Raw genomic sequence first — 72,089 nt, 5'->3', positions numbered from 1 at the left:
CCGTGCCCCAACTGTCCTGTCCTATCTGTCAAATATCTTCAGAGGGTTGAGTACCGCCAGTATTAAAATCGACGGACTTCATATCACATTAATACTCTTTGAATTAACATTTCTAAATTGCCACTAGCTTCAAATTATTTTTTCCCTTCACTACGTCCATACTATTAAGTAGGAAACCGGAACATTCACTTATCAACGCAGCAAGCGTGAGCATAGATAATAACTAGTAATGTCCAAATTATGCAAATAAGATTTATATGCATTTTTGGCTTTTATTTGCATTTTTGGCTTTTTCGACCTTTATTTACATTTTAAAGTAGAAACTGTGTATTAGGACTGATGATAACATTTCATTTCGATGTATAAATATTAATTAGATATCTTTTTTAGCGAAAGTAGAAAATTAGCGTAATCAACATGGTTGTCAAATGTTTACTGAGATACTCTCAATTCTCATTCATTCAATATAATCCCCATTGGCATCAATAACGGCCTCAATACGGCCTCTGAACCGGCCGCAGGCTCTTCTGACCATCTCATTGTCCATGTTGCCAAATACCTCCTTGATGGAGTCCATTAGGCTGGTCTTGGTGCTAAGGGGATGTCTGTTGGTATGTTTCTCGACATAACCCCAGACAAAATAGTCCAAAGGATTAAGGTCGGGAGAGTTAGGAGGCCACAAATCCTTGGTTACGACGTCATAACAGTTCTCGGTTAACCACTGTGTGGAGATTTTGGACACATGGCAGGGTGCTGAGTCCTGTTGTTTTCTCATGGGAGCTCAGATCCCTCGCCATGACCTTCATGGACCTGGTAGGGTCATCCTCAACCATCTTCTTCACCTTGTCGACAAAGTCGGTGTCCTTGACCTTCCTGTCGGCGCCCTCCTCCTTGGGGGCCCTCTTTATGGTGGCATCAACATCCCAGGTGTCCTCTAGATTCTGACGGATACGCTGAACAGTCCGTAAATTCACTCCTAAGGTTGAAGCAATCGTTGAATTCGAGATTTCACCTCCATTATTAACCAATGCCATGACTACGGCGGACCTCAAAAGCTCCTCGTTCGACTTATGGCTCTTTATCTCCACATATGATGATGGCATGATGCTAACTGAACTACGTATCGTCAGCTGACAAGAATAGCTTTCCTATTTGGTAACCGGTTTTTTATTTGATAATGTCGTCTTCAAGTTATCAAGATTTAAAGTAGGCGACAATTTGATCCCTGATTCCTGTATACTCTCCAGTTTTGTTCATAACGTAGCAAAAAACTACTCTTAAGGGTAGAATTTTGAACTGATTGTCAGCCCTAGATTTTTACCAAAAATCTTTGTACTACTGTAGACTCGCTTATCTAAACATTTTTTTTCAAATCTACTTGTCAGTACTTTGTTTAAAACCAGAATATGAAACCTCTGAAAGTAAATTTTTCTGCCAGAGATTACACTGATATCATTAATAAAATACCCTTCAAAAATTCATATTTTTTATAATTTTAGACTCACTGTTTAAATCTGTGAAAATGATTTTCTTAGAATTTCAAGTGGGGTAGAAACCTCGAAGCGATGCTCAATTTTCGTTTTATTTTTACCATTTTCGTAATCTGCGTAAAATTATACAAATTTTGACTTTGTTTGTGTTTGTGTAGCTAAAAAAGCAAACATAGATGCGACATCCTAATGCCCAAATCTAATAGATAGACTATAAAAAAAAAACTATCAGAGCTGACACAGGAACATATACTAGAATTTCACAAAGTCAATGTGCATTCAAAATCCAGTTTAATCAACTTCTAAAGAATTTTAATGTTTCAATATCTGCTGTTAGTATTAACTTCAAAATCAGCAAATCATTTATACGCTCGACTAGCTTTTTATCCAGGAAAAGTTTGAAAAAACTTATGCTAGCTAGCATTCTGGATTTGTCATGTTGCCAACGGTTAATGAGTATTTACCGAATAGTTATTAATTATTATATACATTGATTTGATAATCTTATCAATGATTAAGTAAGAAATAACCTGAATTTTAAGAGAAGCCCTCATTATAAAAAACCAAATCTTATGTAATGTAATACATTTTTGGAGTTCATAATACCATAGAGTCAGGTTACTTTAAGTCGTAAAAGTGTCCACTCATAAAAATCAATAGAAACAGCTGATAGGAAGATCACATAGAAACAGCTGATAGGAAGATCACAAATATTCGACTGAAAGGTGTCTCAGAACAAAATTTATTTACTTGATAACAAATTATGAAAGCCATAAATGATAAATAATAAGCGTTGCTCAAGAGTTCTTTTTTCATTATTTAATTGTTTTACTTCTCCCTTTGAAGGACACATTCTCGCCTATCTTGGGTGTAAATTAAAAAAAAAAGTCATAATAAAAAAATAAATACAAAATTTTATTATTTTTCTTATGCTAAATGTTAGAGCTCTAACAATACGTGTATTGTATCATGTCATGACTCATGATACGATATTCAGTATTGAATGATTATAATATATTAATACTTCACACGCCCAAAATTCAGTACAAATATTTAAAATTAATTCAATACACTCGGCAAACAAAAATTTCTTAGCGTAAGAATTTTATTATTGTCTATTAATTTATGTAATACTAATATGGTATATAATAGAATGATATTGAATCAATATAATTGTCTGTGACGTCATAATTATTAGCTGGGGAAGTATTGATTCAAATTATGGGTATTAATTAAATGGGAAGGGGAGGAAAGGGAGGAGTTGGAACTGTGTGTCAAAATTTTTAATTTATGAGGATTTGCACGAATCTTTCCCGGGGAGCATTTGGATATATGGATCTGAATCCACTCATCCCTCGTCTTCCAAGGAGTTCATATTTGCCCTTTGGGATATCCGTGCCAATTGGAACAGGCCTTCTCATATAAGATCTTTTCTTCAACTACAAAGTTACACTCAGTCAAGGGATCTCGCCTCTTTGTGCCTCATTCGCTGGATCTCATCTCCTTGAATACAAGGATGGTTCATTATCCAGATGCCCCTGAGCATCAAAGTATCCCATAATTACTTCTCACCTCGCGAGTCATCGCCTTTATGCTCAAAAATACATTAATTACTCCATATCTTCTCTGGAATCATCACATACTTCTACGAGTTTCATAAAGCGAGCCTGATTCATCTTCTACTCTAAGACAAATACTTCATTGATAAGGGTTTTTCAGCGTCCTTGATACCTATAACGCATGCGGCATGAATTTTTAATCTATATCACACTCATTTCAATTTCATTTATATATGATCCAATTTGTGCTGTAGTGTGTTCGTGAACAATTATACATTCTGAATGCTCCAAGTCTCACTCCTGATTTCAAGTTTTTCTTCGATGGAAAACAAGGGGAATGTTATCTTACACTCTCTTTCTTGATGTATTTGTCTGCAAATTTGTGCATAAATAGTTCTTGGGAGCTGTTAAGTGATATAAAGTGACTTCTTAAATTCTGTACACTTATACAAGAATATCTGAACGTTATTGCAATTCTAAAACTGATAGTCCAAGGGATGTGCAACTTTTTCCTTTCCTGTTCATCTGCATTCCTGGAAATCCTGTTAAAATTTCTATAGATGAATAGTTTGTCTCACATTGGAGAACGCTCATTACATGAAAAGGATTTTTCCTTCTTAAGCCTTTCCGCCTTCATCACGGATATAACGTTATCTAATACGAATAAAAGGGATACTATCATACATGATATATGAAGGTATTTACATTTGTTTCTTTAGTACTTATAAATGAATATTTACAAGTAATTAATTAAGTTTCATGAATATGCATCAATACTTCAATAAAAATAAACCCTTTTGTTTTTAAATGAGCTGAGAAATTCGAACAATTTACAAAATTGGCCCATGAAACATTCAATAGTTAATATTCCAATAAATCCGTTGTTATACTGAATTCTTCTTTGGTCATTTCCCTTTAATAAATATTGGTTCATCGCTGTTTACATCCGGTCAAGTTTGAGTCTTTCTTTTTGTGTCTTTAATGCCAGTCAATGTAGGAGCGTCTTTAGAATTTACATCAAGAAGAATGTCCTCAAAAATATAAAAAAACAAGCAATAGATCATAAGTGTAATGAATAATTACCCTATTAGGGAGCTTTGTCTTCCTTAAACCCAAAATTTGTGAATACTAAACTAACCTACTATATTATTTACGTAAATAATTAGCATTTAGATTTTCCATGATAATAATAATTGGAGTCTATTTTCATTTATTGTTTATATTACTAATTAGTAATTAGGGTCATCAGTGTTAGCTGGCTCATAAATAATGACATCACACCAAAATATCTATGTCATCACTGATTTTCGATAATTCCTTGTAAAGAGTAAACCACATCCTGAGATTAGGTTGACAATAAAATCAATTTTTTTGGAAAAGTAAATGGCTTAGGTTAAAAAACTGTTCCTAGTTGTACCAAAAAAATTAAGAAAAGTTTGAAAAGTTGTATAGAAGTTGCTCAACGGCCCTAAAGTTTAGAAAATTTATATTTTTAAAGAAAAAACAGAGTATTTTCTTGAATACTGTCCATATACTTCAGATAAAAGCTTTTTTGTAGAAACAATAAATTGAGCTTACTCAATTTACAATAAAATATATTTTATAACTATTTCAGCAAAATGATATTTGTATGTTCAAAATAACGTCAATTGAAGTTAATTGAAATATAGCTCATGGCCTTTTTTATTTATTTAGCATACTGTAACCCAAATATTAGACTGATAAATATGAAAATATGTAATTACGTTTCAGTCTCACTAAATTCAAGGATTTTTTAAAATTTTAATTACCATGGTCTTAGTGACCTTTCAATGACCTTTTCACTGCAAGTGACCATTTTAATTCAATTTTAACGCATAACACCAGCAATAAAAATCTAAGTCATACTAGTAAAAGATGGTACCTACAAAAATCATTTGTATACATTTTTATTCTTTTTTCTTGATGATAAGCGTTGATTTCTAGCTTCTTCACAATCTTAAGATTTTACTATTCTCTTATGTTGTTTTTCTCTTTCATGGCGTTGATTTCTTCTTTCTTCAGACTTTAGACTCTTGAGCTCTGTATACTGAGATACGTTTTCTATTGTTTAAAGGTGTTGATATCTTGTTTTTTCAGACTCTTGAGCTCTTTTTCAACCCAGTTTATCATCCTCACTTTTTAGACGTGATAATCTTACTTCTGGTGTTTCGTTCCGAAACTTTTTTTTGGATAGATAATAGTCAAATTAAGAATCCCTACGCGATCATCTATACGGAGAGTCCTAAAGACAAAGACGGAAATACTGGGGCTGGATAGGTAACCACCAAAGGTGATGCATCAATTTTTAATTCAATAGCTTCATTGAATAAAGAGGCATCCGTCTTTCAAGAAGACATTTTCGCCATAACACAAGGTGTAGAAGCTCTTCTCAAGTACAAAAACACTGAACGATGTACTACTCAGATCAGACTCCCAATCAGCAATTGCTGCATCTTTAATCCACTTAGTAGCAGTAAAGAAGTTTTAAAATGTAAAGAAATCATCATCAAAGGACTAAGTGAAAAAAATATACATCTAGAATGGTGGACTGAACATTCTGACACTACAGGATATGAATTTTCAGAACATCTTGAGAAGAGGGGTACTAAGAGCTAGAACGAGTTTGCTATTGGAACGCCTCCAAGCTACAGAATCAAGTAAATTCAATACTTCTTCTTTTAATATTGGTCTTACCGATATAAAATAGATCAAAGTATGAAACATACACATACTATGCTGAATAAGCCGAAATCGAAGTATATCAAGCTCGAATGAGAAAAATTGAGACTCATTGTACAAGCCTACATTGGATATTGCCCTTTTCTAGCCGACCATCTCATCAATAGATGCCCCTCCCTATCTTATGGGAGACATCAAGCCATGAATGAGGAAAACGAAGACATTCGAATTTTAAAATTTATGTAATGAAAATATTAATGAATTTTTTTAAATGTTAACTAGGTTGTAGAATCTGCTGTAGTAGTACAAATACACGGTTCTGTGGTCGTGTTTGTTGCCTTATATTTGTACAATTTCATTTTATTTATGTATGGAAAACAGTAATAAAATTTTTAACGAACTATGTTGTAACAATGTTTATTTTTGATAAACATTTCAAAGAAATATTCATTACTTAATGCAAATAAGTACACATAAGTTTTTGATGAGATTGCGTAAATTCTATAAAAAAATAGCTAAAATATTATTATGTTGTAGCTACTCTTCTATGCCTTAGTCCTCCTAAAGGACGCTAGGCAAAGAGTGGACACTCAAGGTAGGATTTAGTAGTTTTCAATTCTGATGACCTTAAAATTAGAAGCTGCAATATGTTCCTGCAGACACGCACCCGTTTGAACAGGCCGTCTCCCCTCTAGTGAAAAGAGAAGAATAAGGGCAACTACGTCACAACAAAAACACGATATTATAGGTAGGTGTTAGGAACATAATCTTGTCTTTTGATTTAATTGTTTATTTTACCCTTAACCCCTCTTTCCCTAGAGTTCTTTAGGTCCTCCTATTGAAAAAAAAAAGAATAATCCAAGTAGTTGAAAGTAAAAATAAAGGAACGACTTTTTAGCAAAGTATTGTATTCAATTAACTAAACCTCGATTAATAATCGTTCGATATACGAATTTATCATAAACAAGGCGTTCTTGAGATAAATTAAGAATTGCAAATAATCGGATTCAATGTTTTGAGAAGAATATTATAAAGTATTATTAGTACAATTTATATTTTAAGGAATAAGATGCATTTTTTAAAATCTTGGGTTATTTAGTGGTGAAAATCATGTGTATATTTGTCATTTACAGCAAAAGACACGGAAAATCAACATGCTAACCCTGACAATTGGAAGAATACTTTGAAAGAGCACCTTTAATTAGATCAGCTACAATCAGCTGTGAGGAGGGAACGATGTCACTACTCAATTCTACTCTGAGTCCAACATGGACTTACAATTACAACTCCCCAACATATCTTCAGGGTTATTCTCCGACTTTTGGGAGGACACACGAATGTCCCGTTAGATTTTGAATATATTTGAATGTAGTAGGAAATAAGATAAATAATACTGGATAATGAAAAGAAAATGCACTCTTCTGATAACCAATTATAATAATATCAGAGTTGGTGATCTGACCGAGTGTGGTTTATCAAAAAATTTTATGAATTTAAAAATCAATCTTCTTTTTATATAATTGAATCTAATATGTGTTCTTATCTCATTTGTAGGGAAAAGGTGTGAAGCAAAGAAAATGATAAAATTAAAATGTCAAATACAATTTGGTAAATATTTACTATGAAATGATATGGTAAGGACATTTATAACATGAGTAAAACACGGAATGTTTAATAGTTATCTTATTTCATAAGCACTGCTTTATTTTGATAATTAAAAAGTAAAAATTAAAGAATAGGATTTTTAAACCCATCATAGCCCTTCACCTCAAATTACGATGTTGGTTCTTTTTTTCTATTTATGAAATTGGGTCTCACTATTTTGTTTTTGTAAAAAAATTTTCAAATACATTTTTGTAGTGACACACTTTAGTATATATTTTGGCGACCTTATTTTTATTAAAAAAAACAAAAAAAACAGATCATTTCAATATATTAATATTGATTCTTGTTTTTAAATACTTTAATTTTGGATTTTTTTATATTATAAATTTTAATTTCATTTACGTTGATTTTTAATATGTGGTATTTGCCTTTTATAGAAAGGGACATATTATGAATGTATAAACGTGGACGTATCGGAGAGGGTGTTAAAAGACGGCATGCCTTGGGAAGATATGACAATTGATCAAAATAGGATATATCAATCAAATTCTTTGGCTGTGATACTTGGTACTCCGACATAACGTCAATAGGAGGAAAACAACCAACGTACAAAACGTGGAATAATTATTCAAAATTAAATGTTATTTCGGTTGTGCTTCAAAATAACAAGTCCAAAACAGCTGTTTTAGGCAAGTATGTAGATATTCTTGACTTTGATGAAGTTGCTAGTCAAATTTGATGTGTAGATACATGCATTATTCATATACAAGGCCCACTTATTGCTCTGTTTAAGGGGTCATAGACCTTAGGGGCTTTTAAAAACTAGGCCAAGACCCCAATGTAATGATTGACATTAACTGTTATACTATTGGGTCCAAATTTTAAGTTAATAAGTCTGTGAGAGTTGAACTAGGGGATCAGTATAGTCTAATCCTGTTACAAAAGTCTTTAAGTTAATAAGGCCCTTGAGTTGAATTATAGGATCTATATAATCTAATCCTGTGACCAAAGTCTTTTTTGGGGGTCCTAGAGCCCTTTTTAATCCACTGGCGGTACTGTTTTTGGTCTTTGACGTCAGTAACATATGCTAACCATTCATAAATCTGTTTTTTTTTTTAAATAAAAAAAGATCACTTTAAAAAAAAAAAATAGACATGAATTTTCTAAAAAGATGTCATTAAACTTTTATGTTTCCTACAAAATTAAATTGAAAAAATAAAAAGACCCGCTATAATTCAACATAATTTGAACATTTGCAATATTTTATAAAGTATGTACATAAAAAATTATAAAATTTTTTAGATTTAAGAAAAAAATATATTATAGATTAAATGCATTAAGTGTAACTTTGAGAAGCGAATAAGGAAATTTTTCAAATCGTAAATTTACATTGGGGTAGTGATGATTCACACCATATTTTTGTTATTGATATAACTTCTATCTTAGCGAGGTGCTGTCTTAAACAAAGCTACTTTGTAAAATCATAAATATATTCATGTCGTATCTTCTGCATTTTAGAAATTTTTTATGCGTCATCATAGCTAAAAGATTATTCATGTAATTAAGAAGAGCATACAAGAAAAAACCGACATTTTCTGGAGATAAGTGGGAATTTCTATCAAGGCACCTTTTAATGGAGCGTACTCACTCATGACTAGTTCAAGAGTAGTATAAAAAGTATCCTTTACTGTGTTAAGAAGGGAGTACCAATATTTTAATATACATAAATTACTTATTATTGCACGTACCACATATGTAGTTGGAATAATGGAGATTAAAACAATCAGAAGATAGTGTAGAGTTCCAAAAGTCCTCTCTTCTTAAACTTTCAGGATGCATTCAGCTAAAAGCCTGCCTAGGCCTGGAGTAGTGGTTCTTTTTATAGAAATATTTGGTTTCTATTGAAGGTCTAGGAAGTTCATGGAATCAAACACATTCCATAATTTGATGGGGTATCTCGGTGCATCTCTTCGCATATTGTTTCTTCTTCCTCTTAATTTTCCAAAGTATGTCAATTCGAAATATGCAATAAATTCAATGGGATTTGTTTCGTCTTCATTTATTACTTCAAATATATCCATCACATTATTTAGTAGTAGAAATGCGAGTGACAAAAATGGGCTTATTATTAAACTTAAATTTTTTCGTAATTTTTTTGATAGAAATGAAAAAAACTATCATTTTTTTGCAATTCTGCAAACTGGGGTGGTATGGAATATCCTGTCCGAGAGAGAGGAGCAGATTGAAAATTGTAAGTCTCTTGTTTTAGTTTCTAACACACCTGGATATATTTCTTAATGCAGGTTGATCTGCATAGGTTACCACAGTAAGATTTGACATGCTATTGGATACAAGATAGCGTGTTGATTGATGAGGGTTAGCTTTAAAATTTTTCTTTCAGATCCCTCTTAAATTTAATAGTCTTCAATTTCTAAATTTATGAATTGGTACATTTTCTAAGTCTGAATTAGTATGAACTCTTGCCTTGCAATGCTTTAACTTTCTTCGAAAGCATCCCCCCCCAAAAAAAAACCTCCATTCGAATTTTTGCCATTCTTCTGATAAATGTACAGAAACTCATCTACATGCGACAAACTGTTTCTATTTCTTTTGATAAATTTTTACATTCCATGTAGAAATAAGTAATAGGAAACAAAAAGAAAACTGAATATTAAATTTGCATTGTGCGTGCCATATATAAAGAAAATTAATAACAGAGTACCCAATAAATTAATGCATCACACGTAACGCGAAGAAAAAATACAGTATTCAAATTGCATTTAAAAGTATTTTGATGCATTTACTTTGATAGTATAAAGGTAAATGCGCAGAGCGTAAAACAAAGAACAAATTATGCGCTCAGATCGCTCTCAAAAATACATTGAAGATATCATTTATGAATATGTGTATGTTACCAACAATTTATTTGTTTATAAATGTATTAACAAAAACTAAACACAAGTTCTCGGATTTTTGTGGAGATACCATGAGAGTCACGGAGGTTATAAAAGGGACAGGTAATGAGTTAATGTCAGAGCCATCTTATGGATTGTACGAAATATTGAATACTATCCTCACTCCCCAATAGGACTTTACGCTTTTAATCTTGAAAAAAATTGCATAATGATTATATTGTTTATGCCATGGAGGAGGGTTACAAATAATGTCAACAACATATGCGTGCTAAATATTACAGAAGTATAAAGAGAACCATAGTTGCCTATAATATTTTTAAAAATTTAGCAAATTAGTAGAGACAAATACACAAATCTGTTTCTTTTACAAATAGATTTGAAGAATCCATGACCATGACTTGGTTTTTGACACAACCAACACTTCCATGCCCAACCCGAGGGCTTATAACTATTTTTTGGTACTTTTTTAGGGGTTCCTTGGATGCATTGGCGGTCTTTTTTAAGAATCCTGGGGTACCTTAAGGTAACCCGCGCGACCCAAGGGCTTGGAGCTATTTCTTGATATTAGAGGGGTTCCTTGGATGGATATGATGCTTTGGAGGTTGTTTTTAAGGATCCAAATGTTCCCTTAAGTACCTTGCGCAACCTCAAAGCTTTGAATTATTTTAGGATATTAAAAGGGTTCCTTGGGTGTATTTGATGCTTTGGCGGTAATTTTTAACTATCCCACACTACCCACGGGACCCCGGCCAACCCTAGGGCTTTGAACTAGTTTGTAGTGTTAGAGTGGTTCTTTGGATCTATTGGTGGTTGCTTTTAAAAATCCCTCACTACTTCTGAAACACTTTTCAATCCGAGGGTGGAGGGTATTCAACCATATTTTAAGGACCCTAAGCTATGTATCCCCCCTACTCCTCCTCCAATATTGCAATAATATTACTCATACCTGAAGGTATTTCCTTGGGGGATGTGACAAACAAATATGTTAAGATATTTGTCATAAATATAATAAATACGGGCAATTTTCTCCCAGGCAATTTTCCTAACTGGCAATTGTCCTCTATGGCAATTTTCTCCAGGGCAATCTTCTACGGCAATAATCTCCCGGTTTCTTTTCCGCGTACGACAATACACATACCAAAATACCGTTACCTTTCCTGGTGATTCTTGTGCTCTTGGCGCTTTGGGCGAGGTTCATCAGTTGCTGCCCACTTGGATGATGATTGTTTTGATTTGGGAGTGATGTTATGGATCCATGTTTAATCATTATTACATACCGAATCAAGAATTCTAGTTTGCTACCTTTAAACACGGCCAAAAACTTCTCAGAATCATCATCATATTTTTATTTTAGGTCCACAGTGAGCAAACGCGGCACCCACTTTGAACAGAGCTTTCCCATTGAGAAATGTTCCTTTAATATAAAGACAAAACGTTCTTTTGATATCTTTACTATGTCAGCTAACACACGCAACTTCACTTTCCGATCTATTAAACAATTTCGTGGTTTTTTATTCGTTCTGCATCATTGGTGTCTCTAGGGCCATGTTTGAAGTCAGCAAACCATCGTTTAATTGTTGTTTCAGCTGGAGTCTTCTTAAGAGTTTTGAAGCCATTTCTTATTGCCAAAGTATTTTTTCCCATCAAGAAGCCTTGTAAAATTAAAACACAAAATTGTTTTTGATCCTTTGTTTTGTAAATACCTAAAGTAGCGCTACATACAGCTGAAGATTTCATAAACTAAAGATCAGGTTCCTATGAAATTGTGACAGCTTTCTGTTCAAGATTAGTATCAGCTGGAAATGAGATGAATGAAAAAATAGTGATATTCTTGTGCGATGCCCAGCCCTTCAGCCTATATTGTATGTTATCGGGAGAAAAGTTTCTTACGTGGAGATTTCCTTATTTGAACTAACAAGAAATAAAAAGATTTATATAAATATAAGATAGATGGTAGTAACAGCCATTTAACAATATATATATATACCAATTTAGTATATGAAATTTTGTAGTCTTAAGATTTCAAAATATATAATATCTTATTTTTCAATACAGTTATATGAAACAAAACTATTCCGCGTCGTAAAACATATTTATTGTTGTCCTTTCTTCTTGAACAAACGTATAGTTACGAAAAAAAAACTAGATCAGGATCTCGGTAAAGCGCAAATCTCTGTATGAAATCATTGTTCCTTAAAAATTATGGTCTTGTGTCACTTTGAGCTTGACTTCTCAAAATTTGATGGCAATTTTTCCGTAATCCTGCTTGCAAACAAAAAAAAAAACGTTTGGGATTTCATAACCTCACTTTGTAAGTGAAGAAAACTAAAAACTAATTAAAATAATATAAGGTTAGTCCCAATTTAGGGGAAATTAGGGGTAGTTTGCTTACCTTTTATATTTGAGGATATTAATCATCTTGTAAAAGTGAGTTTGAAATATATATGTTTTTGTTAAGCACAGTTCAAAACAAAATACAACTTTTACTACCGTTTCGATAACTTAGTTGATGGTACTTTTAATAGAATATTAATGTAGTGTTGTTCGGTTTCTTCATACTATGTAATGGTAACGGGCGCAGACAAATTTAAAACGGTAGTGGTATTGAAATTGGTATTTGCAGTTCAACAACGACAAAAAAAAAAATGACTCACCGATGTCGTAACCCTTCAAATTTATGACCCATACCCAAAACAAAATTGTCTTTAAAAAAAGCTAGAATAAAAAAGTAATACAAATTTCTGAAATATGCCCTCACCCATAACAAAAGTTATGTTGGGTCTCAATAGCCCTTAACGACATTTTTGTATTATTTTTTATCAAAAAAATATTCAAAAGTTCCATACTAATTTTGATACGGAAACCGGTTCGAAAATATTGGTATTGTGACAACATATTTCTTATGTCGGCAAAGTAATGATCATTTGCTATGTATCCGGTAAAATAATTATGGTAAAAAGATTGCGTACATAGTCTTTTGGGTAATATCGTTATGGGGTAAAAATGTGACCTAGATTACCATTGTAAAACAAAATTTTGGGTAATATCATCCTGAACCAACATAATTGTAAGCAATATCGTTGGGTGTCATTTCAAATCCACCGCAGTTGCTTCTTTAAGTATCATGTACCCCTTTTAATATCAAAAGGACACCCCGGTACTCAGGTTGTACAAGTGCAGTGTTGGGCCGCAAGGCATTTTCAACTCCGACAGGTCCCCTAGCAGTTTGAACTCCACGGCTTCAACATTTATAAGCATGAATGATCCATTACAATATCCCAAAATACACCACGCCCCCCGGGTTGTGCAGGTAAATTTCTGGGAGTGATATTATAAGTCACTCATCATGCTCAGAGTATGGACAGCGGAAGAACTTGCCATACTTTGGGACCCAGTAGTTTACTCGCCACTTCCCATGGCCCGATATGTACTATGGGATATTACAAGGGATCATTGATGCTCAGGAAAGCGGCAGTGGAGAAATTTAACCTGCATTGGAAGCTATGCAGTTCACCTGCACTAATTGTGTTATAATAATATTTGATTGATATTTATAAGATCAAAAATGACGGTTCGAAATCCAAACATACATCCAGACAAACTATGTTTTTTTTATGAATATGGATTCAACTTAACCTAATTAAAGGGCAATCACAAGTGGTATTAATGATTTTAGTATTTTAAAATATTCATAGAAATTTTTATTGCTTTCTGCCAAACTAGTTATAGCCATATTAACCCCCCTTTCCCCCATACACAAAAAGTACTTTTTGACTTGAATCACTAATCTCTTTAAAAATACTTAAGCGATTAACTCCAATTAATCCAAAATAATTTACAAATTCAAGCTGACACTTTAGTATCAAAAGAAAATACGTGATGATCAAAAAAATTAATCCAAAACTATAAAAACATGAAATATTTAAAAGCTCTGCTCACTACCATTACTAAGGTAACACTAATAAATGGTTATTATACAATATAGTCTTGGAGTATACATAACTCGTAGTAAATTCAAAAAACTCTCTCTCCCATGTTTATTCAATGGTTGTTATATACCAATAATTTCTTTCAGATCCAAGACTTCATTCCCAATTAATGCATTATCTATGCGCAGTACATGCAAATCCTTCGTGCCTTGTTTTAAACTTGATAAACAAAAAAATCCAAATTTTATGAATGCCAAAACCTGTTGAATATTTCATACAGATGATTAATCATTACATAACAAACAATGGGAGTAGAACTTTGTGAATTCCGTCTAGACAATTTCTCTTATTGCACAAAAACGTTACATGAACTTTTCATTTGTGTTGTACACCCTGTATATTTTTTAGCTGGACCACTCATTTGAAATGGGTAATCTAAAGGATGAATTTTCTTTTCCTCAGCTGTTGTTATTATTAATTTAACTACTGAGTAGTGAATTTCATTTCCTACTACATCCAATTATATTCAAAACCTGATCGAACATTCGTGTGTGCTCATACATGACGGAGAGTAGTGACCTTGAGGATTTGTTGTGGAGTTATAATTGTAAGTCCTTGTTAGATAAATACTTAAATTGAGGATCTGCATATGAGTCATTCTTGCAAATGTCTATGTTTATTTCCTTCTCCTCCTCATCACAGCTGCTTTTAGCTGATGCAATGAAACGTTCTGACAGGTAAGCTGCTCTCCTGGAAAACACTCTTCAAATTGTCAGGGTTGCTATGTTGATTTTTGGTGTCTTTTTTTTTTAACATACCCAAAATAAACACCATTTTCATCACTTCTACTTATACATGGAGGACTGCACTCCGGTAAATTACCTTCTGCGATAAATAGCCTGCAATTATACTATGAGAGCACCTTCGATTACACAACGTGCCTTCTTTTTTGTTCAGGCAGAATGTCATCATGTTTTAATAAAAGTGGTCTGTTACTTATTTATTTATTTTTAGAACTATATTTTTATATCTTCGTATGAACAGATGGAGATAATGATGACACCAATTAATTTTTCTCAATAATGCAAGAGTAAACAATACTTTTACGTATTCTTCCAATCGTAACCCAGTGCTGCCATATACATATAACTACGGCAATACAAAAAACTCACTCATTTACAAGTCAATCTATATTTTAAATACTTGATAAAATAAAATAACTCTCCTAATTTCCCAATTGCATCCCAGACAAACAGTATTTGTGTAGAATAACCCTATTTTGCCTATAGTCTAGGTCAAATGATTGCACTGTCTAATTTTGGACCCTTAAGGGGGATTAAAACACCATTGCCACTTGAAAAAATACCCCTCTTAATTTCCAAATACTTTTTTATAATGGAAGCTTCAACGGCCACTATCGATGTTCAACGTGTTTTCTCTAGATAACAAAACTATCTAAGATTAGATGAGTCATTCTCATCTATAAATTGAACAAATCAGTAGATTAATCACTACATGTATGTACAGTATAATTGCAAATGACAATTTTTTCCTGAAGGCGTTCACAGGATTATATTTTTTTGTGTTGTATTCTTACATTGTGTCGTTCCTAATTTAAGAATGAAGTCTTGTCCAGTTCAGTCCTGCATATGTTTTCTTGAAGCTTATAAAGTTTGGTCCTTGATGACCTCACTCAAAATTTATTTCTAGGTTTTTAAATCAGTTTTAGTACTGACAGTCTGAAGGATCTACAGTCTTAAGAACCGGTTCTAAGACTGAAATGGACTAGACTGAATAAATAAGGACTCACACAACATTACCTGTATCACATTGCAAGATTTCATTCTGCAATTTTTTAAGAAGATTAAAATTTCTTCATTGGTTTTCCCTTCTATTCTTCTTTCTTGAATAATTTTTTGAAGTTTTAGACCGGTAGACATTCTTTAATGGAAAATCCAAACATCAGATTAACGGAAATAACATTAAATATTACATTTGAAAAACCTATTTACAAATAGTTTCTTACGAAGAAATGATTGTATTAAGGGAATTTCTTTATGCAATAACTTTTATCCACGTGCGTAGTGAATAAGGTTATTTTACCCATCTATAAAAACCAAAACTACATATTACCAGAAGTGGGGAAAATTATTTATGGTGCAAGTTCAAGTTATAGTCCTTGAATATTTTCATTAAGTCCAGTTCCATTTCTTAGATCTAATTTCAAGTCTTTCATTATTATATAGTTTTCACTTTGAATATTGTAAAAAAAATCGAGAGAACCATTATTGTAGGAGGAACAAGTTTTTCAGATTTCATTGCCTTTACTTTTTTTACGTATTATTTAATTTTGGAGAACTCAAAAATGAAATTTCAAACTCAATCCAGCAATACGTTCTCTTTTCCTTATCATGATGAATTTATTAAAATATAGTTTTGAAGTCCTTTTTTACATTTTGTTAGAATTTAATTCTTAACAAAAAAAAAAAAAAAAAACTTAGCTAACTTTTAATTTTTTTTTCTCGTGACTCTAAAAATTAAGAAATATCTAATGGCTGTAATGTAACTATGAGATAAATTTACTTCCTCGTGTTATTTGTAAGCGTTAATAAGGGGATAAATATCTAAAAATAATATATTAACATAAGTTTTATGCTCAATGCAGCCTGACGAGAGCACAGATTTACAAAAATCAAGTGATCCTAAATACATAAATGAATGTATAATTTTTCCTTCCTTCACAGGAATGAAGGCACTCGATTCTAATGCTATATATTTCAGCAAAGGAAATTTTATGCCTAAAATAGCTGTAAATCTCATCATCAGTTAGGGACAATTTTTTTCACAAAAAAGATATTGATTTTTAATCAGTTAACTAGAGTTGTAAATCCTAAGCACTTTTTAGCATGGGAGTTTTTATTGTTGGTATTTTTGGCAACATCAACGTTATTTTTTTAAAAACAAACTGTCATCATTATCATTTCCCTCTTGAGAGGAGAAGATCTAAGTGACAAAGAGTAACACTTGGGATTTTTTTTGGTACTTATAAGTGTAAGTACAATTTTGGTATAACGAATACTTATAGTAATCACGTCTAATGACGAGTATCTGTTCATTTTTTTTATTTGGGCGATATGGAACACTTTACTTTGGTCGTTATTATATTTTTAGACATCAATGCATAATTTTTATATCGTATTTTATACGTTACTCAATATTTATCGTAAAATGAGTCTTTCCGCAATTAGTATGTCAAAACAAAGTGCATTACTCCCATCCAACTAACACTGAATAAGTTGCAGTCAGTTGGCAAAAAAAACAACAAATAAACAACAACACACATATAGAATTTAGAAAGTTTCATCGAAATAAATTGCTAAGAATTCTTTAAGAGAAAGGTCATTCTCAATACTAATTAAATGCATTTAAAATTATACTGGCTACAATTTAGTTTTGCCTTTGGACTATTACCTCGAGAAATTTTTACTTTTGTGACCTACATAGTCCTTTTTTTAAACATATTTGTTGACAATATTTATCCGTACATGATTTAGTGTAATTTTTAGCATTGAAATATTTACATAATCAAAAACAAAAATATAGCTTGTACAAACATGTTTGTAGATTGTAGAATCTTTTTCGGAATCGGCTACCATAACATTTACAAAAATAAAATCACAAAAAATGGACCCTTTCATTGAAAGTCAAATAAATTTATCATTTTAACAACCACGGTAAAAATCATTATTTGTTGTAAAATAAAAAAAACTTTTAATTAATAAGACATATTAAAAAAAGTAATATTCAACATTTGTCCCTAAAAAACATATTTTTATGAGTACTATCGAGCTTTTTTGACAGTACTAATATTTCACTCTGTTGCCCCCAAAATTCAAAATTTCGTGTGGTAAACGGGTTTTTTTTTTCGAATATGAAAGCTAATAATATTTTCGTTCTCACCACCATATTGATCCATGGAAATGATACGAACCAACTCTATCTTAAGTATAGAAGAAAATTTTGTTGACTAGTGCTCTGAGTCATGGAGGCAATGTACTACTTATTTCCCAATATGTCCTCTAATATCAAATAAAAACATACCTGTATTAAGATAGTTAACTTTAAGGTTCCTATGTAAATGTACTGAAATTACTAGCTGAAATGAAGGGCCCAAAATGATTATGTAAAGCCCTAACATGACAAATAAAAGGCTCATTACTCTCATAATATTTGAAAAAAGGTAAATGTCTTTCAATTATGATGAAGCAATATCTTTATTAATATTTCAAGGATCAATTAAGGATTCAGCAATATAGAAACTATATTAGTTTAATTATTGCATAATTAGTTGTTTTAGAAAAGCACGAAACAAAGTTATTTTTAATCATGCTATATTTTTTCACTGGTCAAACAACCACCTTTTTAAGTGTGTCACCAATTTTTAGCGGTCATATCCAGTTTTAAATGTAGAATTGCGATATAATATGAATCCTGGTTTAAAAGATTACCTGCACTAAGCGGTTGCTTCTTCAGTTACACTTACCTGACCGCATAATACAGGGTTTACTCTAATTATATTGGTACTTTAGTAACTTAGGTTTTTCTAGAAAGATACATCCTACAAAAAAGATATACTTTAATATTATTCTTCATTAATCTATTTATTTCTTGTTAGAAACATAAATATATTTAAAAAAATAAAAATAAATCCCTTGCGAAATGTTCCTTTTTTAGGTACTATCGATGACGCTATTTTATCCTTTTTTGTTTTTTTTTTTGGTGTATACCATTTTTATTTCCTTCTCAGAATTTACACTGCGTAGTTGGATAATAGAGTAATTCATGATACCCTTAGCGCCCTCTTATTCGACCAGAAAGTATTACTGTATCATACAACATATATAAGAAATTAATAATATGATCATCGTTTCGCAACATGGCTTAGCCTTGATCTGGGGGAAATATATATTTAGAGAACTAACAAACAAGAAGCCGAGAAATGAACGGCTAAATTAATGCTGATGTTGCTGTTACTCTGTCATTTACGTGATGAAGAACTTGATTCACAGAGAAAATCTTCTTGCCCGAGATAATTTCATCCTCCAGAAGATCAAAATGTAGGCCACCATTGAATGAGCCATAAACATGATTTTTTTTATCTTGAAGAAAGTGTTATTTTATGTAAATCATTTGAATATATGTTGTTGTTTCTTCTCTTATGGGGGGAAGCTGTATAAAAAAAAATCTTATTCAACAACACGCAATATTCAAGACATCTATTTTGTTTCATAAATGATGGTTGACATTGATCGATTTTGTAATGAACTCGTTACGTCAAAAGTAAAAAAAAATATCTGATTTTCAGATCCAAGGTTGCAGCAACATCAAACTTTTCAATTGCAGCATATCCAGATTATTTTTAATAAGTCTTAGTTATCCATTAAGTTTCCATTACCTACATAAAATTATGAATTTTGATACTAATTATGATGTGTCATTTTGAAAAACTGCAAAAACACGCTTTTATGCTTGAGGTTTTTACCCAATGTGAGAGTAATATATTTTTAATGTGTTCGATTAGGGATAACAAACTGTTATTGTCAAAGGAAGAAGCGCCAAATCAAATATTTGGCAATATTGACATTGTTTTGTTACAAAATTTCATATCCGATAAAGGATCTCATAATGAACATTCCAATTGGTATTTTTTCACTGTAGACTTACTTGTCAACTTATATATACAATGGACAAAATAATTATTTGATCTCCTGCCGATTTTGTAAGTTTGTCCAATCACAAAGAAAAGAGTGGACCGTACTTTTAAAAGTAGGTTTTTAACAGTCAGATAAGTTATGAGAATAAAAAAAGTGTTTGGAGCAAGAAAAAGGCTGAGTATAGCCCCAGGAGCACCATCCCTACTATCAAGATTGGGCTGGAAATATAATGTTATGGGGTTGTTTCTTTACTAAGAAAAAAAGAACGTCTTCACTGCATTTCAGGCAATAACCTTTTTTCTTCAAGGCAGGGCCCTGAAAAAGGGTTTTAGATCGGTCTTCCAGCACGACAATGACCCAAAACATATGCCCAAGAAAGGAGTTGCTCACAAAGAAGTTCATAAAGGTCATGGTGTGGCAATTCCAGCCTCCGGACTTATGAACCATCTTTGTCAGTCCGCAAACTGAAAAAATCAGCAAGGGATCAAATACATATTTTCTTCTCTTTATGTATGAATATAGTCTTAACTCTTGAAATTACAGGATTCCTTAAACTGTTAAATTCATATTATTTTTTCACATTTCCTTTTTTTTTCCCCCCACTTTTACGTCTTTGTCACACTTAATTTTGTTTAAAAAAAATGGTTTCGTAATTTTTGTGCTAAAACATTTGCTGACAAATACATTTCGTCTACTTAGTCATAGACTAAATGTTGGAATGAACACTGATTCCTAATTAAATTTTTGTTGAATTATAAATTAATTTTCATAGTTGGTTGTCAAGCATGTAGGTTTTATTTATACCTTGCTCTTCAAAATAGTTTTATCAAATAAGAAATGGGCAATGCTCCCACATCCTTTAAGAATCATAAGATCAAATAAAGATACATTTTTATACTTATTCAGTTGTTAAAAATCAATTTCAATGAAAAGTTCATAATAGGAAAGGAGAGTTTATTTATTTTCGTTTGACGAAAATATTTATTCTGGGATTTTATTAGCAGAAAAAAGGGATTTTTTTACAGGTTGTACCTTATATTCATGTTGACGACTACGTCATTCCTTTTTCCCATTTCATCTTAAATGCAAAGTTCAGTCAAAACAATTTTATTAACCTAAAGGCAAAAGGAATTTCCTAGTCCTTTTAAAAATATTGTGGTTATATTTCAAATTGGACCCTTCAATAATTTTATCACAAATGTTATCATGAATGAATCAAAAATATATGTAAATAAAGGTGTTAACTTTAATTTTTTACGTAATAGGATGTTTCATATGATAGCGTACGATTTACACTGATGGACATACAGACAATAAATGAACAACGAATCTATATCATTTTACTTTAATATAGGCGTGTACTCAATGTTTTATTTTTGGGTTATCATTTATGGATATTGGGAAATTCAAATACGTCATGTGGTTGCGTGATCCACAATATTATTCTTCCTTGTTTTTTTTGTTTTTTTCATCCAATTGAGAATTTTCACAAGTGAGTATTCATGTGGAAATTCCCGATACGTTTTAGTATAAATTACTCTGTATTTTTGAATTAATTTCAGTCCACTCTTACAAATCAAGAGAGAAGTACCACAAAGGGACAACATGAGTTGTACTATATATCAACAAAAGTATCCCAATACTCATTCAGTGATCCAATCTCACGAGAAAGTTAAAATTATAGATAAAGTATTTATAGGAGATCCCAAGGAAGTCAAATCCAAAGGATCACAACGACTTCGATGGAATTTAGTTTTTAACATTTGCATTTGGATCCTTATTACCATTCCATTTTGGTTACCCTTTGTTCCAAAGTTGAACCTTTCAATTGTTCTGTATGTACTTCTTGGACTTCAAGGGGCCTTCTCAATTTTCTTTTTGATAGTCTCACTTTTGGCTTTGAGAGCTCTGTTTGTTGTCTTTGGGTATAGAAACTATGATTTCACTCAGGATGAAGACGTTAAGAAAATGCTTCCAAAGTTGACTCACCTTGTTATATTATCTTGTTACAAGGAACCGATAGAATTAATTTCCAAGACCATTCAATCCGTGGCATCTCAGACAATGGCAAAAAATGTCATTATGGTGGTTGGTTTTGAGGAAAAAACTCCAGATCGTCTTGGTAAACAAATTCAAATCGCAGAGAAATTTGGGAATATATTCCAGGATCTAATTTCTTCGGTTCATCCATATGGTGTTGAAGGAGAAATTCCAGGAAAATGTTCGAATTCAAACTGTGCCATTCGGACGGCCGTTTCTCATCTTCAAGAGCTTCAAGGATCAACATTTGATGCAAAAAATGTCATAATTACAAATTGTGATGCAGACTCCAACTTTCATCCAAAATATATTGAAGCACTTTCTTACAAGTTTGTGAAAGAGAAAAACCCAACAGAATCTGTATTTCAATCGCCTCTTCTCTACAACTGGAATTTGGACGCATCATCTGTTATCACTCGTGTGACTGGGATCATTCGGTCATATTTAATGATGGGTGCTATGATCCCATTCAATATAAACACAATGTCTATATTTTCATTTAGTGCATCACTTTGCATTGCTGGAGACTACGTTCATCCTGGATATCAAATGGACGATATTATTGCTCTCATTCGATGGATGGGAGTTACCAAGAAAACAATCAAAACAGTGTTTGTTCCAGTGCCTGTCATCAGTGGACCTACCTCTGGTAGAACTATTGAGGATGAAATCGAAGAATGGGCAAGGCAAGCAAGGAGGTGGACCATTGGTGCATCTGAAGTCTTTCACTACTTTGTCATTAAATCAAGAAATATTCCTTTTTTCACAGCCATCACTTGGGGAATCACATTTTTCATTTATTATGGTATGTTTGCGAATCATTCTTTGACTAGTTGCAAGTTATTTAATATTTTCTAAATATTCTAGGAATCATTCTTTGTGGATCCGCTCTTTACAACGTATCTTTGAGTTTATCTCTGGCTTTTGTATTTCCTGGACCTCTCCCTGAATATGTTCAGTACATTATGTATGGCTTTGGAGGATTACAATATATAGTTTTCTTCGTTGTCTTTGTCATTGATGCCCTAATTCTGAAAACAACAAAACCCCGAGTCCATGAGCGGATTTCAATCATCCGAAACGTCGTTCACTGGATACTATCACCCCTGGTGTTACTTTTGTACTCATTTGTGGAGTTTTATGCCATCCACGAGGTCGTATTCCGAGGGAAAAAAGTATGTAAACATGGCGCAAGTAAAAAAGAAAACCTCAACGTTTAATGACAATATTCTACAATATTATTTGTGCATTTTTCCTAAATATGAATCTCTATTTGTGATATCTTCTTTAAAATTTTATATGCTCTTATTTAATATATTATTTACCGACATACATTTAATGATATTTATGTTATATGTTTCGAATCATAATACAAAAATAAACAGTCATCAAGTGCGATGACGATACAAATGATTCATTCTGTTTGTTAATCCCAGAACTTCATTATTAAAAGTCCTCGTTACGACAATTATGTTTATTCTCTCTCTATATATGCAGTGTTGAAAAAAAGAAAAGAAAGATAATTGAATGTTTATTTCTATTGTCTAGTCCCTACAACTAGAGTTTGAAAGTATCATCTGTTATCACTCCTAACTGCTTTAAATCTTTTTTTTATTATCAAGCATAAAAGTGGTCTTTTGGGTGTTTCTCTTAAGCGAAGTAACGACTTCGCCGCATTGAAGGGAGAATGGACCTTACTCCAATGAACATGGTAATATTGGGCAACAACATCCTTTTCTCTCAGGGTATGGGACTGAAAATGTGAAGTTTAATGCGTCTTCCAGAACGACAAGGGCCCAAAACATACGGCCAACGCAGAAAAGGCATTGCTCAAGAAGAAGTATATTAAGGTCATGGAGTGGTGTATCCAGTCTCCGAAGTTCAATCCTACGGAAAATCTTTGTCAGTGGGCGATCTTACAATGTCGACAAGGGATCGAATATTATTTTCACCTCTCCTGTATATATTTGAGATTAAAACAAAATACGATTGTTTTTCTTAAAAATACACAAAAACACAATAATGTGTATTGTCTAATATTCTACAAATTCTATTGCCTAAATATTTCAATTATCTCCCTGTAAAATTAGATAGTTAAGGTTAATTACTATGAAAATATCCTGCTAAATATTGATTAAGCCATGAAAATTGGTTCTCCTAAATTTAATACAAACGATAGATTAATTAATTTACAAGTACATAAGTATAAGTTTTTCCGTATACAAGCAACATTTATTAATTAATTTATGTTTATATGTCGTTTGATGTCCTTTACTTAATATTATTTAAAAAATAAAAGTATAAATTACTTACTACAGCGCTGCATTACTCAATAGTTTAGCAGGAGTCAAGAGTGTTGTTGAATTTAAAACTATGCCTTCTAGGAAAGGACAAATATTTTAGTATGTGCATATTAAATTGCAGTAGGAAATGTTTTTATGATCCTTGATGTGTAGCTCTGAATCAATTTTTAATTGTTTCCATTAATTTCTTACATTTATATTTCATTTCAAAGATATTCCATATTCTATGACATTCAGATAGAAAAGAGTTTAAAATAAGTAAGTAAACCTGACAATTTATGGTATAGTGTTTCAAATATAACAAGGGTGTAAAAAGAATTGATCTCTTGGATCTAATAATAACGGGGCCAGAACAGCTTCTGACACTCAAGCCTTGCTCTCCATGAAAGCTTGATCAAAAGTATATCTGCCTTATTTATCATTCCTTCCCCATATGGTATAATAGACTCCAATCAATCATGGATCAGAAAGATAAAAACCAAGTGCCCATCTATTTCTGCATGGAACAGCCGACCAAAGTTAATACGCGATAATGTCATCCACTTTATCTGATCTATCTCTTAGTTATAACATTACAAAGATCCAATGTTTAAGGAAGATGCTCAATTTGAGTGTCCCAGATACAATATTAGAATACAAAATCTAGTGTTTTTATAATTATCTCAAATAATAGCAATTACACTATCAGGTATTTATTTTTTCATGAAGTTGTATTCCTATAATTAAAAAACAACCTATCTAAGGATGTATGTTTGAATTTTCAAGTTTTAATCCAATAAATTCAAGGATTCGATGATTTTACTTGAAATACAGGCAGCAAATGTCTTAGGTAATGATCATTGATCTTCCATTCCAGGGTTTCTGAGTAGGGGTTATTTAATTATGTAAATAAAATTTATTTATATTTTTGGCTTTTATTTATATTTTATAGCATTTTTAGGTAGAAAATGTGTATTACTTCAATCCTTTCATGGTAACAGCCCTGATTACACACTCTCTAAGGGGTTCACTTCAAAACATGAGAGGTATGTCCCTTAGGTTCCCAACCCGGGTTTATCGTATCCATAATGATGAAAATACAGTGTAGAATGAACATGTTTTTTACTACAGAAACCGAAAATCAATATGGTAACCCTGACAATTTTGAGAATGTTTTGGAGGAGAGAAAGAGTAATGATCATGACGTTTCATTAGATCAGCTTCAATCAGCTATGACAAGAGAGGAAGGAAAAAGGATAGTAACAATGATATTTGCTGGGATTACTCCGATGTCGATCCCCAATTCTATTCTGAGTCCAAAAAGGACTTACAACTATAACTCTGGAACAAATCCTTAAGGTTACACTCCTTCTCATATAAGCACACATTTTTGTTCAATCAGCTTTGGAGTATAATTGAATCTATTTAGGATAGAATTTTCACTCTGCGCAGACAACTACCATAGAGAAAATTACCCGTGGAAGATTGCCCTGGAGAAAATTGCCCGTATATATCTTATATCTATGACAAATATCTTAATATAATTGCTCCTTTATTTCCCCAAGGAATTACCTTCAAGTGTGAGTAATATTATTGCAATATAGGAAGAGGAGGGGGATAAATAGCTTAGGGCCGCTAAAAACATGATTGAGTGCTCTCCGCCCTCAGGTTGACAAGTGTTTCAGGGGTAGTGGGGGATTTAAAAAAAAAACGCCAATACATCACATACACCCAAGGACTCCCTTCTAATATCAAAAAATAGTTACAACCCCTCGGGTTGCGCGGGGTACTAGAGGCTACCCTGGATCCTTAAAAAATACCGCCAATACATCCATTAATCATATACAAAAAAAATAGCTCCCAGCCCTCAGGTTAAGCAAAGCTCTTGGGGGTACCCTGAATCCTTAAAAACCTCGCACAAGTACCTCGTACAACCTTAAGGCTATGATCTATTTTTTGTTATTAGAGGGATTTTTTGGATGCATTGGCGATGGTTTTTAGCAATCCCAGAATACCCCTAGGCCAATCCGAGGGCGGAGGGTATTCAACCATATCTTAAAAGGCCCTAAACTATTAAACCAATCTTCTCGATCCATTTCTTAGAAGATTGGATGACTTTAAAAATTGCCGGGAAATTGTATTGCAAACATATTACTAACACTTGAAGGTATTCACTTATTCACAACTAAGTGATTAAATAATAATGACATCTGCAAAATAAAATTTATCCAAAAAAAAAAAACCAATCAGCCAGCTCCAAAATATAACCCATTTTCATCACTGCCTAATGTCTATCCGTCTTGCCACCGATGCTATTCTCTGGAAAATACTTAGATTTTATTCCATGTTTTCTTAAATATTAGTTACACCAGTTATGAGACAATATTATTTCTTATTTAATCTCTGATAAAGTTTATAATTGACGTAATGCTTATCAATTAAAGTGTTTTACGTCAATACATTTAAGCTACTCTTATTGAATTTATAATACAATATTATTTAAAATGTCTAATTCTTCAAAATATGCAATTGAATTAATGTTTAGCCATTGTAGAGCTCCAAAATATTAACTTTAGTTTTCTGAGTTCAAATTATAGTTTTATATAATTTTTAGTCTTCCATTAATTAATAATTAAAACTTGTAAATTTTGTGATGTTTCTTAAATTGTTTTTAACTTAAATAACAGCATCCTAATCAGGTATAAACTCAATCGAAGGGAAAATTTAGAGATAAAAATGAGAATTATTTTTTTCCCGCATATCTTACAGATAAAAAATGTATCTTTTCTCTAGTATATTGTTATACTTTTTTAAAATAAAAATTTACTGAATTATAATATCAACACCGTTAGTGAAACTTGGTAGTTGTAATTCAGTATAAAATCTGCAAGGTGAAATTGTAGACACGAAATTAAAACGATCTGGATTACCTTAGGGTGAATATTTCAAAAAAAAAAAAACTGGGTTGAATAAATATAAGTAGAGCTACTAAAGTTAATAAACAATGAAAAAATAAACTTTCAAAAATCAGCTGTTGTCAGCACAGAAGCAAAAAGGCAGAAGGTGTAAGATTTGCTCCGCGCCCAAATATGTCGAGGTTATCATGAAGGTCGGAAGGTACTTCTGGAGTCTTGTTTATAAGACTAAAATAATGGTGGCTTCAGGTCAGAGCCTTCAAAACGCTGGAAAATTGAGATCAGGGAGTACGTGGAGACAGCAATCATCAGAAGTCCATTCAAGTCGATAAGGCAGCATAGCAAGGCTTTCTATGTCATATGGTAAAATAAGAAATCGGTGAAAATTGGACTCTCATTTTTTTAGGTGTAAAAAAAATTAAAAAAGTCAATTAAATATAGCATTTGTTCATAAATAAAAGTTTGTAAAAATTTACCTGGAAATTCCTTTGCGTATAAATTTAATACGTAAAAATGGTTGTTTTACTAAAACATCCTTCATTATTTGAATAATTTTTCCTTTCATTTCTGTTTTCCCCTTTTTGTCAAACAATGTCAATTTTCTATTTTTAAGAAGAAACGCCACAAAACGATGTATTTTGGACATACAATTTTGTCAACCTTAATATTCATATGATGTATTAATTTTTAATTTATAAACAACATATTTTTTACAATATTATCAAAAATGAACCAGTTATGGAGGTTTTTTTTTGACGACATTATTCATTTGACATTTGACTACGATTCTTTTCAAAAATTTGTGTTCCTCTGTTCAATGCTAATAAATGCTATTAACAAAGTTTTTTTTTTAAATGAGTAAAAAACAATTTTTTTAGCATTTTTGTATTAGTAAATTTGGATTTACCGATATTTTCGACAAAAATATAAAATGTTCTTCTTATCAATACAACTTTTTTCATGCATACATGTTAGTTTGTTATTAGGACACAATTTTCTTTAAATTGATATTAATACATATAAACTATACAGGGCTATATTATAATACTTGCACGCCCCGAAGGGGTCAAAAAATTTAGAAGAAATAACATTGCCCACTGTTAATATGATTTTCTGCTCCCCCCTTGACCTGAGCAACGCCGGTTATCCCTTTGCTAGTGTATTAAAATATTGCTAAGTAATATTTATTAAAAGGTAGGCTATATATATACATATATGAATGTATATATGATAGCCATGCTTCTTCATAGAAATAATACAACGGCCAATAACTTTATAAATACGAATAGGGATCAACAATATATTGGATTTCCGTTTCCGTTTGTAAACAAAGTATATATAGTATAGTATAACTGATTAATTCGTTACAAAATAAATTATGAAATAGCCATGATATATCAAGGGAGACGAAGGAATCCACAGCTGACAACAAAATACATTATTTTTACAACTCTTTGTTAATTCTCAATTTAACATTAAATTACAAACCAATCAGAATGACTTTCTGCCACCAATTTTTTAATTAACAATTTTATTTAACAAAGCTTATTAAATGGCATGTCTATGATCATACCATAACGTTTTTATATTAAAAATAATCCTGATATTTGTTAACTGGTTTCAAATATATTTAGAAATATAGTCATTCTATATATATAAAAAATGAAAAGCTAGAAATACTAATTAATTTACTTTAATATAATTTCAAAAGTATTTATACAACCCCTTCTTATTAATCAGCCAATTTGATTCTATCTCCATTAATCAGTTTACTTTGTGTTTGATATTATGATAAAAAGAGTAAAAGTTTTGTATTTTGCAAAGTGATGAAATTATATAAAACCCGTGGACAAAGTCCATTTTAATAAAGTAATGGAAAACAATGTTTGTTTAAGTTATTTTCGCCCCCACGACGTTTTTTATGCATGAAATCAAAGCGTAGAAGCGTTTACCATTTTTCCATTGCGTTATGTAGCTTATGTGTTGACGTTTTGCTGCCCAGGATATGGAAGATCAAAGGAAGAAATTCAAAATTAGTGGACAGATCATTTTCATTCTTCTTAGAGCTACGTAGTTTCTTTTAAAAATGGTAAACATATAAAATAGTCTGTGAGTACTTAAGAGATAAGCAGCACTCGGTGTGATTGATTAATTTGTCTAACTACCAACTGATGGAAGGCCTTTTTTTGTTTCTTTTTGGTACAAAGGTTGAACGATACAATCAAAGTAACGCCGTGTTACTTCTTCAAACACGAGGTAGTGACTCATTAGTAGAGTTAAGTAGTTTGTAATTAGAGAAGAAAAGAGGTTGTTGCGTGTGCTCTTCATAAATTACATAAGATGCAGCTGATAATAATTGAGTAGTAACACATGTCTCACTCCCGCACTCTCCTTGCATCTTTTTATCCTTTTTCTAAAAATAGCCTCAGAAAAGAAGTCACAAACATATGAATGGAATTTTTTTATCTATTTCAATTCTTATATGGTATTTTTGTAGATAAAAGTTACAGTTATATTTTGTTTGTGCACTAGAAAATTTCCGTTCATGGTTATTTCGTTACGTTTTTTGATGGAGGTTATGTCCACTAATTTTTTGCCTCTTTCTTGAGAGTCGCTTTAGTCATAACTAGGGCTGGACATCTAGTGAGAAAGGGGAAACACGGGAGTTAGACATATGGTACTATTGATTAAAGGTATGGTAAAAGAAATAATTAGCGTTGGGGTTTGAGGATAGAATATCACATGATTCTACTATAGAATTGATAGTTTTCCGTATTTCAAGTATCAATATCACAATTAATATAAAAAGAAGTCGACATTTTCAAATTCAGGAATACTTGATTTACTTTGTGAAACTCATACAAAGAACTTTCGTATTTCTATATTATAGATCGATTAACATTGATTTCTCCTAAATTTCTTCCCTTAAAATCGCTTATATGATATATTGTACAATCAGTAATCAAAAACTAATGGCTGAGATTTAGCTGTAGCAGTAGATTAAAAGTTAATTGATAAGTTAAAGTATTAAAACGTATTTTTGTGATATTAAGTTAAATAAGTATGGGTAAAAAAAAAAAAAAAAAAAAAAATAACGATTAACTATTACAAAAAAATATGAATTAAATATTTTAATATAGAAGTTATACATAATCAAAACTATGACGAGGATATAGGTATAGAGTAGCCATTCATTCGATATAATCACCGTTGGCATCAATAAAGGCCTCAATACGGCCTCTGAACCGGCCGCAGGCTCTTCTGACCATATCATTGTCTATGTTACCGAATACCTCCTTGATGGAGTCCATCAGGCTGGCCTTGGTGCTATGGGGATGTCTGTTGGTATGTCTCTCGACATAGCCCCAGACAAAACAGTCCAAAGGATTAAGGTCGGGAGAGTTAGGAGGCCACAAATCCTTGGTTACGACGTCATAGCAGTTCTCGGTTAACCACTGCATGGAGATTTTGGACACATGGCAGGGTGCTAAGTCCTGTTGCCACACCCAGGGCCTGTCTCCAGCCACTCCTTGGCCTTCATGGACCTGGTAGGGTCATCCTCAACCATCTTCTTCACCTTGCCGACAAAGTCGGTGTCCCTGACCTTCCTGTCGGCGCCCTCCTCCTTGGGTGCCCTCCTTATGGTGGCATCAACATCCCAGGTGTCCTCTAGCTTCTTACGGATACGCTGAACAGTCCGTAAATTCACTCCTAAGGTTGAAGCAATCGTTGAATTGGAGATTTCACCTCCATTATTAACCAATGCCATGACTACGGCGGACCTCGAAAGCTCCTCGTTCCACTTATAGCTCTTTATCTCCTCATATGAGGACGGCATGATGCTAACTGAACCACGTATCGTCAGCTGACCAGAATAGCTTTCTTATTTGGTAACCGGTTTTTTATTTGATAATGTCGTCTTCAAGTTATCAAGGTTTAAAGTAGGCAACAATTTAATCCCTGCTCCCTGTATAATTAGTACTTACTTTATTTGAATTTGTACAAAGCACGGTGTTATAATAGAAATATTAATTATTAGTATTTTTCCAGAGTATGACGTCTTTATCGTTCCATTCAATTAATGAACATCATTAAGATAATTAATCAAAGTAATATAACGTATTTTTATAATAGTTCGTTAAGTAAGTATAGGTATTGTAGAAAAAAAAACAATTTAAAAAATTATATTAATTATAAATTTTAATAGAAGTTATTAGCAGAGAATCAGACAAATTTAAAAGGACAAATGATTCGATATATTGAAGTTATTAATATAAAATAAAACAAGTAGATTCAACAACCTTATTAATTGCATTATACATACATATTCAAAATGAAATGAAACATTTTTGTACATAAATAAATATACTTATAAGCAGATTAGAATATACATTGCTGATGTAGACAAAACTATTAAAGAAAGAGAGGTACAAAATCTATAGGAGTCTAGAATGATCTTCACTTGTTTTTCAACGACAATAGAGGCACAGAAGTAATAACAAAATCAAGGGTCCAGGTTATATAATTATCCATATAGATTATGTATCGTAAAATCCACCTTATAAATGGAATTGTGATCGAAATAAGTTATTTTTTAGCGTTATATACATCAAGGAAACTGAAGGACTCTTATCAATGAAATATTTTTCTTAGAGTAAGAGGTCAAGCAGAGTTGACTTAAGAAGAAAATGACTTCAAAATTTCAATGAAGAGGCAGTGGATGGAAGATGAGAACTCTTCTGTTCTTCACTTGGGCAGTCCGTCCATTATTCTGTCTTTCTATGGAACTAATTCATTCTTATAGCTTATATAGTAGAAGATTTGGAGGAATGTATATTTTTTGAGTATAAAAGCAATAATTCCCGGTGTCAGGAGTCACTATCACTAACCTTGATGGAAGGGTCATCTGCAGAATGAACGATCCTTCCATTAAAGAAAATGAGATCCACCGAGTGAGGCACACAGAGACGAGAGTCCCTGAACAGAAATGGAAGAGAGGATCAGAAGGCGTGTGGCTAGGATATCGAAATGGAAATTATGAAATCATAAGGAAAATGGATATGCAGATCCAATGAATTACAATAGATTGAAAGATGCCCCCCCCCCGGTATGTTAAATACACGAAAATTAAAGCATGGTAACCCTGTCAATTTGAAGAATATTTGAGAGGAGAGTAGTTTGGCTTTTATGGTGTTTTTTTAGATTAGATGTGATCAGTTTTGGGAGAGTTGGAATAGAAGTAAACAGCAATCCCACTCCGCATATAGGAAGAACATTCTCCTTAGTTTCAATCAGAGTCCAACGAGGAATAACAAGTTTGAAGTTACGCGTATATCTGCCCAAAAAATCATTAGTGTTACTATGATTCTTTAATAAGCACCCACAATGTTTAATTCGACTCCGTGTCTTTCAATGGTGCATGGGTAATAATGGGTTTACTATGATATTAACTATTTAGTGTTATGATATTCTCTGACTTTGTTTTTATCATGGATGAAAAGCTTGCCAAATGATCAAATAAAATGAAAACTACCCCGCGTGAATCATTGGTGTTGTGTCCTATAATGGTAATGCTTTGAACAAAAGCCTGGAGAGAGTTGACTCTATGGATCAACAAACTGACACTTTTCTATTTAATAATTTTCGTTGATATCATTCATAATGTAAGGGTTAGTTGCTATATCGTAAGTTGTTAAATATTATAAATGATCTAATCTCTAATTGTTATTACCAATAAATGGGTTCAATATCATGACACATTATTTTGAGGTATGTACTTCTCACATAAGACAAAATGTGACCTATTCATTTGCAATAAGGGGAAAAAATTACCATATTAGAATTTCATAAATATTATTATTTGGAAATAGGAAATGCCAATATGTACTTAAATTAAGAAAAATAAATAGAAGCGGGAAGATTTATGATGTTTACGTACCTGTATCATGTACATATTAGGTCGACTGATAAGTTTGTAGGCTGATACATTAATTAACTAAATAAGATAAAATTATATGATTTTAAAGTTATTATCATCATTTGAACAATACATCTACATATGTGTCAGCTGATGGACAATTGGTTTTACAGATATGGGTTGTATAAGAAAATAAAGAGACCAAGAAATCGATTTGATGGTAAGCTAAAATCTTTTGTATACACAATCACATAAATTTCTTCCAATTTTTGTTTGATATAATAAAGACCCACTTACTCATAATTAAAGGGTTTAATTTTTGTAATGACATACTAAGTTAGCAATTAGAAAAGGAAAAACGGTTGTTGCGTGTGCTTTTTCTTTCTTTTGGTTCATTATTTAATAGGTCGTTGAGGTGTTATGGCTGGTAATGGTAATCTTTTATTTACGGCCTGTTATTAAAAGATAACGAAAATCAGTAGGGTATTTTTGATAATTTGAATACTATTTTGGAGGAGAGCAGCTTAAATTTCTAGTAGTCAATTTTGGTTATATACAATGTTGGGCGTAACACGTTACTGTAATATAAAACATTAGACAGTAACGGAGTAATTTAATGCGCCACACAATATATTACAGTAATATTAGTAAAAGTTACTGAGTCCGGTAACGCACGTTACAATCCGAGTTGTCTCACAGGTGAGGTGTTTTCGAAAAAAACAACACAGGCGCAACAGCTGTAAGTAAAGAGGAATAGAAGACGGGTTTAAATCAACACAAGAAGAAGATTTCAAAATGACAACAACGAATGATAATTCGACATTTTTCAAGTGGTTATACTTGCACTATTTGCAATTTGTCAGAGAAATAAACAATAACCTCAGAGTAAAGTGCACTTTATGTGGGGGTGGAAAGCCTGGTAATAAGTCACCTATTACTTATTACTCTACACAAAGGTAATATTGTATTTAAACATATTACTTTAAAATGCAAGTAACTAGTAATATGAAATACATTACATTTTAAAAATAACTTGTACAGCACTGGTTATATATATATATATATATACAGGGTGTTCACGATAAATTGGAACTACTTTAAACTTCATCCAGATCCATAATGTGGATATTCGGGGTTAAATCATACTAATATAAAAGGTTGCGTGAACAATACACTACCACTTCCACCACAATTGTTTTGACAACAAACAATAGTCATCATGGAACAAGCAAGGAGAGACGCCATCCTCGAATTGGCTTGCGCGGGACACAAGCCCTCTGCTATCTACAAGCTTCTTAACTACTCCAAGACCACGGTGTATCGGATCTTCAATGCCTGGGAGGTTGAGGAGAAGGTCTGCCGCAAGGCCCACAACATGAGAAGTGACCGAATCCGCAATCCCCGCTTCCTTGAAGGCCTCCAGAAGTGAATCAAGGCTTCGCCAGGGACTTCCTTGTCCAGGTTGGCCAAGAACCGTGGAGTGAGCAAGCAGCAGGTCTCCAAGGGTGTGAATGAGGACCTCGGGTACAGGTCATACCGAATGGCTAAACAACACATCCTCACGACATCCATGAAGGCCACTAGGCTCATCAACGGTAAGTGTCTCCTCAATGACCTGAAGAGCCATGGAGGAAGAATCATCTTCTTCTCCCACGAGAAGAACTGGACTGTCGACAGAAGCTACAACGTCCAGAATGACAGGTGGCTTGCCAAGGAGAGAGAAGAGGTCGCTGCAGTCTTCACCACAAAGTTCCCAGTCCTCCGTGATGACCCTCGGTGTCATCTGCAGCACCGGTGAGGGATGCCTCCTTTCTTCTTCAATCCCAAGGAAAGGGTTAACTCGATAAGGTACTGCGAAGTCGTGGAGGAGTTCGTCATCCCCTGGATAAAGGATACGGCCACTGGAGGGAGTTCATATTCCAACAAGACTCAGCGCCCACACATTGCCATGACGACCACTAACCTCTTCAACTCCCACAACTTCACTTTCTGGGATCGCAACACCTGGCCCTCCAACTCCCCCAACCTCAATCCATGTGATTACTACTTGTAGGGGAAGTTGGAGAGGGATGTGTGCAAGGTCAGCCACAAGAGCATCGCGGCCCTGAAGGGTTCCATTAGGAGGGAGTGGAATGCTGTCGATTCCGTGGAAGTCATCAAGACGTGCAAATCCTTTAGGGGCAGAATGGAGAAGATGGTGGCTGCTGAGGGAGGACATGTTGAATAAACTTATTGTTTAATATCATGTCTAACTTTTTCATGTTAACAAATACACTCGAAATTCCACTTTTATCAAGCAGGTTGAATTTTAAGATAGTTCCAATTTATCGTATATATACTCTAAAACTGTTTAACAATGTTAAAGCACTTTCTGTAAAAATAATCAACTCAATGCTAAGTAAATTATATAAATTTCAAAAATTTACTCTAAATCTTGCATTGCTAATCTTAGGCAGAATTAATTGATTTATCTTACAAATAGCATACAAATTATAATTTATAAATCGCACAGTAGTTTGCATATTTGTCAAAACAAATGTAGGTCTTACGTGGCTTATTTTTACCACCTTTTATCAAAGATACATATTTTTTTCCTATGAAAATGATGTGAAACCGGATTTTTTTAAAGACCAAATCTTACAATGAGACCAACCAAGCCAAAATTGAATCGAGTTAGTTGAAATTATGAATCAATCATACTGATCCCGGATTTTCAGAACAACACTGATAGATGAATATATTTTATCATAAAGTGAGGCTAAGTAAATGGTGTCTGAAATTACTTTCTTATTTGCTATGATAACCCATAGGTCTGACCAAGGCTGGGTGCGTTTGGTTCCTATTCTTCCTCCTTATTTTTTAATTGATTATTTATTAATAATTGTTGTACAACATCTCCCTCTAATAAATGCTATATTATCCTCTTACCTTAGTGTAATATAGAATATAAATAATTTTATTAGTTAAGTGCTTTAAAAAAGTTCCTCCTTCACCTAGATTGCAATTCATTGGATCTGCATCCATCCGTTTTCCTTATGACTTCATAATTTCCATTTCGATATCCTAGCCACACGCCTTCTGATCCTCTCTTTCATTTCTGTTCAGGAACTCTCGTCTCTGTGTGCCTCACTCGGTGGATCTCATTTTCTTTAATGGAAGGATCGTTCATTCTGCAGATGACCCTTCCATCAAGGTTAGTGATAGTGACTCCTGACACCGGGAATTATTGCTTTTATACTCAAAAAATATACATTCCTCCAAATCTTCTACTATATAATGGGATACTGACACTACTGCTATAAGAATGAATTAGTTCCATAAAAAGTCTTCGTATTGGGTCTAATATACTCGGTCTTGTTATTTGTCTTGATTTTCTTCTCGAACCTTATAATCTCGGTCTTGACTTGGTCTCGTATCTAATATATGTCGTGGGAACGGATTTCTGCCGATATTAATAAATATAAATTTTTGGCACTGTAACACTGAAGAGAGGGAGAATGGTTTTTGATAATAGATTATGGTAATAGATGCAGAACCTCGTCATCCTTGATATGTTCCACAGGAGACAAGGACACATTTTTGGGACATTTGCTTCCTACTATCAAATATCTAAAGGCATACATGGACGAGAAGAAGGACAAAGTCTTCAAATGTAAGCACCTGGTCGCCGACTATAGCAGTGATTGATGAGCCCTTCGGAACCTACTTTGAAATGAGAGATATGCTGGTCGTCTCAGTTTATCTCCCTCAATTTTAATTAGCCTTTCTTACTGAGGAGACTCAAGAAAAAGCAACATTGTTCCTTCTTGACGAGAACATCTTATTTTGAGATCAGCCACCCAGGCAGCTGTCTCAGCGTAAGCAGAAAGAGAGTAATTTCTTCACCTAACGTCCCAAAAAGATGTATACGGCCGAGCAGGAAGTGGAACGACACCTGACGGATGACTATGAAGGTCTGGATCTTGGACTACCAAAGGGTCAAAAAGATCTTTCTAAGACACAATGAAGTGCTTATCAGTAGTGCCAGCAGCGAGCGTTTGTTCTTCAGGACCAAACAGATCCTGAAGAGGACTAGACAAAGGCTGAGAGACGACAACTTTGAGAAGCAGCTCCTGTTAATGTCAAATAAAGAGCTAGTAGAAAACAATTTATATAGATATTTTATAATTCGCTGGCAGACTATTTTTTATTTTTTTTGTAATTATATTTTATTTTTTTATTATAGTAAAATGGTGTAAACAAATACATTTAAAAAAGGTGTATAAATCGTTTATTGACATTAAAAATATATAGATTTAGTTTAAGGGTTAAAAAAGTTGAACAATTGAATATGATTGCAATTAATTTTATCATATCGCTGATCGCAAATGGCCCTGATCGTTACATCACTATATTGTAGTGAATTTCTGATAGCAATTTTTGATCGAATTGCATTTTATTTCTTGATCTCTCACAAACCTGCTCATTGCATAGCATTTAATACTAGCGACTTTAACGGAAGAAATTTAGGAGAACTCAATGTTAATCGATCTATAATATAGAAATTCGATAGTTTTTTTCATGGGTTTCACGGAGTAAAATAAATATTCTTGAATTTGAAAATTTTGACTACTTTTTATATAAACTGTTCTAGTGTCATTTGTAAGAAGATTCTCACTTCTATGATTAAATCAAGTGATATTATATCCTTCAAAACCGTAACTTTAATCACCGGCAATTTAAACGCACTCGCTCGATGCCCATCCCCAAATATAAGGTATATAAATAACATACATCGAGCCAGTCCTCTTTTTTAAACTCTTGTACCGGACCAACCGCTGGTCAACCTAATTAGAATAATTATTTTTGTGAAGTCAGAGTCGATATGAAGAGTTCATAATATAATATTGTTCAAGGTTAATAGAAATACAAGGTTAGACCATCATGTAGTCGGCCTTCCTATAATTTTCAACTTGATGTATCGTACCGACTGCTGGACAAGGCAGGCAGATTTTGAAAAAAAAAACAACCCGCAACCAATCATAGTCTATGAAGTCACTATTGCTAGAATTTTGAATTTGATGTATCTTACCAACTGCTTGACAAGAATGATATATTTTGACAAATATGTAACCGTTCATACACTATGACGTCAATATTAAAAAGGGTGGTGGAAGTCAAATATGGTATGGTATAACCTTGTATTTCTATGAACCTTGATATTGTTCAGTCATTGTTTTAATAGTAATTTGTAATAAATTACTATCATATTAAATTCATAAATTTTCTTAGTATACCTTTATTTAGATAATAGCTGGCAATGAAGTTCTACAATAAAACTTGGATTTGTGCTGTTGCCATTTGTGTGAACTTATACATTAATTTATGAACATGCTTCGATCTACGTCCACCTTTTGTAACCATGATGATTTCAACGATTAAGAAGTTCCCTTTTATAACTCCAGGGATAATTGTGTATCAGTGTGATGCAATCATCAACTCCTGAACATTAACATAACCAACAAAACAGTTATCATTCGAGAAACACATTGAAAAACGCAAAGAAACAGTTTCTTGCTTTCAAATTTATAATAATTTATTTAGTATACCTCAAGGTTATACCATAATGCGTGTACAACTGATGTTTGACTTCCACCACGCTTTTAATATTGACGTCATAGTATATGAGTGTTTGTTTGTTTTGTGAAAATATGTTTCTTTGCCTAACAGTCAGTACGATACATTTAATTGGAAATTATAGAAATAGTGACGTCAAAGACTATAAGTGGTTGCGTGTTTTATCAAAATCTGCCTGTTTTGCCCTACAGTCGGTACAATACATTAGATTGAACATTCTAGCAAGCCCGATTACATGATGGTCTAACCTTTTATTTCTATTATCCTTGGTATACACCTTTGTATATCTATGATATTCAAATCAGTTAGATCTAAGGCATTGAATAAAACGGGTTAATAGAGTCGTATGTCTTAGCACTATTTTAATATATTTACTTGAAAAATTATTTTCTATCGTGGCAAAATGTATGTGGATCTCTTTATATCGGAACACAAATTGAGCTATTACTAAAGTAATCCATGACTTAACTATAAATTATAATATATAAATATCTACTAATTTTCGTTTTATTTAAACATTTACTTAAATGAACTTATTTTTTGGTATAATGACCATTTAAAAATGAATTATTTTTACCATAATTAGTTATAAATTCAATCGTCTATTCACTATTAAAATTCGATGATTTTTCCAGATATTATGAGGATTTATATCGATACTATTTCGGTATAATATTTTATTTTTCGTAGTTAAATAATACTACTTTTATTTTATGTAATGAATTCAGGTTATATTCATTCGTGGATTGATAAGTCATTGGAAACAACTCATTTTCTTCGATTATGAATGTCTGTTCACAAAAGAGCTACTTTTCAACTGTCATTCGAAGAGGGATATATATACATTCTGGGATATGTTGCCAAAAATATCGCCCTTCCCGAATTTCCAACATATGCTCATATCTTAATGTGCTGCCTAGTCCAGGGCTACAAACTGTATCAAAAGGGGTATTAATTCAACCATCTACAGAATGGATAACCTTTTAAAAGAAAATGGAAGACGAATTTAATCAACTTCACAAAACTATGTAGATTCTAAACCATTTGAAATTAATAGACTGATAAAAATTATTCATAGGAAATACCTTAATGAACCTCGTGAAGTTATCAAAAAAAAAAAATTACGTAATCGGACATTTATTCCAAAAAAATATATTAATAGATTAAATAAAAGCCGTATAAGAAATATATTACCCAGGAAAATGTGAAATATGACTGATTTTGTCTGATAACTTTTAAGGTAATTAAATATCAATTTTTTATCCTACTCTAAATTATTTTGATTGTTAGTTTTGAAGTAATTTATATATTTGGAAATATAAATAATTTTCTTCTTAATATTTTATTTTTAAGATATGTTTACTTTTAATAACGGAAAACCCTTTTATTCTTAATTTTTAAGATCAATAATTTCATAATTATACGTAAATTCAATCTATCAATTTAATAGTATATCGACTATGACGTCACGCCCCATCGACAAGTGAAAAAGAAAAATGCGTGGTGGAAGACACGCATCAGTCCAAATATGCGTAATTGACAAACCTTATTTTTCTAGTTATCTTGCCTATTATGTAGTTTTAAAAGTTTTTTTAAATATATATTCTCATTTTTTAATGACGGAAATAATAAATATTCAAATACACTAAACCTTTCATGATGTTTAAGGTTACTTTGTAATAAATATATTGAAGGACTCCAGGGAAAGAGTGAATGTCGTGTTACCATTATTATCTCAGACAACCTATGATAAAAACAAAACATAAAAGAGGCTCAAAATCAAAAAATGAATTTTTCTGACAAAATATTTCACCAGACAATCCCCAATTCTATAATTGATTACTTAGATCCCAAATGAGTGTTTAAGTCCTCCTTTCCACTTTCATGATTAATTACATTTTACAAAAATTAATTCTTCAATAATGGGAGCTCTGTTCCCTACTTGGAACACTGTACGAGAGACACGACAGGAATGAGTTTGTGGGGAGCCGCTGTTGATGTTTCTAACCTGATAGTGATGCCTCTTTTACACAAACATAACTTTCAATACCTTATATATTGTGTGTTTTGCTATTCAATAGTCTGTAAATGATTGTGGCTTGAAATTTGGTTGAAAGTTGATTTAAATTTGTGATATTTATAGCAAGGGTTTTTTGTCCCCAATTGGCAACTCCACCATTCTCCAACAGTGGATAATTCCCCACTGGGAATTATCCACTTTCTTAGAGGGTGATATTAGCACACGTCTAATTTATTAAATAAAGGAAAAAAAAGAAGAAGGGACACGGGTACCAACTATTTTCCCTTTTCTAATCCGTAAGCTTTGTATTTTCTTGACATAAACCCCTTCATTAATTATTATGTAGATACGAGACCAATAACAAAAACAAACAGACATTGTGCTCTTAGTATGCATGCACACGCCTGAAATATCTCATTAACACAAGTAAAAATATCTTTTCATATATCATGAATATAAAATATTTACATGTTTTAAATGAGGGAGCACTTTACAATCTGCGGCAGCAAATCCTGCTGTAATTGATTCCCGTGCACAATTTCGCCCATATTTTTAAAATTAAAAGAGGCAGAGGATTGAAATCTTTATTGGTTTATTGGGATGTCATTAGCTATATCATTTCTCAAAATGGCCTCCCTTAACTGCCAGCATAGCCTCGATCCTGGACTGGAAGGCCAAACACGTTTTTCTAATTAAGGCATCCCTCATGTCCTCCCACTCTTTGTCCACTGCAGCCTTCAGGGACTCCAAATTGAGATGATAGGTTGCACAAGCTTTCCTCTCAATGGCTTCCACACTTCATTGTCCAGGGCCTCAGGTCCAGGCTTGACAGCAGTCAAAAATCCTTTGACCAGAATCCCTTCAGGGTCGGCCGCAGAATTATTATTTGTGGGGGCTTGGTTTTTGGATTTTTTTGAAAAAAAAAAAATAATTAAAATTTTTTAAAGGAAAACAATTCACAGCTATTAACAATTTTTTTATTTATTTTTCCAAAAATTTGCCATCTTTCTCATGCTCTTCATCGGGCTCCTGTCTATTTTCTCCTTCATTGAGTCCAAAAAGGCTGGAGACCAAATTTTGGTGAGTCCACCACTGATAAGACTCCTTGCAAGGCTCAGGCCAGCATTTTGCAGCTTCTTTACCTTAAAGACGAGCCTCTCTGTGTAGCCGATGATCCTGCCAATTTCAGCCCCCATGACAGGGGCATCGAGCAAGTTGGATATCCTTTTTCTTTGAACCTCCATCGTCGCTCTCGATTAATACGAATGTTTTTTTTTTAATTTGTTCTAATTGGATTATAGACTAAACTCGTGTAACTTAAAATAGCTTAAGATAAAGGGTACTAGCTCTAAACAAGTTTAAATCCTACTGCATCATTCGTTGCCGCACACTCTATTCAGTGCACTATATATACCGGCTAGATGATGTTATATAGACACGCCTGCAATAGTTCGTTAGTACAACTACATTGTTATTCCTTAGATCCAATATTTTTATGATATATATCAGTAAGCTCTATATATGTACAATGCACCCCGTGACTGTTTTTCATACTGACCTACAGATAAACTTTGTTTTATTAATATAGATTAGCTTTTTCTATGAATTCTTAAATCAACCTAATTAAATGAAATTTATGAAACTTTTTAAAAATAAAAAAAATGTTGGTTCCTATAGATACAACGATTATTCAGAACATCAATTTATTCCCCATGAATGAGAGTTATACCTAATGTAATAAGCAAAGATGGAAAAATTGTCTCAATCCTCGTGAGTGTAAATCAAAAAGAAAAGTATATGGTGGCAACTTTGATAGACAACATATCTACTGAAAAAGAGCACAAAATAAAGTATAGTGATACTAAATCACAAGTAAAGCTTTAAACCATGTAGCAATACGAGGACCTACTTGATCAATAGCTGAAAAATATATTCTGTTGACGGACTTAGCTTAGCTCAGTAGATTTTGATAAAGTGGAGTTTTGATAACCCAATAATTTGTTTATTTGAGTTCAACGATGATGATGTTTATTCTGGTCATTTTATATATATAATTAGTGTAAAAATATATATTTTATATTCAGCTATGGAGTCCAAGCCAAGTCTCGAGTCCAAGTTCCCACCTCTGACTATAATTGGACATTGTATTTTCAATTATTCCTTTACTATTGATTATTATAATAACATGTAATAAATCATAAATGTATAATTGAAAAAATTGAGTATGTTTGAATATTAAAAATAGGTAGAAATAATTAATAAGAACACTAATATCTTGCAGATTACCAATATATTATTTTGTCTTAATGTATGTTCATGAGAATTGGGACAACTTTCACATCCCCAGTAATAAACTTATATGGAATTTAGACGGATAGTCAGATTTTGAGAGGTATTACTACTAATGTAAATCCTTTGAATTTTTTAGTGGGACGTTTTTTTGGGATTTGGTAATCTGAAAAATGTATTTTCTTTACTCTAACAGTTGTCATTATTATTTAATTCCTGAGTAGTAAACATCATTTCCTAAATAGATTCAATTATATTCAAAACCAGATGGTCTGTGCTCATAAAAGGCTTTGATGATTTGTTGCAGAGTTGTAATTGTAAGGTCCCTATTGGACACAGTGCAGAATTGGGGATCGATATAATAATAATATTATTATGTCCTTGTTTATTTCCTTCTCCTCCTTCTGACTGCAATTTGACAGTTTCTTTTAAATACATGTCTTATTTGTGTTTGAATTCTTTATCACGAATCTGAGTCCACAGTTCTTTAATTACAATAATAAGTTATAAGAAGCATTCACACAACGTACATATATATATTAATAAATAACTATTATATATACTTAAATTTCAAACAACATCTTATATAAATACCTCACTTTTTAATATTATTAACTACTAAACGTAATAAGTAACTCATGTTGAAGAATGAAAATATATTTGTCAATAGTTAAACATTTTGAATATTCAATCAGAAATTAAGGAAAGTTGGTTTCTCATGCATAGTTATTTATAGCCATTTAAATCTAATTTTTGTTATGGAGAAACAATAATCCAACACAATACTTATGAAAATCTAAATAACTATGGTATAATGTCATTTTCCCAGTATCAGAACAATGGCATCAAATAGTAAACTATCAACTAAATGACAACATTGTACTGATATTGTGAAAATTGTCTGAATTTAATAAAAAAAATAACAAAAACTAGTTAAACACCCAATCGTTTTTATGAGAGGGCAAATATGACTGGAGGTGAAGGCCGAATGATCTTGCAACTAATGCATAGATGGTAGTATCTGAAGTTAACATATTAACTACCATTCATGTCATTGCACAATGCACAAGAGATAAGTGTTCAAATTAAAAAAAAATGTAGAGGATTTATATAAATTGTACAAAGGGAATCTTTTGAAAGATGCTGATTTTTCCTATGTAATGTATAATAATTAATATGAATTAACAACTATGAATTAGGAGTGAGAAAGTATACTCAAGAATCTTCATAATTCTTCAATAAAAATAGTATTGGATCTCCACTTTCCATGGAGCTCTGTTTGTCACATTCCTCACAGCTTCGACCTGTTTTCAATCATTGTACTTTCATGCAAGAACATTATATCACTTTTATTCGATCTAAAAATTGGAAATACAAAAGCAGTAACGTAATATTAAATCAAACACGTATCCTGGATATTATGGACCTACAATTGTTACGGACAAATCCCAACTACTTCAGGAAGAGAAGATTCCTCTGAGGTAACGTCCTTGATAATACGTTAATATATATGATGATTCTCCATTCTTCCAAGTGGAATAGAATGACTCAATGTTTATATTATATGAATTCGTGATTCCAAGTTGTTATTACTTACTTCAATGTAAACATATAATCACCGAATTTTGTTTAGAATAGGTTCGAGTTCATGTGAGGTAGAAGTAAGAGTCGCACCTTCACTTCTTGTCATTAAGTTTTCTTCATTTTTTCTATTCCCTTTCATTTTAAAACATAAGAATTGAAGGGTTGCGTTATATATATAGAAAAATCGATCAGGGAAAAACCGTGCACAACAAATAGAGGATAGGGACAAGCTTCTTTTCGGCCATCGGTGAGCTAACCTTAACTCTTGCACATAATGAGACCTTCCCTCTACTCTCAAAATAGATTACAAAGTGTTAATCTAATAATATATAATTCGACTCCCTTATCAAAGATCTTTCCTTACTATTAAAAGGTTGGTATGATTGAGTTTCAACTTTCCGCTTTAAGCTGTCTCGAAATAGAAAGAGGAAATATGTCGTGAGGGCAAAATTGTAAAGCATACCCATATATTACTTTCCTTATTTTAAAGTAAGAGTAAAGGTCCTTCTCTGGTCAAATCATTTGTATTTCTTTGATAATGTATTGAAACCTTGTTTTTATTAATTCATCGTTGAAATCCAGTTGTTTTTTTTGTTCAGAAAAAGAAAGAGCAAAAAACAAGAAAAAATAAAAACATATACACGTATAACATATAATACACATAAATTCATGTTAATTTTATGATACTATTTCTTAGAATAAAATATGAGTTTAAAATTTAAAGAATTCATAATTTGTAGGAGCGTTTACTTAGCAGCAGCAGGAAAGAGTATTAATAATATTATATGAAATACTATGCAAAATGGGAGAGGGGAACTCCTCTATATGATTTGATGTTAGTTTATTGTAATTAAATATTCTGATACGTATACCTTTTACACATATATTTGAGTTTCCCCTCCTATTTTTAATCTTCATTTAATGTTATTTACTACCGGGCGTTGACAGAATTTCATAACTTTTAACATAGATTATGCCATATATATATATATATACACTTATATTCTATTCTATGTATGTAACTATACTATGGACCTTCTATGTACTTATATTATCGTAAACGCCCTCATCCAAAGAAGTCACTTCAACTGATCACAAATACCTAGACTTTCATTTCACTAATTATTATTATTAGGCCTCAACCACTTCAAACTTTTTCCGTTCATCAGGTGCTCAATCGTTCATTCCTTCCCTATATTTTATTAAATAAACGACATTTTTTGTGAAAATTTAATTGGCTATGAAAAAACTTTTTCCTTGTGCAAAATTTTGTTTCTCAGAAAACTAAAAAGATATTAAAGCTTACTTTCCAGGATTTCAAACTGTTGTACTCTTGATTTTCAGATTAATCTTAAATATGAATTATTTTGTAGATTGTGGGCCAGGGTGTATTAAATCATATTAAAAGGGATCATTGGTGCTTAGAAACGCGACGGTGGTGGGGTTTTTATACTGGGGCACATCACTTAACCTTTACAACCCGAGGGATGGGGTGTATTTTGGGGTATAATAAGGGCTCCCTGATGCTCTGGGCAGTAGATAAATTTAACTTGTCTTAGGGGCCAACATTTTACCGACACAACCCATGGGTATATGATAGCATATTAAAAGGGTTCCCTAGTGCCTAGAAACGCGGTGGGGGTGAAGTTTAAACTGCTATGGTGCCCACCACTTTACCTGACAACCTCATGACTGGGTGTAGAAGGGTTCTTAGTAACGAATAAATTTAACTTACCATGGTGTATTATATAATTAGAAGACTTCTATCCTGGCATATTTCTTCATCATTCAATAGTTTTATCGTCCGAATACAGTATAAATTGCAACGATATTGGACCCGATAATATTGTCGTTCAATGAAATTACTCACAATCATAGTGCTCTCAATGATGTTGCTTTACGATGATATTACCATCTAACAATATTACCCCAACAATTTTATGCACAACTTTTTAACATAATCATTTTACAGGGAACCATGCAGGTGTCGTAGTTAGTTACTTAAAGGGGAATTTATGATTTCTTCAGCACCTCTTAGCGGACAAAAAGTATTTTGATAAAAATTGGTCGAGTATTTGTCATTACGTTGCTTAATTTTTCCCGTTCACACGTTTTATGTTTATCCATTTATTTTGAATTTTTTTATTCATTCGCCTATTTTTTAAAGAACGAAATGACGATCCATTTTTGCCTCAATCCTGTTCGAGGATAGTGGTGAGTATTGTTATTACAACAACTTAGTACATCTACGCCATCTTGCAGATATTGATGATTTTTTGTGCTTATTCATATCCTATATTATCCAAGCCATAAAATAAAGAAAGTTAAAAGATTTTTTCTGTTCAACAGTTTTCCATTTATCCGTTCAAGCGTTCAAAAATGCCTGAAAATAGCTTCAACGACGCCTGTTTTGTAATTAATATCCAAGTATGATTATTATCCTATAATTATCTACATCTACAAGAAGTGTGATAAAAATGATGATGAAAGGAGGAACAACAGGCAATAGTTCTCCTTCTCTCTTCCTGTCAGAAGATCTGAATCCTCTTGCTGATTTACGGCTGCATTGCTATCACAAATACATTCATATACATACATATAAATATATACGCTCATATGTATATATATGAAGCCCCTTGGGAGAGATAAAAACGTGACACCTTTATGCTTCATATTTCCAGCTGTTTTATACGTACTCCTACATATTATATTTATTTTGTGAGAGAAGAATCTACATCATAATTTTTACTCTTATTTAATAAATATAGAAAATACATTCAAAATATTGATATAATACCTATGCTAACTTGTTTTATTTATAACCAAAGGTGAGAAAAAATAATCACAGGAGTCCATATCCTTCAATATTTTTTATCGAGTCTCTGAATATGTTTATAGAGTCCAGAGTTGGAGTCCTCAGATTTCCTTTTAGTTCATTCCAAGTCCACATTACAGTATAGGAGGTCAATAGTGTTAATCCTTATGTTGAACTGAGTATAAAATAGCTTTCAAGTCCAAGTGGAGTCGTGAGTCTTAGCTATTAAATACTAGTGAAGCTAGTGATTGTGATTAAATACTAGTGATTTGATTGTGAGATTAAGTCGAGTTGTAAGTCTCGAATCAAAATCCCTACCTCTGGAAATTGTTCATTCGAATTTGACCAATCAACGTTCAGAAAAACAATATTGAGAGCAAAGTAAGTAGAAAAATAGACATGCAAATTTTGATCTTTGTGAGATAACACCGTGTTAGTGCTGCAAAACATAAAAAATATATCCTAAAAATAAGTAATGATATAATATGATTTTTTTTTCAAACAAGAAGGAATATGTATACCTACTTCATATTTCAAGCTGTTTTTAATTTGTTCTAATATAAGGACATTCTAATTACGTAGAACCTTTTAAATCCAGATGTATTTTTCTTTTAATAATATATTGATTTATAGTCGTTTTTTATATTATTTTTGCACATCCAATCATAAACTATTTTCAAAACGGAAGTTTTCAAAATGAAAAATCACAAAACCTTTTAATTCATCTATTCAATTTCTAAAAATATCCTTAATTAATCCCTAATAATATGATGAAAATAATGATCGGGGATTCGGAAACCATGCTCTTCCTTCTTCATAACTCTCTCTCTCTCTCTCTTTCAGTTATGAAATATATACTTTTTCAAAATAATATGTATGTATTAATTGTTCAAAACAAAAAGACATAAATTTACGTGTATATCGTGCGTAGCAGTTTGTATTATAATATAAATTTATTAGACCTGCTTTTTTGATTATATTATAATATAATCATTACTACTACTACTACTCTTTCATTAATTAAGGATGTTAGGCATATTTTGACAAAAATAATTACTATAAATTTGAGAATTAAAGGAAAGATATATACTCGTATATTTATATAATTTATGTAATAATACCTATGAGTATGAAGGATGAATAACAGGATTTTCCACCACACCGAGAGGGAGAGAGAGAGGTACAAACACATAAAGAAACAGAGGGAGTGAGCTAATAAAACCCTTTACATACCGGGTGTCACTTGGAAATCTGGACGGTCATACTTTTAATTATATAGTAAGTTTGATATATTTCCCCCCTCATTTTTTCATATATTTTGTTAAAGAAAACAGCTGAGCCTTTCATTTGCCGTTATTAACATCAAAATCGGTTGAAAAATGAGCGCTCGCCAATAAAAAAGAACATTTGCTCTCTAAGAGCCTCACAGAGATTCAGAAGATTACAAAATTGTATAGGACGCCAGTCTATGATGTCAGGATTGTTGTCCTGGAGCTCAATGGGTGTTTTTACAGTGTGTCAAGACCATTCAAAGATCATAATAGACAATAAGAATACCATTGACTTCTGATCCAAAATTATATGGTCTTCTTACAGTCAAGTGGCCAACCCTTCCATACCTCTATTAAGGACTGCACTGTCTAAAACCCAAACATTGGTAAACATAGAGTGTATATTGACCAGTATTGGGACAACATGTCTTCTGACTTAATGACCAACATCTGGTCTTGATTTAATGTTATAAGTGACTGGATTGAAGGGAAAGTTATCTATAATGCTTTGTAACCATGTATATTTTAGTTTTGACTGAAATATATATGGTTAGATAAATGTTGCAAGTGTCCAGATTTACACGTTACACCCGGTACAACCATTTACAAAAAATGATCCCCTAGAGCCATTGTATTAATTTATTAATATTATGTCTGGTCTTAATCCCCTCTTTTCCTCTCTTTCTTCATTCCTGACATCATTACATACACTCTGACGACGACGAATACAACATCTAAAGTCATTAAGAAGAGGAGAAAAAAATGGAGGTAGTGATGATTATTTATGATACTGTTGGATAGAAAAGAAGGAGTCATAAATAAAGGTTCTTCCTTATACAACATACTACATATAATATGTATTTTTAGTTCACTCTAACACTAATAATGTATATTCCATGAGCGTAAATTATGCTGATAAGCCCTTAGTAAAATATACACCCATATTTAAATTTTTTTGATCTAATATGAATTATGGGAAGAGGAGCACACACACACAACCATTGGTTAAAATAGAAAAAAAAGAAGGTTTTTATCATCATCAAAATAAACATAAAGATTGACTTGCTTTTCAAGAAGGCGTCTCTTCCATGTTATTTATACATATATACAATATTCTCTCATGAGGAAACCATATCATTATGTAACCTTGAATACAGTACGTATATACTGTACATATTGGGACTAGAGTCATTATACATTGGTCATCAGAGTTAGAGACTACGACTCGAAACTGCCGACTCAACTTGAGTCCATACTTTGAAGACCTTCAAAAACTCAACGACTTGATCTGAAGTTCCAGAACTCAAGGCTTGACTTGAACTCAAGAGCTATTTTATAGTACGAAACTCAAAAAACTCTTTAATACTTCTATGGAGCCTAAATTATAACTATGTAATTGAAATGAGCTAAACAGAAATTTATAATTCAAGAAGGAACTGATAAAAGTATTCAAGGAGTCGAACTGGAATGAATGCAAATTTTCAAGAACTTGAATTTTTTGTGCAAAGGCTTGAGAATCGACTTGAACATGGAGTTAAATGACTTCTGTTGGTCCTCCGTTGATCCCATCGGTAACAACAAAGGAACCCGAGTATTACTCGAACTATATACAAAACTCCACTTAACTAATGTATTTTTTTTTGTTTTTGGAAAATTAATATTACAAAAATGTGTGAAATATGATATTTTGGAAAATTTGTCTTTATTAAAACTCTAAAATAATCAATCAAAACGGGGAATATTCGAGTAATTATAATAAGTGACATTTCTAATATCAAAACTCAAAAAGAGTTAAACCACTACTGACGTGGATCATTTCTTATTAAAAGAGTTGTTGATGTATTAAAAAAAGAGAAACCACTTTACATATTTGGAAATTCTCAATAACCAAATTCGAAATTTTTGACTCGCAACCAACACTAGTTTTTATTATTTTAGAGAAGCATTACAAAATGGAGCAAAATCTCTTCGAAGGAGTGAAACCTTAAAACTATAGAAATCTTTGAATATGGCAATGCCCAATATTCATTTATTTCAAAATTTTATGGTTTATTTATGTTTTTATTTCCAGGGAGGGATAAGAGTCGATATATTTGTAAATTTTTTATATTCATCTGATCAAATAACATATTTAAAGAGAAAGCAGGAAAATTTAAAAGTGATCTACCTCTAATAGAAGGTTACATATCTCATGACATTTCAAATTATAAATCAACACTCTTATGTAGGAATACAGTGAGCCCTCGTTTTACGTGAATGATATTGACGAGGACCTTCCGTGATTGACTGAAACTTGCAAATGATTGAAACCTCCACGATGTATACTAATGAATAGGTTTGTAAATCATTAGAATTTTCGGTATGTAAAACAGAAACCAAAAATGAACATGTTAACCGTGACAAATAGCCCTGAATTACGCATTTTTGATACTCCATTTTACTTCAAGTCCAAAAGGACCCTTACACTTATAAATCCTTAGCGTTACCATTCGTTATTCAAAGTATAAACACTCGGGGTTATACGTTAGACTCTTCTCAAAGTATGAAAGAATATTGATATCATCTTTAGAAAATAAAACAGCGGATGATTGAATATACAAATAATCAACTGCGAATAAGAGAGAACTCAATCTATCAAAGTACCTACCAATCAATTAAGTAATATGTGTTCTATATTTGAACTTCCTTTTCAATTTATTTTGTTATAATCTAATTAATAAAGCAAATGGTGTCTGTTTTCTTTTATGAATGTACGAATATATGAAAACAAATCACCGGGTGGACAGTATACATATAGTGCTCCAAAATGTTTATGATCAACATATTTTTATCTAAGGAATAACAATCTAGCCATGCTGCAGGCCTGTGTATATAGCATGTAACAGGGTGCATGCTGTATATAGTACTCCCTTACGTACATCATATAAGTATTTTTGATTTTAGAAATAAAAATGTAGTCGTACTAATGAAATTTTGCATAGTAAATTATGATTAAGTATATGTTAAGATCTGAGTAAAATATAAAAACGCTGGTATGTAAAAATGAATAAACAATCAGATGCATTTTGATTGTAGCAAAAGTACTCATCAGACAACACATCCTATTGATTTTTTTTTCAAACTCTCATTATTATCCTTTCATTCTTAAGGAGAGAACACGTCATATGAATTGATAAAAGTATTGAGAAGTTTGTGTGAACGTGCTCATGAAAAAACAGAGGAGAGTAACTCTAACAATTCTTGGTGTGTTATCTTCTATCTTATTAAAGCAAAATTTGTCTTTTGTTGACGTCTAATCACACAGGGCAATTTTGTCTACCATCGCTAGTACTATATATTTACATGTCACATATTTAGGGTTAACTTTTTAATATTACAACCATAAATTTTATGCTGCAGACAATCATAAAAACTATATCTCCAAATAGGATACCTCTTAGATCATTTTTGGCAACCAGATATACATACATAGTACAACAATTTTGATCAAGAAATACAGATGATAGTTTGTATAAAGGTACAAATATTCATCCCACCTTGAGCAAACTAAAAAAATAATATCCGCTAGGTGGTGTGACAGTCTGTAGTTGTTTAAAACATTTGGGTATCCTGGAAGAATTTTCTATGTGAGTAACACACATTTCTATTATATATAAAACAATATTAAAAATTCAGGGAGTTGTACTGTTCTGCCGCAAGATGGCGCCACTCACTCTTGTTTTGTTTACAAACTAGTAAAAGTAAACAACGCTCATGCCCCAAATAAATTCTAATGGATATGTTAATGATGGAAATGATGACTTTTTTGACGGAAATTACAATTTTGTATCAATTCGAAGATTAATCATTAAAATCGGAGTGGCTTTTCAGTGAAAAGTCTACATTAAGAAAATAGTAATTTTGAATCGGCCGTACTCAAAAAGCAAACCTTCAAAATTGAATTGATTTATATATTTAATATATGTTGATAAAAGTCAAAATAAAATATTTATCAAGCCGTTGCTTTTATTGTATCTCTCAACCTTTCATTCGAAACAAAAAAACATAGACAAAGGGTTAAAATCAGTTGGTAGTTTGTCAATTCTTATCACTATGGAATTATTATTAAATAATTACAGTTGGAAATTGTTCACAGGTTTACACGAGCGAATTCACATGAGACGAATCAACGTTTAGAACACTGATAAAGGGTGGGGGAGAATATAAATCTAGACAACTGGCGACAAAATACATTGTACATTTTCATTTTATAAAGAGTATAAAGAATAAAGAGGTTTTGTGATTTAAAATATCTTTTATTAGGAGGAGAGATAATGTTCCACGTTAATCATTTTTGTGCTTCTTAAAATGTAGTTTATCCTGGTATTGCCATTCATTTTCAAAATATTTGAAATTAAATTTTTGAAATTTTAAATATCAAATTGTATATTTGAAATTTTTTTCATAAGGGCGATAAAAGAAAAGAAGTTTTTTCAGTCTCTCTCTCTTTCTTTTTTAATCTTTCCTTGAAAATGAGACCAACACCATTTTTAGAAAGACACCAAGAACGTTATGTGAGATCCTCGACATTTCTTCCGGTACATCAATGTATATGTGTAAATGCATGATAGATGTGGTAACCCACTTTTTGACCATAAGAAGAAAACAATTGGATTTTTAGAATGAATTACAAAATCATTTTCAACTCTTATGTGTTTGTGTGTTTTCTACTTTTCTAAATACTGATGTGTTAATCTAAGATAAGGTGATGTGAAGTCGAAAATAATTCCCTACTGTTAAATGTAGAACATTTCCACATTTGAGATACAAAAATGACTATATACTAAATTTTAAAAATCAATAATTATTCAGTGAATATGAAATTCTTAGGGGAAAAAGTTAAACAAACTAAATTTTTTGAAAAAAAAAAATCAAAAATCCTTTGCTGTTCTCCTGAAATTAAACTTTGTGGAAAAAATGCCGAAAAGTTATTTTCCAAAAATCCATAGCTATTGACAAAAAAATCCAATATTGTTAATTTTTTTGCTTTACTAAATAATTTCCCCGAATGAACTTTTTTTTTAAAGACATCATTTTACACTTCGTTTAAAAATTTTCCTCCTTACAAAATTTTATTTTTGTAATAAACAAAAATTTTTTAATTTAAGGGTGCACAAAACGTAAAAAATACCATATCTTTGGAGAAATTTGAGATACAATACTCAGTTTGACTTTAAGCGGAGATTATGCGCTCTACCAAGTACCCATTCTAGTTTAAATTTATAATTAAATCTATTAAAATATACAATGAAACTTCATGAGAATCCCATTTATATATTGTCGCCCCGGATATAGTCTTATTCACGTGCCTAATAATGGTACAAGTTTCACTTGAACATGTTTGCTTATTAATGAATTTTGAGTCATTTTGGCAGATTCTATATATTTAGTATTGCAAATTGTTTCCTTACGTATATAATAATCATAATTACAATTTAAAGGGGAAAATGAGGTGCATCTTTTTAAGGTTAATCATGTTCTTTATCATTAAAAATAAGTATCTATAGGTAAAATATGATGAAGTTAAGGTACTTGAAAGTACTAACAGTCATTACGAATATGTATCCTTATTCGTAGTATTTTTTTTTTTTTGATTTACACTTTTAAAGAGGCTTTATACATGTTCTTACCTATATTGATTCACGCAACCTTTCCTCTGGTGAGATAAAAAGATATAGGGGCAATAATCAGCTGACAGTTATTTTGAATGGAGCAAAGAGATTATGTCCTTCAAGAAATTCGATCTGACCCGGTCTAAAAGAAAATCCAGTGGTGAATTTTCTTATTCAAAATTCGATATTGACCGATTACACGGATGAATTGTTGATGACGTCATATGTGTTCCAAAATTATGAACATCAACATTCAATAACGTCATATTTGTGCATCTCATACGCCCAGGTAGATGTATGAGGTAAATCGGTCTAAAGATTGAGACTGAAAAAATTGGTTCACGATTTAAAAACGATTCTACTTCAGTCGATGATCACGGTCTGGACCGAAACATGGGTCCAAATCAGTATAAAACAAATCTTTTTGGATCGAGCCGAAGGAAAATGGTTCTTGTACCAAGTCTTAAGACTAGAAGTTAGCCAATTCTTCCTAATTTTGGAATATTATATACCGGGCGGTCTATTGAAATATAAACACTTACTAATTCAATCATTAATTAAGGTTGATTATTGAAATTTATTAATGTTTTGATATACCCATGTTCCAAAAAAAAAAAAAAGTACCACTCCAGCCTCCTTTTGAAGTCTTGGAATACCTTGATGAAATAGTCTTTCAGTATTTCATTCCAGGTTGACATGATGGATGCCTACGGGGATGTTTTTTAGCAGTGTGATTTGTCACTGATGTATGAATCCGTACGGGAGTTTGAAACCCGATCTATTCTAAAAAGTTTTTCATCAGAATACAAAATGGTTGGGGTTCCAGCCTTGAGCTTGTTGATGAGTAGTCTTAATCTCGTGATTCTTTTTGCTTTTGTTGAGCCATTGATGAGGCGCTTCTTTTTCTGGCCCTTGACTTGAATCCCAGGGTCTCATGAACGATCCTACGGACGCTTTGCTATGCCACGATTGCTCCTGATTGGATTTCTTTTGATCCAAGCTTTTGCCTTTGTCCGAACTGATCTCTTCCTACCAGATTCTTTCTTCCTTTGGACTGTCCCACGCTCTTCAAATCTTTAACTGATTACACAGTTTGCCTTTCGGCTCATCCCCACAGTCTTAAAGATCTCAGTTACTATCATTCCATGTGATGACATATCTAACACAATTCATCATTGTTTTTATTCAAAGCCATTTATATACATGTTACCTTTTTTTCAACACGGGGTGTTAAAGCTTAAGCAATTAGTTAAAATACAAAACAAATTTGAGCTTTCTAGCTTAAGTACAAGTTGAGAAAATGACACTTGATCGTGATCGACGTATTTCCATTCACTCACTCCCAGAAGTTGAACGTCTTCAGGAACACTGTCTACGCCGTCGGCAAGTCTAAAACGTTGGAGAGGGAGCAGGGATCTGCCAAAAAAGCCATACTGGACCCGGAGGAGTTCAAAGAAACATCCCAAACCAATTCTCTCAAGTCAATGAGGGCCCATGCAAGAGATCTTGGGTTTCACAACAGACTATTTATAAATATATAACTCTACTTTCATACTCAAATTCATCAAGGGAAGTGACATTCACTATACTTTATAGATTATCTTTAAGTTCATCTCGAACATAACTTCTTATCTCTTAAGCTATAAACAAAGGCAGCATTACGAATGTAATATCCATGTACAATGTACACTTTATATATGAAAATAGATATCCACTTATCTACTTAAGTAGATGAAGGCCTATTATTATCTAGCCTCACATAGCTAGAAATTGTAATGACTAGGCTTGTTTCTGAAAGAAATTTATGAAAAAATAAACAGTACCTAAATGAATTTAAGAAACGGAATTATTGTATGAATATCTACATAACTTAATAAAATACGACGTATGTCTTATCAGTAGGTACATATTAAGACTCATTACAGGTTATATAATCCACCAGATTTATGTAACCAAGTTTAATAACTTAACATTTTTTATATTTATAACTCTTGTCAGTTAAAAGGATATATTTTATTTTCAGAAAGAATTCATATTTATTGTTTTTAGGGAAATGTGAATGGTTTATTTATATTCGTTTGTAAAACAAAACAACTGAGCGTGGCGTCGTCTTTCGGCAAGACAATACAAAGAGTTAAATACAACATACAAGGATATTCCCCTCTAGTCCATGAGGGCCCATGCAAGAGATGTTGGGATTTTACACCAGACTGTGCAGATATCTATAAAAAAAGTTGGCGGAAAGAGTCTTGTGAGGTTGGAGAGGCCACTTTTCACACCAGCAATAAAAAAACACATCTGTTGCCAAGCCCCTTGACTAAATTTTTAGGTGCATGTCGAAGAGAAGGCCTGCAGTGTCCTTCATCCAAACCACGTGTCCCTCAAATCCACTCTCCACCAGTACTTGGATGCCATTACAGAGGACTAGATCTGCAACAGGTACCAGGTCTTCAGCCGCCTCCTGAAAGCCATCATTGCAGCTAAGGGCGGCTGTATTAATGATTGAAAGAGCTCTGACGCACATCTCTTTATAATACTAATTTTGTAGAAATTCTATTTTTGATTAATAAATTATATCTTATGTAAGTCTAAAATTCAAGTGTTCAGATTTTAATGGATCACTCGTTATACGGAGTAGAATTTGTGTTTATTTCCTTTCTTTCACGGATGCTTGCAGCTGATCTAATAAAACGTCCTCTCCTCACATACATTCTTCAAATTATAAGGATTAGCAAGGTTAATAGAAATACAAGGTTATACCATAACCGTTGATGCTTCACTTCCGCCACGCATTTAATATTGACGTCATAGTAGATGAGTGGTTGCGTGTTTTATCAAAATCTGTTTTTCTTGCCCAGCAGTTGGTACAATACATCAGATTGAAAATTCTAGAAAGCCCGATTACATGATGGTCTAACATTGAGGACTACCACGTTTATTTTCGGTTTCTTTCATTGACACATATCGGCAGGGTATGTTTTATGTATCATGTGCCTTGTTTTTTGTAGCCTCAAATTCCTCCTTTTTTAATATGATATATGTCAACTTGATTGCAAATTAACTAGCCCCTGTCCCTAATTATAATAGTCCAGGAGTGAGCTAACTTTTGCAAGCATTTTCTATCTTATTGGTTGTCTATTTTTACATACGATACCTCACTTTTGATGCTAGCCCTACATTCTAACATTCTTTATTACAATGGGGCATGTGCATTAATTACATTTATTCGTTTGAAACAAAGCAATAGAGAGTGTCACTGTCGTATGGTAAATTAATACAACTCCCTGAATAATATTATTATTTAATAAAAATTACATGTACGTATGTTTCTCACATGAAGCGAGTTGGCAAAATTCTTCAGGGCATGCGCCATTTTTCAACAACAAGCTACAGACTGTCACACTGCCTTGCGGATATATATACATATGTATATATATATATTTAATTTTGCTTATGCCCTATTAGTTTGTAGCTATTTGAACACCACCTTTATTGGGTAATAACTCCCTTTTATAGGAACACCAGACATTTGATTGAACATGAACATATGTACTTTACCCACTCCCCCAGCGATGAAAATATTTAAGATTGCAATATATTATTGTTACTACTATTAACAGAATGAATAACCAAAACTAGCAAAAATGAATAATGATATCACTACTCCTGTATGTAATAGCAAGTCACCATTGTTCACATTCATTCACTAGTATGGGAAACTTAATCCATCCACAAATAGGACAGTCACAAATAATTATCTGAATGGTCATAATTCAAAGTATCTTTAATGTCTTTACTGATTATATTTAAAGCAAGACAGAAAATTTATTACCTTTCGTAGACTCAAGCCGAGTATGTCATAATAAACGATCCTAACATAGAGAGAGGGAGATTTTGTGGATTGCATGTTCCAAATGAGACATTTCCTTATCTTAATTCGTAAATTTCTCAAATGTAATTAGCGCACAAGAAGCAAATCAAAATGCTGAAATAATAAAACACTCATTTAAATCCTATATCTTCTATTGTTTATTTGGCGCTTTAATTTGAATGTATTTACTTTTTAACAAATTAAGAATAACATTATATCAATTATTATATGGTAAATATACTTACTTCCTTGTGTAATAAATTGATCAGCTCTCGATATATCGCCTATGGTACTGGTACCATAGGCGTAAAAGGGGATAATTATTTTGATTTTGTCAGAATATAAATCTTTTATAATATCTGGATAACATTATATTTATTATATATATGATTGCTCAAATCTTAATGGTTGCAAAAAATTGGAGAAGGGAGCAATGGTCTTTATGCCTCCTACGCCAACAACTAAGACGAGACACAACCAATGATTGTGAAGCCTTAAAAATATGAAAGCCTTTCAGAACTTTTTATAAATATATATAGAAATATTAGGCTAACTTAACATGGTCACAGTCTAGTAAAAGGGATCCAAAAGGTGATTCATAAAATATATTACTTTCTAAAGAATACTAAATTATTTATCAAAAAGGTCCAATATTATTTTGGGGAAAAATTAAAAAGGCCTAACTTTATTTTTGAAAAATACTCAAATCAGAGTCGGAAAAAATTTGTAAAATAATTTCAAAAAGTCCAAATACTAAGTTATTTAATAGAAATAGGTAGTGATTAGTGTTGGATCGGTCTTAGAACTGATCTCCTAATCAGTCTTTCCCACTTTTTCAGTCTTTTTTTTTTATTGGTCATGTCTTTTATGGTTACCATTCAACAGTCTTAAAGACCGATACTATCTTATTATTTTCTTCACTCTCAGCTAGGATTGAATACTATTAAAACGAAGAAAATAATTAATGATAGCTAAAAGGGATTATAATATGTTCTAGTCACACACTTTCAACTTCAAACATCAGTTATCTTTCCCCCTTGAAAGAGGTTATGTTGAAACGCTGAAAGAACTTAGTAACTGCATCATTGCGGCTGTTGTTGTTATTATAAAAGACCGATAAGGATCGGTCATAGGAATGACAAAGTTTTATTAGGACCGGACGGATAGAACTGCAATCTTTTTAGTTTTTTGAGACCGATCTAATACTTGCAGTGTTAAATCAAACATGTCCAATGTTTGGGAGAAGAGGAGCTTATCTGTCATGATGTTACATTAAATCAGTCGCAAACAGTCGTGAGACAAATCTCACTCCGTATTTAAAAAGGATATTATGTTAAAATTACTCTAATGTCAATCCTCAATTCAATGTAAATCTTTGGTATATGTACAAATTATAGCTAGTACAGGAAAATGATACAAGATGCAACTATTGAATATCGTTTGTATGATTGATTTATTATTTGTGTCAAAATTATTATTTGAGAAGTGTTCTTTGATGGATTTGATTGTTTAAACACTGTGGTCAGTGGCGGTTGTATAAGTTCTTATTGTGAGCACTTGGAATAGGATCTGCAAAGAAATATGAGGTTACTTGCAATTATTTAGTCTTAAAAAACTAGTTGTCAAATTTCTCCTTGAAAAAAAAAAAAAAAAAAATAACAACAAGCCTACAACATTAGAAATCATTATTTAAACCTATGCATTTTACAAATAGTCAAAAGCTCATCCAAAAATGTAGCACTTTGTCAAAAAGTCACATTGCTCTAAAGGTCCACAATTTCATCCCTCATAATTAAGGCAGTTTTTTTAGGAAATTTGGTTTAATACGTAGTTTTAGTATATTTAAGTTATTAAAATGACTAATCTTGTAATGACTACATCTAACATTGTGAGATATACAGATGGTAACTTGTAAAGCTGCACCTTGCAAAACATAAACATATGGAAACATAACCTTTATTAATTTTTTTCTTAGTTCAAATTATAATATATTAGATAAACATCACTCAACCTATTCTAAATTCAACTCAGCATATATCCACAGGTAAAATATATGTGTATATATAATAATAATAATCTTTCTTTTTAACATGTGTTTATAAGTAGGTTAAAATTTACATTTTTTATACATAAAATAGATTATTTTCATTTTTTTCCTCTCTCTCTCTCTCTAGATATTTTTTCTTCTAAAGTAAAGGATTCTTGTTATTTTTCATGACTTATCTATTTTGAGGTGCTTTTAATAATAAAAAAATCAATTATGAACAAATGGTTATTATTAATCCTTCTCCTTCTATCTTATTACTTAGTTCTTGGCATTGAATATCTATGCTTTTATAGTTACTGATGATCTCGTATAGGGATTGAATATCAAATTTTGTTTTTTGATTATACCCAGCATTTATGGAGTCGAAAATCATACAACAGAGCTTGGATGTTGTTAGGAGTAAAATACGGGTGTCGTATTTTTTTTTTAAATCAATTTTTTTTTAATGCTACTTATTGAAAATAGGTGTCTTATGTAAACAGTCTCGACATTTAGGTAGTTTCATGAGTTTAGTTTTTCTTCATCACTACGTATTAGGACTTGGATGGTACGGGAAAACCGGAGTACACCCTTCACGGTACGGTATAATAGATTTTTTAAAAAAATATTATTAATGTAGTTTTTCAAGTTTTTTCCATGTCTTAATATTTCATTTCTGTACAAATAAACTTAACTTCTCTAAAAACCAAAAGCTTATAGAAAATATCTAGGATGTAATATAATAATATTATTTATAAATTTTTTAATCAAAAAAATTAGCCTGTTGACATTTTCCACTACTAAACAAGTTCGGTCAAAATATCGCCAGTTGTCGAAAAAATTGTTTCTCTTGATACAAATATCCCTGTAGTTGCGAGGTATCATGAAGTTAACTTAGAAACATTGGGAAGTATACTTAAAATATACCTCAATCATACCGCTGGGGTTTCGTTCAACTGGGATTAATTTTATCAATTTGTAAGTAATCGACTCTTTTTTGTAAAGAAAAATACAGAAATTATTTATTATATAAAAGGATGCTTTCTATATATAACTTAGGATTTTTGAATTTTTTTCCTAAAAAATTAATTTTATGTTTTATTTATGTATTTTAAATTAGTTTTTACTAAAAAAAACTTTACAACCTCCCCCCCCCTCACCCAAATAAATAAATATATAAAAAATGATATATATATCATGTGAATATGTGACGCCTTTGGTAGAGTATCGAAATAGCATTTGAAAGGTGTTTGAATATAATAGATTTATGTATAATAGTTGTAACGTCAGTCATATGTATATATCCCGACAGATGATGGCAAAGATTCTTTTGATGTTGCTTTGTCAGATATGATGTTTTCCTATATATGTAATTTTTGATTTATTGAGCAAGCACATTTACTACGAGAGCTCTATTAGAAGTTATTAATTATATATAATTTCTTCTCATACATACGTATAACAACAGCATACTCGAATGTTTGATGTATTTACTAGTGTTGGACTACACTCACGGACATCATAGACCGCTATGAGATCATTATAACTAATGATGAAAATCCAGTGTAGAATTGGGATGTTCAAAAAAGAAACCAAAAATCCACATGGTCACCCTGATAATTTGAAGAATATTTTGAAGGAGAGAAAGCCTAATGCTCATGACGTTTCATTAGATAAGCTATAATCAGCTGTGACAAGGAAGGAAGGAGGTAAATAATTTAAACAAGGACATTTTGTTGAATTACTCTGATGTCGAGCCTCAATTCTACTCTCAGTTCCACAAGGAATAACAATTATAACTACGTAACAAATCCTCAGGGTCTTATTTGAGCACACACGAATATTCAATCAGGTTTTGATTATAATTGAATCTATTTAGGAAAGGAGATGATTCACTTCTCAGGAATTAAATAAAAAAGACAACTGCTAAGGGAGAAAAATTCATTCTTCAAATTACCTATTACCAAAAAACTGGCCTCTTAATAAATTCAAAGGATTTACATCATCATTTGGTCCAACTTCACTCGAGGCTCAGCAGCTTCGGAAATAATTTATATCACGCCATCAGAAACATTTGTAGTGTTTCCAAATATTTTTTTTCCTTCTATTTGGCAAAAACTTTTTTGAAAAATTTTATAGTTGAATTTTTTTGAATGAAAAAACTTTTTATAGGAATTCAATTTTGATATTTATAATTTTTTAATAAGGAATATAATTTTATAGAACGATAAAGAGTTTTTTTGGTTTTTTTTGCAAAAGGGATGACCCATTATATTTCGGCCCCTTTGGTAATATTTGGCCTTGATCATGTCTTATATCATTTTTTCTCGCTTTAAAATAGAAATTTGGAGAAACAAATGTACGACCATTTTTTTTTATAGGAAAAAAAAAATAAAAAATCGGACTACAGTCACTTGAATTTCAAACCAAACTCTTAATTTCGGTCCTACCGAAATATTGCTGCAGAAAAAAAATCACTTAAAATCGAACCGGAAAAAAGGTTGGTTTCGAACCAAGTCTCAACAACACTATTACATAGTTACCAAATACAACATATACGATGTGTGGTACTCTTTATCCATCCTCTGCTTTCAATGAAGCATTCAATCCCTTCAGATGAATCATCATAGACAAATGTTCCAAATGGCTCTAAAAATAAAAACAACAACAACTACAAATCATGAGTTTTTATAAAAAAAGGAATTACTTTACTTATTTTCATGAAGGTCATAAATCGTCCTCTCCTTTTTTTTTCTTGAACCAGATGGGACCAGTCAATATTTTTCTTTTATATATATATATACGCTGTGTTGCTGTTTTTTTAAGAAGAAATACACATAAAAAAGAGGGAAGGAATATCGATTTATATCAAAAATAATAATGAGACGTTATCTTCAAAAGTAACGAAAAAAATTATTCATTTTTTTATTTTCTTCATCGTGATATCAATCCACAAAAAAAAAAAAAAAAAAAAAAAAAAAAAAGTTACCAACGTTTTTATATATTATGTACTACTCATACAAAATATAAGTTGAAGAGGATAATAGACGTAATCTCTATGGCTCATAAAATTGTACAAGTTTTTTAATGGCTAATGTGATTACCATAAATAACATCAGGGGAAAGAAGAGAAGAAAGAGAGAGAGAGAAAAAAATAATGATTTGTGTTTCCATTCCAAAAATGGCGATAAATTACATCACGGCTAAATCAGTTAAAAAGAAACACAATAATAAAATTTTTGGGAAAAGGAGAACAATTTTAATAATCATAAATCTCTAAAAAGAAAAAAAAATATGATTATGAGCAATTTATTCTACGAGTATCCATAACATAGATCCCGAATAGGAATGAACTTATATAATATGTATAAATGTAGACCAGAGTGTATACCCACAATATATATATATATATGATTGTACTACTTATGGGCAGAGCTTTTATTCTTGGGGGGTAAAGCATTTGCATGTAAAGAGGAAATGATGAATGTATGAATAATCAAGAGGAACTCGAATGTGCACTCCGTAGAGAGAAAACCTCTCCCTAAAATCGCCACAATTTTAATATGACTGATGTATCTGAATTTGTTTTAAAGTTAGGGTGTTTTTAGCTTGACCTTGGCCTCTCAAAATTTAATGGCCTCCTACTGTTATCATATTCAAAAAAATTAAGGATATCTGCAAAAAAAAACAACAACAACTATGTTTAGCGGCTAGAATAGGAAAAATTGTTTGTTCAAATATCGCTTACTCTCGGGAACGTTAGAGTATAAATCTACCCTAAAAATTGCCCCAATTTCATTAGGAGTTATGTATGCCAAATTTCTCCAAATTTAGGGCCGATTATGTATTTTAACTTTTTATGTGACCTTAACCTTTGACTTTGGCACCTCAAAATTTAATAGTCTCTTACATTTATCTTATATAACTAAATAAGAGGAGATTTTTGCTAAGAAAAAACTAATTTAGCTATTAGATTATGAAAAAAAGTTAGTCCGTGTGCTTTTTTATATATTTATAAGTTCCATATCTCCCTCGGAATTATCTGCTATATTTTGTTTTAATTATATTAAAAATGCATAATAAAATTAATATATATAAATATAAATTTAATAATTATATTTTTCTGCAGGAATGTTATTTGAAATCTAAAAGGTTCTCCTCTATAACACAGTAATTCGGTCTTAATTTATTTATACCATACGTCTTGTTCCCGTCTTCTTCTCGCGCTCTTACAAAAATCCCATCTCTATGTATAAACTATGTAACAAAATTCAGATCTGAAAACGCCCGTTGGCTAAAACTAACATTTATTATTATTATTGAACTCGTAAAACACAAAATAGGCTTAAAAAACATTCTGTCAAAGTTTTTTAATAAAATCCTTTCGCCTCCTCCTATAAAAAAAAATCATAGAAACAATTCTGAAAAGAATCATTGAATTATTTATTACATAGAAAACAAGATCTTAGTCAATCTTGTATAACGAGCATTTTGAAAAAACAAGGGATTTTTATCACAGATTTAATGCATGTAATATATGGGCATACTTATTACTTATGAGGATTCCCCCTTCAATATTTCTATTTAACCTTGGTCAAAGACACAAATCAAATCATTACATACAATAAATATTGGTAATTCAAATGATTTTATATCTTTTTTTGAAAGTAAAAGATCTGCTAATCATAGACTAATAATAAATAATTTTAACACTATTTCATATTTAAACCCAGATTTATAGAACATTATGCTATTAAAAATCGTGATAATAGTTATAAAAATCACGTATTATTTGCATTGGGAATGCATGCCTTGAACAATCACACCTAGAGTTTTGGGATAATTTATCTGGAGATAAATCAATTGATATGTCATTTTTATAGTCGATATGAAAAATACATAATACCTATGAATAATGTATGTATAAAGAATATTTTATGCGCTCTTTTCATCATGTGACGTAAAGAGAAATGAGAGTAGTTAAACAAGTCAAGGATGGTTGAACATATAGCAAACTTAATTATATCTCCTATCCTTTCCTACAGAAAGTGTAATAACAAACTAACAAAACATCACTACTGATCACTTTGTCACCTTTATTGGATCACGCAACCTTTCACGTTAAAAAAATCTTCTCAAATATGTCATTATTCTCCAATAATTGTTGAAAGCTAAACAAAAATTAATCCGAATTCCACTAATCAACATTTTGAACACTGATTGGGGGAAAATAAGTAGAAACATCGTCAACAAAGTACAGTGGTGTACATTTTGTAAAATATCGCGAAACCTTTCCTTTCAAAGAGGGGAAAAAAATCATGGAAGCTATGTGAAGGTTTGTCGATCTTTGGTCAAGGGCAGATGTATTAATACTCTTTTTGAATCGACAAATACATAAAGTCAGCTGACAACAAAAACAGTATGAAAGAAAATGAATATTTTTTTATTTATGGCAAAATTCTTCTCAACTATGGGACTATTATTCAATAATTGCTCATAACATAGCAACAGCTGATCAAGGGCGTTCGCAAGATTATGTAAAGGGTGCATGGGGTGTTCGTAGCACCACTTCAAACCGATTTCTTGACTTTTTAACGTGTTTTTTTTAGGTTCCTGCTCTTTAACACATCAAGGGTATAGATATAGGGGTAAAAAACAAAGTCAGTTCACTCAGGATTAATGGGCGGGTTGCAGTGGCCCAAAGGGGAGCCATACTCTCCGGAATCCGCTCAGGCAGGTCCAATGTTGAAATAGTAGAATTTCACAGCATTTACAAGCTCCACCATAATAAAGTTGGCAAGGCTCTGCCACGACTTTCTGGCCAGTGGGGGGAAGGATGGGGGCGTTGATGTCAAGAGGAAGTCCCACAAGCACCGCAGCGGCTCAAAGAGGGAGGATATGGTGGAGTTCATCCAAGACGTGGTTGATGCCGACCCAGGGGTGTCCATGAGGGTCATGTCAAGAGAAGTGGGCTGCTCTGACTGACTTGTGAGGACTATTGTGAAGGAGGACCGGAGGTATAGGATACACTGTATTCGCGCTATGAATATCCCATGCACCCTGTATATATATATACTTTTTTTTTTTTTTTTTTGGGGGGGACTTAGTTTTGGAAAAAAAAATTGGACACTTAAATTTCAATTATTAAATTGTTTGAAAAAAAATTTAAAAAATCCATAACTATTTTTGAACTTTTTTTTTTTTGAAATAAAAATTGGAAAACTCCACAGTTGTTCATAAAAAATTAACTTTTTGGAAATTTTTAATATTATATTGTTTGGAAACAAATTTTGAATATTATATTTTTTGGAAAAAAATTTAAAAAATGATATTTTTTGAAAAAAATTTTGAAAACTCCACAGCTGCTCAAAAAAAATTTATTGTTTTTGAGAAAAATTTAAAATATTTAATCTTTTGTTAAAAAGCAAAAATATTTTTTTTTTTTTGTGAAGGGGGCTACATCCCTCCAGCCCCCCTGCAGACGCCCCTTTTTATTTGTGTGCAACCAATCAAAAGTATAAAAACTAAAAGGGGAAAAAAAAGTAGAAACTTGACAGCTGCCCACAAAGATTCCTTGGAATCGTTGATATCTAAGATAATTGTAACAAGCTTTTATGATGTAATGTAATTTGTGACGTCACTTTACCTCAATATTTTCGAGAATAATTATAAGTTATAGGTATCTATAACACTACACTTCTTCCCTTCATTTGTATGGTAAGAGGGATTACAAATATATGTACTTATATATATATAAATATGTTAGAACTTTAGAAAGTATAAATCATTGTAAATGGCTAATTAGATCCGTAAAAAATAAGAAAAAATTCTTTTATTTTTTAATACTGCAATAAATGAGAATTATTACATAGAAATATATATGTATGTATATATATATATATATAAAACTTTTTTCTTCTTCAGTTAATTTATATCTTTCTCGTCGTCACATAAATTTTTATGAAAGCCCAACCTTCCAATCTAAAATGATGAGAAGTTTCTTTCTTCTTATTCTTCTTTGGGTATTTTATGAACACATATATATATATATATTTATGAACATCTTTTTTGATATGATAATAGAGGTGGTGAAGATTTGTCTTTAATGTACATACACTCCAAAATTAAAGTATGTTAATACAACACCTTTCATTATATACATCATCGATATATATTGTTTAATTTATATTAACTGGCATTGATGATTAATATTGGATCTTTATAAAAATGTAATCGTTAATAGTTCTACATTTTTCATACAGGATAAATGAACAGTTTTAAATCTTTGATTAAAGGTACATAGTGCCATGATATTCCTTATTTAGAACTGAAAATTGAAGTCCTATCCAGTTCAATCTCCACTTGGCTCAGTTCAGTCTTGCATATTAGTCCTAAAAACTTATAAAACCTTGTTTTTGATGACATCACTCAACTTTATTTCTTAATTTATTATTCAGATCTAGTACTGCCAGTCCGAAGGCCCCAAAGTCTTAATGACTGGTTCCGAGGAGTGAAGGCTGGTCTGAACTGAATAAATAGGCGCGGACACAACACCAGAGGTACGTTTGATTTAGGAGTCACGCCATTATAAAAAATGTTGTGAGAATGGGTGTTATGATCAAAATCACTTTACCGCAAACCAAAGCAAGCCTAAGAATTTTGAAGATTGATTCTAAAACAGAATAAAGACTTAAAGATATCGATACAAAAGAAAAATATTGACTTTTTTCACTTTTAAATTAAAAAATAAATTGTTTTGCTTTGCTATTGATCATATCACCGAGACCAAAACTTTAAAGGGGTCGATATCAAGTCAATAACACTATTTTAGGAGGGACTGAAATAAGTCTAAGGCCTTTAAAAATGGCTCTCAAAACCAGGATCGATCTTGTGAACTGCATCACAAATATTATCTTCAGGTCAATGAGTATTTAACTTGGATTAGTAACTCACAAATAGTATTTTTTTCACTACAAAAATGCTTCATTAATATACGATTTTTTTTAATGCATTTTTGTAACAATATGAAAAGTTGCCTCACTCTATGTAGTTGCTATATCTCCCAAGCCAATTATCCAATAGCTGACAAACGTTTAAATATTTGAGGGTTACTAATAATTAAAAATCTTCTGGTTTAATTCAAGTGGCGCCATTTTTATGTCAGCCTACGACTTTTTCGCCAAATCCATATAACTAGACGGAGCTTGCATATCCCAAGTGATGCATAACTCCTTTTTGAGAACTAATAAACACAGTAAATGATATATATATATTTTTTGAAAATGGAAGCTTTAATGAGTTCCTTTGACTTTGAGTATGACAATGAGACCACGGGGGGATGAGGCTAAGACCGATTTTGAGAATAACATCACTTAATTCTCAATATTTTGATGAAATGATATTGAAACCAGATAATTTTAATTTTCACATTACCAAATCGACATTTGAACTTCAATCTGAAAACTATTTCATCAGGTTAATAAATAAATCTAGAATTTGAGATTGATTAATTCTCTAAGATCCGATTACCAATACTTGAGAAATCCAAATCATAACAAGAAAAACTATCTTGAAGACTTCTGTATAAGTGCAGATTTATCACCTTCATCGACATTTGTGTTTTATATCAATAGTCAAGAAGTATCGACATGCCGATACAAAAACATTGGTATTGTGACAAGACTTATAAAGTAAAATTAAATATCTTATCTCAGATTAAAAGTGCTTAAGAAATTATACATATGCAATTTTGAGAAAATTGAAATAGAGTGTTTCTCTAACGTCATAAATTGCATCATCATTGAAGGTGACACGTTTCGGGACTAATAATGAATGTTTTTGCTACACAAAAAGAACAAATTTTCAATAAATGTTTATCAAACTTCATCAAATGTTATTAAGAATAAAATAGATATAATACTTGATACTAATGATAAGCAGTGATATTTGAATTAAATTCTAATTTCCAATGAAATTATATATATTTTTTTTTGATCGATTTGGGTCGAAAAAAGAAGGATAATTTAAAAAAAATCGGATTTTTACAATTTTATCTGTTCATTTATTGTCTACAATATTAAAATAAAGTTTTTATTATATGGTAATTATATTTTTCAATAAATATTAGGGTCTGATATTTAATAAAAAAATAGGAGGATATTTTTTGATAGACGTCCTTAAACATCAAATAGTTCAACATTTTCCTTAACATTCATAAAAAAAGATTTTTATTCTATAAAACTATATTGTTTAAGCCCCCAAAATGTCCGACATCAACAACTCTGACAGTACGTAAAAAAGCTCTTTACGTCTGAACATTTGGTCTTTTTTGTCTTCACGGAATATTATATTCAAATACTGTGTTGATTCATATGCACATTTATTGCTTTTACACATTTTGAAAAAGAATTCGATGATAAAGCTTTAGTACATCCGTCTAATTGACACATGGTTTTTCTTCTATGTACAAAGTATATCATCTTTAACACCCTAAATACCCTCAACTGTCCACTTAAAGATAGCATGTATGTAATTGTTTTTTTAGTAATGAATTATAACTATGAATTTTCATGGGATGCAATGCCTCCCCTCCTCTCTGTTTAGAGTTACTATGGTGTATTAAAAGTATTTTTTTAACTTTATAAGCCTTACTTATGAGCTATTTAGTTTTCAGAGAAAACGGCTTTAATCCTCAAACGAGAATTAGTCGTTTCTTTTTTATTTAACTGTTTTTCCTATTTCTTTTCTCATACACTAGATGTAACTGACTGACTATGCATCATCATCATCGATTTACAATGTATGTTATATGTAATAAAAAAATAAATATTAAACGCATCTGTGTGTGTCGTTTAAACAATGATATTTGTCAAAAAAGGGATTCCTTCTTTGAGGGATGGTTAACCCATAAATCAGCAATTTATACACATATACATTCATATTATATTGTATATATGTTTACATAAAGTGTTTGAGAAAATAATAACAGCCATGATTCCAGTTGTATGTATGCTGTCGTTACTACATATTTTTAATATTCAGATGAATGCTTGATTAGATATCTCTTGAATCGTGCGTCATTTATCTTATTAAGTTGTTTTATTGAAAGTCTCAAAAATATATACTTATATAAAAATCCATATATTCCTAAGAGCATTTTAGTGTACGTTAGGATGGTTTGTCCTCCAAAATGTCGGTTATACAGGGTATGGAAAAGTTGACATGGGGGTAAAAAAAAGAACCCATGCAAATTTCATTGTTTTATAATGTCATCTTTAGGTCGTGCATACCAATTAAAGTTTGAACGAAAGGGGTTTTAATTATTTATTGATTCGACAAAGATTAAAATGACATCCTTTTACGCTATAACAAATATAATTTTCGTTTCTTTTCTAAAGTCGTTCTTTGGAGTAAAATAAGAGAATAAGGTTCCGATTAACCGCGTATTACGCGCATTTGACATATGCAGAAAGTATGGATCAAAATTGAGGAAAAGCTATTGACATATTGAAAAAAGTTGAAAAACTCGCCTTCCTATTATATACCTATTAAAGTTGTATGCATACGAAATACATGACTTTTAAATTTAACAATATATACTATTTTTAAAAATTATTTATGATCATATTTACGTTGGATTTTTACTTTTTGATAAAACTATTAGAGATGAGATTATAACTAAATAAATATAATAATATTTATAATGGTCACATTTTCATCGTATCCCTCCATTAGTTTTTATCAATTGTGTGGTTTTGATTGATCTTTATTGTTTTTGCATACTAACATATTATATACTGCGCCATTATATATAAAACAATCTTGAAAAAAAAAAAATAAGAAAAGGAGAAATTTGCAATTTACCATTTTACTTTATTATACTAAGAGTCTAATGTCTCATAGATGCATGTGAGTCTATTATACGCATATTTCAAATTTTCGGGATGAGTTAAGATGCCCAAGAACTTTAGCATTAGTTTACAACCTTTATTTGACATAAGAGACATATATTGGCCCCGATATGGCCTTTCAAATAAATCCATTCATTTCTTATTCTTTTATTGTTACGATCAGGTTTTAAGTTAGGGGAAGATTCTAGTTACAATTACGAATCCCATATCATCTTTATTAACAATTCTGATACGGATTCCTTATGAATATTATGAATAAAGTAATTGCATAAAGAAAATTATTTATTTATTTTAATGTTACACTTTTTCTTAAAAAAACAAAACATAACTTTATCAAACATAATTACCAGGTGGCCCATTTTAATCATAACACTTTTTAAGCCTCAATAATTAATGAGGATTGAGTGATTGAAACTTATATATATATTGTATGAGGGGTTGCGTGTTTAGTCAACATTGGTCTTTCTTGCCCAGTAGTCGGTACGACACATCAAATTGAAAATTCTAGCTATAGTGTCGTCATAGTCTGTGATTGGTTAAGGGTTATTTCAAAATCTGCCTGTAATGCCTAGGACTTGGTGCAATACATCGAAAGGGATATCCCTGGCTATTCCTTGTTCCTTTGATTTTTTTTTTGTGCAGGTTTATTTTTATTGAACCTATTATATTTCAAAATGAAAATTAAGAAAAATTAATTTTATTATTATATGTATTAAACTTTGAGATATGATTTAAGATACCCAATAATTTTAGATTTAAATTGGAATCTTTATTTGATTTGAGGGATTTATACATATTTGCACCAAATTTTCCATTTCAAATAAAATATATCAATTTCTGCTTTTTTTATTGTGACAATGAATTTTTATTTTAAGTGCAAATCAAATAATTGTGCATGTAAATGGACGATTATTCTTCGACGAATGTTATCCACTCTTAATCTGGAGAAAAATCATTCTAGTTATCACAT

At 31.7% G+C, this 72,089-nt stretch overlaps 1 protein-coding gene across 1 annotated transcript; it reads left to right on the top strand.

Annotated features, from left to right (window-relative positions):
• Positions 1–21,213: 21,213 nt before the first annotated feature.
• LOC121113665 (uncharacterized) lies at positions 21,214–23,365 on the top strand. Its single transcript, XM_040707506.2, has 2 exons — positions 21,214–22,757; positions 22,820–23,365. The coding sequence occupies exons 1-2, from the start codon at positions 21,518–21,520 to the stop codon at positions 23,170–23,172; spliced, it is 1,593 nt and encodes a 530-aa protein (XP_040563440.1). The 5' UTR covers positions 21,214–21,517; the 3' UTR covers positions 23,173–23,365.
• The last annotated feature ends 48,724 nt before the right edge of the window (positions 23,366–72,089 follow it).

This window comes from Lepeophtheirus salmonis, chromosome 2 (assembly GCF_016086655.4).
Source record: "Lepeophtheirus salmonis chromosome 2, UVic_Lsal_1.4, whole genome shotgun sequence".
NCBI classification, from domain to species: domain Eukaryota; kingdom Metazoa; phylum Arthropoda; class Copepoda; order Siphonostomatoida; family Caligidae; genus Lepeophtheirus; species Lepeophtheirus salmonis.
This window is presented reverse-complemented; position numbering and strand designations above follow the sequence as displayed.

What these genes read in the sequence shown, in the direction of transcription:
- LOC121113665 (XM_040707506.2), top strand. Translation starts at nt 21,518, where the DNA reads ATGAGTTGTACTATATATCAACAAAAGTATCCCAATACTCATTCAGTG. An exon ending in CACATTTTTCATTTATTATG is followed by an intron (nt 22,758 to 22,819) that starts GTATGTTTGCGA and finishes TAAATATTCTAG; the next exon opens with GAATCATTCTTTGTGGATCC.